This window comes from Chionomys nivalis, chromosome 2 (assembly GCF_950005125.1).
Source record: "Chionomys nivalis chromosome 2, mChiNiv1.1, whole genome shotgun sequence".
NCBI classification, from domain to species: domain Eukaryota; kingdom Metazoa; phylum Chordata; class Mammalia; order Rodentia; family Cricetidae; genus Chionomys; species Chionomys nivalis.
This window is the reverse complement of record NC_080087.1, coordinates 70,535,805-70,605,090: the sequence shown is the minus strand read 5'-3', so window position 1 is coordinate 70,605,090 and position 69,286 is coordinate 70,535,805. Positions and strand designations below refer to the sequence as shown.

At 50.7% G+C, this 69,286-nt stretch overlaps 5 protein-coding genes across 9 annotated transcripts; 3 read left to right on the top strand and 2 right to left on the bottom strand.

The window, feature by feature from the left end:
* Window positions 1-9,088: 9,088 nt before the first annotated feature.
* Znf784 (zinc finger protein 784) lies at window positions 9,089-12,745 on the top strand. The gene is made up of 2 exons (XM_057762039.1): window positions 9,089-9,218; window positions 10,925-12,745. The coding sequence occupies exons 1-2, from the start codon at window positions 9,141-9,143 to the stop codon at window positions 11,819-11,821; spliced, it is 975 nt and encodes a 324-aa protein (XP_057618022.1). The 5' UTR covers window positions 9,089-9,140; the 3' UTR covers window positions 11,822-12,745.
* Window positions 12,746-14,725: 1,980 nt separating this feature from the next.
* Znf865 (zinc finger protein 865) lies at window positions 14,726-26,456 on the bottom strand. The gene is made up of 2 exons (XM_057762980.1): window positions 26,363-26,456; window positions 14,726-18,945 (listed from the first exon to the last, which is right to left on the bottom strand). Exon 2 carries the CDS (start codon window positions 18,916-18,918, stop codon window positions 15,745-15,747), a length of 3,174 nt encoding a protein of 1,057 aa, XP_057618963.1. The 5' UTR covers window positions 18,919-18,945; window positions 26,363-26,456; the 3' UTR covers window positions 14,726-15,744.
* A 1,862-nt stretch (window positions 26,457-28,318) lies between these two features.
* Znf524 (zinc finger protein 524) lies at window positions 28,319-32,189 on the bottom strand. The gene is made up of 2 exons (XM_057762924.1): window positions 31,901-32,189; window positions 28,319-29,374 (listed from the first exon to the last, which is right to left on the bottom strand). The coding sequence occupies exon 2, from the start codon at window positions 29,334-29,336 to the stop codon at window positions 28,395-28,397; it is 942 nt and encodes a 313-aa protein (XP_057618907.1). The 5' UTR covers window positions 29,337-29,374; window positions 31,901-32,189; the 3' UTR covers window positions 28,319-28,394.
* On the top strand, window positions 32,167-39,399 carry Fiz1 (FLT3 interacting zinc finger 1). 5 transcript variants are annotated; one of them, XM_057762922.1, is made up of 3 exons: window positions 32,167-32,245; window positions 34,347-34,690; window positions 37,259-39,399. In XM_057762922.1, the coding sequence occupies exons 2-3, from the start codon at window positions 34,379-34,381 to the stop codon at window positions 38,447-38,449; spliced, it is 1,503 nt and encodes a 500-aa protein (XP_057618905.1). In that variant the 5' UTR covers window positions 32,167-32,245; window positions 34,347-34,378; the 3' UTR covers window positions 38,450-39,399. The 5 variants fall into 5 exon arrangements, with proteins under 5 accessions (XP_057618905.1, XP_057618903.1, XP_057618906.1 ...); XM_057762920.1 differs by lacking the exon at window positions 32,167-32,245 and adding an exon at window positions 32,724-32,791; XM_057762923.1 differs by lacking the exon at window positions 32,167-32,245 and adding an exon at window positions 32,724-32,879.
* A 10,814-nt stretch (window positions 39,400-50,213) lies between these two features.
* Znf579 (zinc finger protein 579) lies at window positions 50,214-53,423 on the top strand. Its single transcript, XM_057794701.1, has 2 exons — window positions 50,214-50,309; window positions 51,374-53,423. Exon 2 carries the CDS (start codon window positions 51,376-51,378, stop codon window positions 53,062-53,064), a length of 1,689 nt encoding a protein of 562 aa, XP_057650684.1. The 5' UTR covers window positions 50,214-50,309; window positions 51,374-51,375; the 3' UTR covers window positions 53,065-53,423.
* Window positions 53,424-69,286: the final 15,863 nt, after the last annotated feature.

Here is a 69,286-nt window from a genome sequence, read left to right as displayed (position 1 = left end):
CTGTTCTGCTCTGCCAAGATTGAAGGTGACTTCAAAACAGTCCTTGACTGTCTGCCTAAACAGGTTTCAGAAGCCAAAAAAGCAGTCATAGCATAACAAAAAGATGGTCATGGCTGTACATTTCTGGGTTGGGGTCACTGAGTACCAAGATGGATGGCTAACACACAATGGAGCATGATTTGGTTGTTTTTGAGACAGGGTTTCTTCATTTAGCCCTGGCTATCCTGGAACCTGTTCTGTAGTCCAAGCTAGCCTTGAATCAGAGATCCACCCGCTTTGGCCTCCTGAGTGCTGTGATTAAAGGTGTGTGCCACCACCGCCCAGCAATAAATCCTCAAATTTTGGGGAAAAGGTAAAGTCTTTTAATGTTGAGACTCTAAAAAGGCTGCTATTATAACTCACAGAGAGAGACAGATTCTGAGCTAAGAAAGGGGCGTTAGAGACTGAGAACTTGAGTTATTGTGTGGATTTCTCCCTCTCCTTCCCTCTCCCTCTTGTCCTCCCTCTCCCTCCCTCTCCCTCTCCCAAAGATCCACCTGTCTCTGCCTCCCTAGTGCTGGGATTAAGGGTGTGCACCACCACGGCCTGGCCAAAATGCTTACATCTCTTAATAGCTAACATTCTCCTCTATGCAGTGACCTCAGAGAGGGTTTCAAGGTGCAAGAATAACACCAGCACCAGCTCTCACTGCTGCATGCTGTCTGCAAAAGGTATTTTGCTCTGTACATGGTTTTATTTCATTCCCCTAAGTGGTATCAGAGACTCTGTCCTGCTCAGGAACATTATCTTTTTTCCCCCCCAAGACAGGGTTTCTTGGTGTAGCCCTGGCTGTCCTGGAACTCGCTCTGTAGACCAGGCTGGCCTCAAACTCTGAGATCTGCCTGCCTCTGCCTCCTGAGTGCTGGGATTAAAGGCGTGCACCACCACCAGCTCAGAAAACATCGATAAGCTGGGCTTGGGGATGGCCCAGGATGTGAGAGCATTGGCTGTTTTTCCAGAGAACCCCAATTTGAGCCTCAGAACCTACATGATGGCTCACAAAACTCCATAATTGCAGCTCCAGGGAATCTGACACCCTCTTCTGGTCTCCTCAGGCACCTGCACACACGTACACACACACACACACATGCATGCACGCGTGCACGCACACACATACAATTAAAAATAAAGTAAGATTTAAAAATGAAACAAAAGTGGAAGATGCTGGCACAGCAAGCAAGGGTGCTTGTCCCCAAGCCTCGTGGCCTGAGATTCTTCCTTGGGCCCCAAATGGTGTCAGGGAAGAACTGGCCCGAAAGTTGTCCTGTGACCTCCAGATGTAGCTCTTGGCACGTGGGTCCCCACCCCTGCACTAAGTAAATAAGTAAACAAATACATAATACATTAAAAATGAGCCTGAGTATTTTGTAGATGCTATTTAAAAATTAGGAAAATACATATATGGATATTCACTACATGAGTCTTGCAACTTTTGTTTGATATTATAATTTTTAAAACATTCACTTATTTTATGCATATGAGTGCTTTGCCTGCATGTATGCCTGTGCACCACGAGCATGCCTTATGCCTGAGGAAGTCAGAAGACGACATTACAGTTACAGATGACTGTGAGCTACCAGGTGGGTGCTGGGAACTGAACCCAGGTCTTCTGAATGAGCGGCCAGTGCTCTTAACTGCTGAGTCAACACCTAAGCCCCCCCCATTCAATTTTTTTAAAATAAAATATTGGTGTCGGGAAGCCTGTAGACAGTTTTTAAATTTTGACATACATACAGGCATACAGGCAAGCAAAATGCTCATACACATAAAATAAAATAAAATAAAATAATTAAAAGCAACATCAAATAATTGGGCATGGCAATGCACATTTTTGTTCCTGGCACTCAGGAGTCAGAGGCAGCAAGATCTCTCTGAGTTTGAAGCCAACCTGGTCTACATACTAAATTTCAAGAGAAACAGGGTTCCATAGTGAGATCATTCCTCAAAAATAGAAGACTTTGAAGGAAGTGGTTCAAAACCTTTTTTAGCCAGGCAGTGGTGGTGCATGCCTTAAATCCCAGCACTTGGTAGGCAGAGACAGATGGACCTCTGTTAGTTTGAAGCCAGCCTGGTCTACAAAGGGAGTTTCAGGACAGGCTCCAAAGCTACCAAGAAACCCTATCTCGAAAAAATAAAAAAATAAAAAAAAAAAGAATACCTTTTTTTGCTTACATTTTCTTATCTAGTTTGTTCTTTCTCTCTGTGTCTGTCTCTCCCCCTGTGTTAGGAACAGAACCTAGCACCTTGCATACACTAGGCAAACACTCTATCATACAACTGCATTCCCAGCCTGCTATACTATTTCTACAGAAAACAGCTAGTGCTCTTAACCTCTGAGCTATATCTCCAGATTATTTAAGAACAGAAAAATCCTGGGGTTCTAATAACTGAGGGTCAGGTGCCCACGCAGTACCTGGCTAATCTAAGCCCCTTCTGGCTGCTGGCTAATCAGTTCTGAGTGCGTTCTTTCCTCGTTCCTGCCTCGTTTTCAGGTCTGGAGAGTGAATCAGGGACAGCACTCGTCTGTACTGGTGCCGCCGGAGCACAAAATGAGAAAGAGGAAATTTCTGTGTGGGAAGCTGTTAGGATTCAGGCGTCCGTACTGGCCTGACCTTGGGGTACACGTCCTCAGCTGTAGCCACGAAGAGCCCCTGGAGTGCACATTCACTGAGTTCCCTTTTAAAAGGCCACGCCCACCTCCTCTCTCTCTCTCTCTCTCTCTCTCTCTCTCTCTCTCTCTCTCTCTCTCTCTCTCTGCCTGTTTCCATTGGTTCTTCTCTTCTCTTCTCTTCTCTTCTCTTCTCTTCTCTTCTCTTCTCTTCTCTTCTCTTCTCTTTTCAGCTACTCCTGTCCCCAGAGGCCAATCTCCCCTCTCCCTTCCTCCCTTTTCCCATTCACTTTCCCCAAGGGGAAAAAAAAACCCTCCACCTGAGTTCTGTCTTTTTCACACCGCTTTTTTTTTTTTTTAATAAATTACAATAGAAGTGACTGTGCTGGGGAAGGAAGAATCCTTTTACTATAAGAAGGTGAGATGGACCCTTGCCAATAAGAAAGGAATTTTATACTCTTGGTTTGGTTCTTTCCAGCTGCAGCATTTTTGCAAAGGGCCAGAATTCCCATCTGTTACTCATAGTTGGCCTCAAGTTACAACCTTTAATATTTCTCGACCCTTCTGTGAAAAAGTTCTTATACTGGCTGCTGCCTGGGTTTGGCAGCACCAGACATGTGACCAAAAGATGGATCTGAGGGTGAAGGAGGATCAAACTTAAAGTGTCCAGTTAAGAAGCTGTTAAGAGCCGGGCAGTGGTGGCACACACCTTTAATCCTAGCATTCAGGAGGCACAGGCAGATGGATCTTCTGTAGAACAGGCCAGCCTGGACTACACAGAAAAACCTTGAGAAACCTTGTCTTGGAAAGAAAAAAAAAAAAAAAAGACCTGAGTTAGGTTCTCAACACCCAAGTTACATGGCTCAAAAATTCATGGAACTCCAGCTCCAGAGATATCTCTCCATCTTCTGGCCTCCACAGGCACCCACACACTTATACGCATAAATGAAAATTAAAGGTAGTTTTATTTTTGAATTATTTAATGATTTTGTGTGTGCCTGCACATATGTTTGCGCACCGTGTGTATGCCAGTACTCACAGAGACCAGAAGATAGTATCAGATCCCCTGGAACTGGAGTTACAGGCAGCTGGGAGCCATCTGATGTGGATGCTGGCAGTCAAACCCTGATCCTCTGCAAGAACAGCCAGTCTTAACCACTGAGCCAACTCTCCAGCACCAAAGATAATGTTTTCAAGATTCCTCCATTCTGTATGCTGACCTGAAGGGACACTAGCCTGCTGGAGCACGTGGCTCTGGCAGGCCTTGCCCTTTTCCCCATTTCCTCTGTCTTGATGAAAACCATTTGATTGTAGCCGGGCGGTGGTGGCGCACGCCTTTAATCCCAGCACTTGGGAGGCAGAGGCAGGTGGATCTCTGTGAGTTCGAGACCAGCCTGGTCTACAGAGCTAGTTCCAGGACAGGCTCCAAAGCCACAGAGAAACCCTGTCTCGAAAAACCAAAAAAAAGAAAACCATTTGATTGGGATATAGCTTGTGCCTAGTCCGGGTCCAGGAGGATGCCTCCCTGTTCAGGGATCTCCTTCAGTACCAATAGGACTATTCCATCATAGCACTCTGTCACATCTGTATGAGTCTTTGTTAATTGACTGACATTTGCATTGATTCAGCATTGTGACTGTTTTTAAAATCATAAGCTTCTAGTTGAGGGGCGGTGGCTCACGCCTTTAATCCAGCACAGGGAGGCAGAGGCAGGTGGATCTCTGTGAGTTCAAGGCCAGCCTGGTCTAAAGAGCGAGTTCCAGGACAGGCCCCAAAGCTACAAAGAAACCCAGTCACAAAAAAACCAAAACCAAACCAAACCAAAACCCCCTAAGTTTCTACATAATTTTTTTTTTCTAAAAAAGGTTTTCTCTGTGTGGCCCTAGCTTGTTTTGGAACTCATTCTATAGACCAGACTGACCTCAGACTCAGAGAAATCCAACTGTTTCTGCCTCCTGAGCACTGAGATTAAAGGCGTGTGCCACCATCACTCAGATACCTACAAGTTTTGTGGAAATACACCTTTTTAATATTTTTATTGTGTGTGAGAGGAAGAGGGAGGGAGGGAGGGAGGGAGGGAGGGAGGGAGAGAGAGAGAGAGAGAGAGAGAGAGAGAGAGAGAGCACAAACACACCACAAACGTTCTCTAGGAGCTCAGAGGACAACTCGAGGGAGCTGGCTCTCTCCGCCCACCATGGAAGTTCTGAGGATTGAACTCAGGACATCAGGCTTGGCATCTTACCCACTGAGCCATCATTTATTTTATTTTATTTTATTTGGAATTGCTGGACCCCTTGGTAGATCTTGTTGGACTGTAGCGTCCAAACACCGAGGAGGAGTTGCCCCCAGAGACCACCTCACACACAGCCGATGCAAAAGCACGAGGATTTTATTAATTCTGTCATGACAGGGCCCCTCAGCATTTGGGAAGCCGAGAGACCTCGAATAGCTGGCACAGGCTACTTTTAAAGGAGAAGGCCACAGAAGCAAGGGGGGTTGTGATTGGCTTATTCAAAAGGGCTATTACCAATAATTGGCTGGAGAGCTGTTACCAAATCAGATGAAGTAAGAGGTCATTTTGACCCCGTTTCCAGGGGATTGAATCAAAACATACGTATATGGGTAATTGTTCAGGAACTGAGTATGTGCATGTGTAGCTGTTAGGTCCTTGGTTCCCAGGGGAGGATGGGAAGCACTATGGCATGGAGGCTGAGAGGATTCAGAATTGTCAGAAATGGCTTCAGATTTGTCCTAAAGTCTTACAATCTATAAGTCAATCAATTTTGAAAGACAGAGGATCTAGAGCCAATAAAAAGGAGAGGGGATTGCTGCAGGTCTTACAGTGAAGACGGGACAGAATGAAGCGGGTATAACCTCAACTCTTCCACACTTAAGCTTCAGCAGATCATTATGTCATTTCCTGATGGTTCCCGTAGCCAGACTCAGGTTATACAAAAGACTGTCTGGTGTCATGTACGTGGGGGGACAGCCCCAAGGCAACCAGAAGACACTTCCACACTACCTATCCCCGTGTTCTGGCTCTTTTTTGTCCCCTTGTGGTGATTTGACTAGGAATGACCCCATAGACTCAGGTGTTTGGATGCCTGTCCCATAGGGAGTGGCACTATTGGGAGGTGTGGCCTTGATGGAGTAGGTGTAGCCTCGGAGGAAGGAGGAAGCTGTCACTGTGGAGGCAGGCATTGAAGTCTCAGATATGCTCAAACTATGCCCAGCGTGGAGCAGTCTCCTGCTGCTGCCTGTGCATCAAGATGTAGAACTCTCAGCTCCTTCTTGAACACCATGTCTGCCTGTGTGCCATCATGTTTTCGCCATGATGACAATAGACTAAACCTCTGAAACTGTAAGCCAGCCCCAATTAAATGTTTTCCTTTATAAGAATTGCCATGGTGGGGCTGGAGGATGGCTCAGTGATTAAGAGCACTGACTGTTCTTCCAGAGGATCTGGATTTAATTCCCAATACCCACAAGGAAGCTCACAACTATAACTCCAATTTCAGGGAATCTGACATCCTTACACAGACATACATACAGGCAAAACACTAACGCACATAAGAATAAATAAATCTTTAAAAAAAAATAGCTGCCATGGTTCACACACCTTTAATCTCAGCCATCAGGGAGACAGAAGCAGATGGATCTCTGTGAATTCGAGGCCAGCCTGGTCTACAGCGTGAGTCCCAAGACAGCCAAGATTACTGTCTCAAAAACCAAAAAAAGAGTTACTATGGTCACAGTGTCTCTTCACGGCAACAGAAACCCTGATTAAGATAACAGTCATGGGTTTTTGACAGGGTTTGCTGGCTGGTTACTTTGGATTTTGTTATTGTTTTTGGTCAACTTGACCAAGCTATGGTCATCTGGGAAAGGAAACCTCATCTGAGAAAACACCTCCATCAGACTGGCCTGTAGGCAAGATCATGGGACACTTTCTTGATTAATGACTTGATGTGGGAGGGCATAGCTCACTGAAGGTGGTATTACCTGTGGGCAGGCAAACCTGAGCTGTAGAAGAAGCCATGAGGAGCAAGCCAGTAAGTTGCAAGCATTTGTCCATGGTCTCTGCGTCAGTTCCTGCTTTCAGGTTCCTTCTCTGAGTTCCTGCCTTTGCGTCCCTCGGTGATCAGAACAGATAGGCCCAATGAACTCTTTCCTTACCAAGTTACTTTTGGTTAGAATGTTTTATCACAGCAATAAAAACCTAACTGGGACACTGACTGGGTTTACAGTACCAGATGTTAACTAACTTCCTATGGAGTGAGCCTCAACCCTGATCAGGAAGTGGTTCCTTGTCCCTCTTATAGAACCATCCCTACTGCCCTGCACTTCGTGTCTGCTGCATCAGTAGTGTTGCACACAAGTCCAGAAAGTTTATTTTAAAGGCTACATACATATCCAGGGCTCGAATAATCCAGCATAAGAGCACAAGCTTGGCATTCTTTTGAAAACTGTTTTTGAAATTATACTTATTTTCTGTGCTGGAGCATGTGTGCCAAGACAGGTCTGTGAAGGTTGGAGACCACCTGCAAGAGTCGGCTCTCCTCAGCCAAGGTCTGTGAAGGTCGGAGACCACCTGCAAGAGTCGGCTCTCTCCTCAGCCATGTGGGTTACAGCTTTGAACTCAAGTAATCAAGCTTGACAGCAGGCACTGGACCCTCTCACCAGCCCACAAGCTTTAGCTTTCTCAAGGTTCTGGTCCACAGGAGGCAGGCCTGCTGGAGCACTCGCAAAGCAGGCAGTGGCTAATACAACAGAGGTTTACTTGAAATGTTACTCAGTGCTAATACAACAGAGGTTTACTTGAAACGTTACTCAGTGGCTAATACAACAGAGGTTTACTTGAAATGTTGCACACCCAAGGCAAACCAGCACCACATTTGTGCTGAGTACAGTCACTCTGGGACTCAGCCTGATGGAGATTTCACTTCCTACCAAAGAACAGGAGCAATGGATGGTTGTGTGGGCGTATCTGAGGCTTGCAATGTGTGTCAAGAGGGACCAAAACACTATCATTTATATGTCATTACCCAAAGAAAATCACATGGCCACATGTAACTTCAAGCAGAAGTGCCACCATAACCCCCCAAAGAACAGAAATCTTAGCTGTGGTGATAAATGTTCAGGGTCTCCTGTTTTGTCCGAGTAAACAGCTCTCTCTCTCTCTCTCTCTCTCTCTCTCTCTCTCTCTCTCTCTCTCTCTCTCTTTTGCTGGTTTTTCAAGACATGGTTTGTTTGTGCAGCTCTGGCTGTCCTGAAACTAGTTCTGTAGATCAGGCTGGCCTTGCCTCTGCTTCCCGCGTCCTGGGAGTAACAGTGTGTGCCACCACCGTCCTGATCTCATGTCTCTTCTGTTTCCACTTCTAGAGGTCTATACAGAAAACAGTAGAATGGAGCTGGGCATGGGAGTGCATGCCTGCAATCACCGTACCAGAAAGATCAAAGGTTCAAGGCTAGGGCTGGAGAGATAACAGCAGCCAAGCATTAGTTGCCCAAGTTCAGTTCCCAACACCCACATGACAGCTAGCAACTATCTGTAACTTCAAGAGGCTACAACACCGTGCTCTCCGACCTCCATGGACACTGCTAACATGTGGTGCCCAGACATACATGCAGGCAGAGCACCCAATACCTAGTTTTTTTTTTAAGTTAATCTTTAAAAATAGAGTTCAAGGCCAGCTTAGACTACATAGTAAGTTTGAGGTCAGCTCTCAAGGTGGTCTTGTCAATAGGAGGGAAACAAGGAGTAGGGAGAGGAGGAGTTGGCCACAAAAATGTCCTGACTTATCCAAAGTCAGAAAGCCAGCCCCAGACTGAATTGAAACCTCAGAAAAGCCCTGTCCTTGGTGTTGCTGAAAACCTTTTGACCTCTTTTCTTCTAAACATCACAGCAACTAGTGGGGCTTTTCTTCCTTCTGGAAGTTCCTGTACTGCTGCTAAATCTCTTTCTTGATACAGACTTTTGCAAAATCTTCGTTCATAAACTGCACCGCTTTGTCTCCTGCACATGAATAGAAGGTAACCTTAGAAACGTTTTCTGTAGCATAAATCAAAGCTGCTTCCGTGCCTTGAGGTTCAGATAAGCAAACTTCGTGCTCGGTCAGAGTTAGTTTTAAAAAGGGACTTGTAGGGCCGAGCATAGTGGCTCAGAGGCGAGCGGATCTCTGTGAGTTCGAGGCCAGATTGGTCTACATTCAGAGTTCGAGGGCAGACCGGACTAGACAGTGAGAACCTGCATAAACAATCATTTTTAAAAGGGAGGGGGACGACGTCGGAATTCGTCTCCAGGATCTGGTCGACCTCCCAGCTACAAGCTCAGTCTGTCTGGTGGAGGATTGACAGGTAATGAAGACTTTCCGTGGCTCCCGGCCACGGCCCCGCCCTTCGTCGCCCTGCCGCGCGCTTGCGCAGCGCCGCCAGCCCGGCCCTGCCCCTCGCGGAGCGATCATTGGCCTCAGGGACAGGGTTTAGCTACAAGATGGCCGCCGCGCACCCGGACCCCCCGATTCCGAGCTCACCGACCCGGGAGTCGCCATCCCCGGAGCCGTCGGACCTGGTGCGGGAGACGAAGGGGTCTGGGCCGGGAGTTCACGGCGAAAGAGGGCGCAGGACGAGGGGCGGGGCCTAAGAGGACTGGGCGGGAGTATGGTAACATTCTGGGGGCGGGGCTTTGGGAGAAGCCTATGGGGAATGAGGAGCGAGGCCTGGTTGAGGCGGGGCCTGAAGACAGGTTGCGTGTTGGGCAGGGTTAGGTCCTGAGAGAGGACTAGGGAGTTGGTTTGCCTAGAGAAGGGTGGAGTCTTAAGAGGAGCGGGCGGTCAGGGAAATTATAGTGGGTGGTTGGGAAGGTGACCTCAAAGGGGAGTTAAAATCCGGACACCATGTTGGGATGCCATGTGATGATACAAGGTCTGCCTTATGAGTGCCTAAGGGAAGATTCTAGAGGAGAAATGGGTGTTCTGGGTGACTTTGGAACCTCTCACTCGTGACTGAAGAGTAACTCAGAATATTGATTTGTTCAACCAATATTGACTGAGTTCCAGGGTACCAAAACGGACAGAGATTGCGTCCTCTTGCAGCTCGCAGTCTTGTGAGGACTTGTGAGAAGTGGCAATGAACAAAATTTATTGTAATATGTTCCATAAGGGGAATAAAAAGTAAACTGGTAGGGTGGGGACGGGGACCTAAATTTAGATGGCAGAAGTCACCTGGATGACGGGTTATATTTACACTGCAGTCAGTGAGGTAAGCAGGATCCAGACCGTGCTGGACATTATAGGGACGACACGGGGTTTTTAATGCAGTTGGAGGGCTTAGAGTGGTGAAATGCATGACCTTATTTACATTTTCCAAAGTCTATTCAAGTGATCTAGAGAGGGAGGTAATGAGGGGCAGTAGTAAGAATGGGGATTCCCTTTGAGTGGTATTTTTTTCAGTTGCAAGGGCAAGAAATGATGAGGCTTTTAACTAGTATGGAGGAGAGGCACGTCTGTATTTGTGGTATATTTTGGGCAGGAAAAGGAAATGCCAACCGAATACAGCAAGAATTCTGGATCATGGATAACAGGGTTGAGAAACCAATAGCCAGGGCTGGAGAGATGGCTCAGCAGTGAAGAACACTGGCTGCTCTTTTAGAGGTTCACTTCCCAGCATCCATTTGGAGGCTCATAACCATCTGTAACTCCATTTCTGGGGGATCTGACCCTCACTTCTGGACTCCATAGGCACAGCACACATGTGGTGAACATACACACATGAAGGCACTCACACATACACATAAAAAGAAACACTCAGGCCTGGTGGTACACGCCTTTAATCTCAGCACTTGGGAAGACAGAGGCAGGCAGTGTTTCTGAGTTCTAGACCAGCCTGGTCTACACAACAAATCCCCGTTCAGCTAAGGCTAATAGTGAAACTCCTGTCTCAAAATAAGTAAATAATAAATCATAAAAAACAAGGATCCAGTGGACTACAGAGGAGCAAATATTTTATTTAAAAGTTTTAATTTAATTTATATATTTGAGGAAAGGGTGTGCATGTGTGCTATGGCACAGGCATGTGGAGGTCCAAGGGCAATTTGGGAGAGTCAGTTCTGATTTCTACCCTGCGGGTTCCAGGGATCCTACTCAGTTTGTTAGATTTGGCAAGTGGCTACACGCTGAGCCATTTCGCCGGCCTGAGCAAGTGTTTTAAGTGGAAGCACATTGAAGAATGCTCTCTGAGAAGGGTCCACAGCCTCCCGTTTGTTCTTCTGCTCTCCAGGTCCTGGTGCCTGATGGTGGCCGCTCTGCCACACCCCCAAGTGACCTCATCGAGATCCAGGTGGTAAAAGTTACAGATACTACATTGGTACCTGAGCCCCCAGAGCCCGGATCTTTTCACTGTGCTCTGTGTCCCGCTGCCTTCCATCTGGTCTCAGAGCTGCTGTTTCACGAACATGGCCACCTGGCAGGCGTGGAGGGGGTTGGACAGGGTGGGGACCCAAGCCGTTGTCACGTGTGTGGTCACCGCTGTCCAGGTCCTGCTAGCCTGCGTGCCCACTACAGCTTGCATACGGGAGAGCGGCCTTACCGCTGCCCACTCTGCCCACAAGCTTTTAAGACCTTGGCACCTCTACTCCGGCACCAGCACCGTCACAGGGTGGAAGCAGGAACCTCTCGAAGGCTTCCCCCGGCAGCATCAACTGGACAGCCGAACCCAGGGATGGCCCAGGAGAGGTCGGAGGTGGTGAAGGCTGCGGCAGCTGCAGGGGCTGCAGTAGGCAAGCCTTTCGCCTGCAGGTTCTGTACCAAGCCCTTCCGCCGCTCCTCAGACATGCGAGATCATGAGCGTGTGCACACGGGGGAGAGGCCCTACCACTGCGCCATCTGTGGCAAGGGCTTCACACAGTCCTCTGTGCTGAGCGGCCACGCCCGCATCCACACTGGCGAGCGCCCCTTCCGCTGCACGCTCTGTGAGCGCACTTTCAATAACTCCTCAAATTTTCGCAAACACCAACGCACCCACTTCCACGGGCCAGGACCTGGGGTGGGAGAGTCTGGAGGTCAACTGGGACCATCTTGGGTGGTCCAGGAATCAGGGAGTAAGCACGAGACAGAGAACACTACTGAAGAAGGGCGCAGAGAGCCTGTGGAGGTGAAAGTGGAGGTTGACCAGTAGGCTGGGGAGTAGGAAGCCTATTATAGGGGAAGTGGGTGGACAAATAGAAGCAAAAGCCAAGGAGAAATAATGAGCAGCTGGGATTGGAGAGCTGAGAAGGAATTGGGTTCTGGTCTCCCAGAAACCCACGCTACACTTGAGACTCAGGAAAGAGGTACCTGCAGTTCTGTAGATGCCCAGCTGAATGTAAAAACACAGAGAGAGCTGAGCATGGCCCATTCTTCTAAGTCCAGTATTCTAGAGGCTGAGGCAGGAGGATTGTGAGGTCCAGACCAGCCCAGGCTGCAAAGCAAGACTTAATAATCCACCACCATCACCCTGGTCCAATCCTGAACTGTCTTTGGACCATGCAGGGGTTGCCCTAAGGTGGACAAATATGAAATCTCTTACCTACCTCAACTGGGTTGCCTACCCTCCCTAGGCAGAAGATGCCCACAGGTCATCTCTTAAGGGATGCTGGGATGCCTTCTCCCTTAAAACCAGAGAGTACCTAAACCGCAGTTGGGTGTCCATAAATCTCTAGGATGAGCCTGCCCATAGAGATGAACTCTAAGTTCTGCTCACTCACCATCTTACCCCAGAGTGGACTTTCCTTAGCCACTAGACTCTTCTGGAAGCATCCAAGAGCACACACTGCAAGCAAGCAAGCAAGCAAGCAATCACTCAGTATCCCCTTAAGCTTTAGGCTTAGAGCCTGTGTCTCCCGTGTCTACAGACAAGTTTCAGATTTCTCTGTTTTCCTCCACTGTGAGGTAAACAGCTTCTTGTTTAGTTCTGGGCAATTCAGAGGAAGGGTTGGCTGCTGCTGACAACCTTGGTGGGCTGGGCCTGGGTGTAAAGAGTAAGAGGAAACACTTGGAAAAGGGCTGAAAGGACTTGGGAGCTGGAATTTGGGGTGGGAGTGGGGCCTCGAGTCTGTTCCTATTAAAAGACTTTCTGAAATGCTTCTCTGTCAGTCTTGTATTCCAGTTCTCTGGGTAGTTGGGAGATCAGGGCCTCACTATGCCTCTGTTTTCTTTTCTTTTCTTTCCGAGACAGTTTCTCTGTAGCTTTGGAGCCTGTCCTGAACTAGCTCTTGTAGACCAAGCTGGCCTCGAACTCACAGAGATCCACCTGCCTCTGTCTCCTGAGTGCTGGGATTAAAGGCGTGCGCCACCACCGCCCAACGCCGCTGTTTTCTTATATCTGGAATGGGGAGGGACTAGGCTTTGACTGTGTGTGGCTGTATTGTAGTTTTGTGCACTGAGGGGATGTTGGAGGTTGCTGCTCTTACTCAGCAGAGGCCTTGATTTTCTCATGGAGAAGATGTGTTGCTGGCTCAGTCCTTGTTCATCCAGCATCCCCAAGAGATGACTCTCAGATGATGCATAATATAACTCACCACTCCCTCTAAAGAGAGGACCCTGCCTCCCATCTGTCTCACTAGCTCCTCAACTGAAGTCAGAGACCTACAGGATTCCTTAAGCCACCTTCCCTCACCTTGTTTCTGATCAGTCTCCCACATTGAGCAGTTAAGCACCTTTGAGGTCCGGGCACTTCTTTCCATCATCTATTCATCAACGCCCTCATGTCTGAATGACTACAGCAGTGCGTGTCAGGTCCTGCCTTCTCCACTTTCTCACACGGATCCCTGCCACTAAACAGAAACTCCCGATTGCTATGGGAAGGGACCACCAACACTTCGGCAGTATGGGTAAGTGGCCAGATTCAAGGGGAGGGGAAATATAGCAGCTGACACTCAGGCTCGGTGTTCAGATTCAAAAGAAGCAGGGGAACTGGATGCTAATGGAATTTGCACACTCCGAAGAGGGCAGTGGGGCTGGGGTGTAGCTAGAGTGCTTGCCTAGCACGCATGATATCCTGGGTTCTGTAGTGTGAGCTGTGGGCTGCCTCCCAGCTGCCCCAGCTCCCAGCTGCCTGGCTAGTTTATGCCCCGAAATAACAACACACAAATTGTATTTTTTTAATCACGGTCTGGCCCATTAGTTTCAGCCTCTTATTGGCTAGCTCTTACATATTGATCTAACCCATTTGCCAGTACCACAAAAACCAGGTATAACAGCACATGCCCATCTTCCCAGCACTCTGGAAGTGGAAGCAGAGGGATCAGAAGTTTGTAGTCATGAGGAAGAGGCTCTTAAGGCCCCACTCCTCTCTGAGGAGCTGTAGGTAGTTAATAGTTGCCCAGGGAAGAGGGGTTGAAGTCCAGTGATGTAGCTGTTGGTAAGCTGCCCTTGCTCAGGTAAATCAGCTGCCCAATCCATTTATGCAAGCAACCCTGACTAAACACAACAGGGCACCAAGAGAATAAAGGACATGGAAGTAGAAGAGCCTGCTGGAAAGGAAGAGTTCTTTATAGATAGAACCAAAGTTGTATGTGTGTGTACACATATACATATATGTATGAAACTGAGAATAAAAATAAAATTCCAAGGCTGGAGAAATGGCTGCTCTTCCAGAAGTCCTGAGTTCAATTCCCAGCCACCACATGGTAGCTCACAACCATCTAGAATGAGATCTAGTGCCCTCTTCTGGCCTGCAGGCATACATGCAGGCAGAATACTGTATGTATAATAGATAAATCTTTAAAAAAATAAAATTACAAATTTGGGACTGAAGGAATGGCTCAGCAGATAAGGGGACTAACTGCTCTTCCAGAGGACCAGAGTTTCAATCCCAGCACACACATCGTGTCTCACAGCCATCTGTTACTCTAGGGCCAGATGATCCAATGGCCTCTTTCAGCCTCCAGGTGCACCAGGCATCAAGTGGTGCACAAACCTACATGAAGGCAAAATAACCATACATAAAATTTCTTTAAGTTAAAAAAAAAATCTAACTATAAAAAGAAAGTTCAAGATTAGCCAGCTGGGGTGGTGCACACCTTTAATGTCAGTACCAGGGAGGTAAAGGCAGGTGGATTCTGTGAGTCCAAGGCCAGTCTGGTCTACAGAGTTCTGGAATGGCCAAGAATTACAGAGAGAGACCCACCCTGTCTCCAAAACAAAACAAAAATCAAGGCTATCCTTACCTCCAAAGCAAGTCCATAGCCAGCCTAGAATCCATGAGATCCTGTCTCCAGAAAGTCTGCAGGCAGTGGTGAATTCCACAGGCGTGCTCTCCCAGCTACTGGAGTGTGAATGTAATGTCCAATCAATTCATGTTTCCCTAGTACCCAGGCCAGGACTTGGCAGACAGGAGACTTTCGGTCATGGTGGCTGAAAACATCCTGGAGAGGAGTCTCGGGATCTCAAATCAGTTCCCGGGAGATAGACTTACCTGTCTCACTCTCGCCACTTGCCCAGTTCGTAGGCTAACGCCGGGGACATGGCAAATCCTCACTCAACCCAGGTAAAACACGACAGAGGTGCTGTGAGTCCATCCAGTTATCAGAATCCCCCAGGAACAGCAAGGACAGACCCCAGCGGCCCTGTTGATACGATTTATTGTTCTCTGCTCTGTACAAGCCGCGTCTGTTCCCCCCTCCCCCCAACCCAAGAGCACCCAGACCCCCAACCTGTGCCCTCTCAACTCTGTTCATAGTCCACTGTCCAGCCAGATCCCAAAGGAAGTAGAGGCGGCGGGTAATTCAGGCCCATCTTCACCGCGGAGTTCACGGGAGCCAAAACACGGCTGGGTAGATGAGGTTTACAAAAGAAGGCTGGACGGAGGATCAAGTTCAGTGTCTGTCGGACGAAGAAGGAAGGGCCAGAATGGCCTGACATTGTAGCAATTTAACCTTCAGTTTATAGGGCAGGGCATGGGGTCGGAAGGAAACCAGACCATCTGTAGTTCTTTAGAATGGGTAACAATAAGGAGGGGTGGGGAGAGTCTGACCAGCAGCCCCAGGAAGGTGTGGGGGTGAGGAGGGGGGGAGTCCAGAAGGGAACATCTGATTGGAGTGGTGCATTGAAACTCCCTGGTCAGGGATCCTTCCCGGGCAAGGCGCTTCCCCCTGTTCCGGGCCCCCCAAGACCCTCAGCCTTGTGCACCAGGCGATGTTTCTTCAGACCATAGGTATTGGCAAAGCCCTCACCGCAGGAGGAGCAGCGGAAGGGCCTACCTCCCTGATGGGCAGCCAGGTGCTTCCGGAAGTAGCCAGGATCCTTAAAGGCCTTGAGACAGGCGGGACAGCGCAGCTCGGGCCGTGGGGGCTCGTGGGCACGCTGGTGGCGCAACACCGAGCTCAGGTAGAAGAAGCCCTTGCCGCAGTGCTCGCAACGGTAGGCGCGCTCGCCCAGGTGCAGCCGCTGGTGCTCCAGCAGGTTAGAGCGGTAGCGGAAGGTCTTGCCGCAGGCGCCACAGCGCTGAGGCCGGGCCACGGCGTGCAGTCGCCGATGCTCCGCCAGGCTGGAGGACTGCGCAAAGCGCTTGGCGCAAACCCCGCACTTGAAGGCGCGCTCGCCCGTGTGCACTACTCGGTGCTGCCGCAGGTACCAGGAACGCAGGAAGCCTCTGCCGCACACGCCGCACCGGTAGGGCCGCTGCTCTGTATGACAGCGCTGGTGGCGCATCAGCAGGGCCGCCTCCCAGAAGCGCTTCCCGCACACCGGGCAGCGGAAGCCCCGCTTCTGTCGGTGGCTTCGGCGGTGCAGGAGCAGGTCGTACGCGCCGGCAAAGCTCTGGCCGCAGAGGCCACAACCCAGGGTCCGGCGCACCAGGTGCACATACTTGTGAGTCACCAGACCCAGGAAATGCTTGAAGCTTTGGCCGCACGTGGCACAGCTGAAGCGCTCAGCGCCTGAAGTGGCCCCGCCACCCCCTCCGGTCACAGTCGTCCCACCCGAATCCTCGCTGCCCCCAGACACGCCGGCCAGCGCTGCCACCGCCGCCCCCACCTCTCCGGCCAGTCCGTTGTCCAGCACGCTGGATGCGTCGGTGCCGCCGCTAGAACTATCAGAGGACTGGGGGCCACTGGGGGTTGGCGGCAGAAGACGTTCCGGGGCAGCCTGGTGGACCAGCTTGTGCCACATGAGATTCTCGATGAAGCCGAAGGTCTTGCCGCAGGAGTCACAGCCGTATGGCTTCTCTGACATGTGGGCTTCTTTGTGGCTCATGACGTGAAAGAGATCCGGGAAATGCTCCCCACAGTCCGAGCAGGCGTAGCTCAGGCCGTCGGCGGGCCCGCCCGAAGCACCTGCAGCCCCGGGTCCACAGGCCCCCGTGGTCCCCTGGCCCCCGGTGAGGCCTGTGGCTCCGGTCAGGGCGCAGGGCAGCTGGAGCCGGTGCACCTGGCGATGACGCGTGAGGCTCTGCGGGTAGCCGAAGACCTTGCCGCACAGCTCACACTTGTAGGGCCGTTCCCGGGTGTGCACCACATGGTGCTTGCTCAGGTGGAAGGACTCGCGGAAGCGCTTCCCGCACACTGGGCACTGGTGGGGCTTCTCGCCGGTATGGATGCGCTCATGGCGCTTCAGGGTCTCGCGGCGCCCGAACGCCCGCCCGCAGATGCCGCAGCAGAACGTCTTGCCTGGGACGCCCGTGCCCGCGCCACCAGCGCCGCCGTTCCCGGCACCACCGAGCAGCAGCGGATGCGCGCCGAGAAGTGGCACAGGCATCGCCCCATACACCACCGCCGCTGCAGCAGCTGTGGCTTTCTCGTCGGTGGTGGTCGGGTCCGCCGGCAGGAGGTAGGGGCCCGGGGGGAAGGTGGGAGGTGGTTGCGGGACTGGGGTCGCCCCATCCTTGGCCGGTTCGGTGGCCACAGGTGGCGCGTGGGCAGCCTTGTGCCGCAACAGGCTCTGGGGCGCTGAGTAGGTCTTCCCGCACAGGTCGCAAGGGTAGACCGGCCGCGGGGCCCCGGCCCCTGCATGAGCCGCCTGGTGCTTGAGGAGGTAGGAGGCATCACGGAAGGCCTTGCCACAGATGCCACAGGGCAGGCGCAGCAGGTCGGCCGAGTGCGTTTTCACATGCCGCTTGAGGCTCTCCCTCCGGTTGAAGCTTTTGCTGCACACGGAGCAGGAGAAGGGCTTCTCACCAGTGTGGATGATCTGGTGCTGGTGGAGGTGGCTGGGCTTCTTGAAGACCTTCCAGCAGAGGGGGCAGGCAAATGGGCCCTCCCCGCCAGTAGTGGTGGGGGGAGGCAAGGCCACACCAGCTGCGGCAGCTGGGGTGGCATTCCCATCCGTGGAGGTGGCAGGCGCTGCAGGTGTAGCTGAGGGGCCGGAGGACACTGCAGCAGGGGCGGAGGTGGCTGTGGCACTGGAAGTGGGTACCGGGAGGCCCAGCGAAGGAAGCGGTGTCCCGGGCTGCGGCGGACCCCCAGCAGTTGGTGGCACATCCTTGTGGCAGCGTCGGTGGCGTATGAGACTGGATACGTGGTTGTAGGTGCGGCCACAGACGCCGCATTCGTATGGTCGCTCCCCAGAGTGCACCAGCATGTGCTGGACCAGATGTGAGGACTGTTTGAAGGACTTCTGGCACACACCGCATGGGAAGCGACGCTCCATCAGGTACTTCAGCCTTCGGAAGTAGCCCTTATCGTCCTTGGTTGGGTCGCAGGCCGCCCCGACCGTGGGCCCAGGTGGGGTCTGCGTGGGTGTGGGAAGTGGCCCAGGGGTCCCGGTGGGAGTGCCAAGACCTGATGCCACCCCAGGCCCAGGTGTGGGCCCTCCTCGTTTCAGGTTTCCGAACAGGTGCTGGTGCCCAGAGAGGTCGACAATTCCCCACTGCGGGGCAGGGAAGGCAGCATCAAAGAGCGGAGGGGGTGGCGCCCCGAAGGTGGGCGGCAATGGCGGATCCAGCTTCTTGGCTTGGGAAGAGGATGAAGAAGATGAAGATGAGGAAGATGAGGAGGAAGATGATGACGAGGAGGATGAGGAAGGAGCCTCCGCCTTGGGTTTGAAACTGGACTGGGGTGGGTAGTCATACTGAGGTGGAGGAGGCTGGGGTGGGGGCTGGGGCGGGGGCCCCGGGGTGCAGGGCAGGGCCGCCACTGCTTTGGCATGCTCCCCATACAGTTCCATGGGCTCAAAGCGCTGGTGGTTGAGGAATTCCAAGAAGTCAAAGGGGTAACTCTGGAAGTGGACCCCGTCCTCGCCCCCGATGCCGCTGCTCCCGCCACCCCCGGCACCGCTGCCTGCCTGGTTTGCCTCCATCTCTGGCCGGTGGAGAGAAGGGAGACCCTGTGAAGAAGAGGATGGGGACTGAGCAAAGGGAGCCCGTGAGTAGCAGGCAAAGGGAACTACTTCCATGCTCCTGACAATCTGCCCAAACAAGTTTCCCTCTTACCTGTGTGAATCCAGGGTCATTCCTAGCCTCCTCCCAACCTTCCCTCCATCTTTTCCTGAATCTTCATACATCTCCCTATCCACCCTCAGACTGTCTTCTCTATGCACCCGTAGGCACTTGCTTTCTCCCCCAAAACTAATTCTCCCAGGACCTTGGTGATGGGGGGGACTGGGACGGGGAGGGGGGGACTGGGACTGGGACGGGGACGGGGGGGCTGGGACTGGGACAGGGGTCAAAACCCTCTCCTGCTCTACATTGAGATTCCTCCACTCCCTCCACATACTTTCCTCTGGTCTTGATCTTCCCAGGTTTGCCACTATAAAATGAGGATAAAAATAGCACCCAGCTAACTAGTTAAGACAGGGGCTTCAGGAACCAAAATGGCAACTTCAAACCTAAGTCCAGTCCCTTTCTTTTCTTTTCTCCCCCCCCCCCCCATAAGACAGGGTTTCTCTGGGTAGCTCTGGCTGTCCTGGAACTCACTCTGTAGACCAGTCTGGCCTCAAATTGAGAGATTTGTCTACCTCTGCCTCTCAAGTGTTGGAATTAAAGGCATAGGCCACCACTGCCCCTCCCCCCCACCCGTCACTTTCTAGCTGTGTGACCAAATGACAGAACCTCTGCCTCCACAATCACTGTGACTAAGGGCAAACCAAGCACTCAGGTGGCTGAGATTGCTCCAAGTTTGAGGTAATCTTGTGGTAGGGGAGGGAGGCAGGGAGGAAGGAAAAAAGGTCTAGGGCAGCAGGATCTATCAAGCACTGGGCTGTTGTGAAGATCCAACAGTTTAACATTAGCATGTGGAAGGCTCCTCCTGGCGCCTTGTAAACACTCAGTATATGGTAATGCCTTCCATGAATTGATAGTATCTTTCCAGTAGCAGAAAAAGGGAAGCCAAGAAAACTGGGTAAGAGCTCAATACTGGGGGAGAGGGAATATTCTTTGATTGCAAGGTAGAAAGAAAAATCCACTAGCCTAGGTCAAGGTAGTTATGGCAAGAGTGCCTGCATAGACCTGGGTTCTGATCTGATCTTTGCTAGGTCCACGCTTTCTCCACATTTAAAATGGGGCCTGAACTTCTACATGGGGAGCTGAGGGTGAAATGCAACATTATCAGTAGTGTGCATTCCGCCCCTAGGGCTGGATGCCATAATGATGACATCACACACCTGGGCACACCGATCCTGGTCCTTGGATTACAGTTTCTCTTAGCTCCTCCCAACAGGCAGGCAGGCACTTTTTGTACAACTTTTTCTGTTTGTTTTCCTTTCCTGCTGTCTGTCCTCTCTCCTCCCTGGAACCTCAGCTTCCGGAATTCACTCCTGTGTTCACACACACAGCAGCCCTACTGAGCTTCTGAAGAGTCGCTGGGAGAAAGGCCCATTTTTGCCCATCATCCCTTGCCCCTATAGTTCTGCAGTTCTGGCCCAGTCATCTTTCTAATCATACTATATTCAAAACCTAAGGAGCTGCAGGGGACAGGATGTCCCTCCAAGGCCCAGGACCTTTATTTAGCCTGCCTGGCTGGCTCTTGGCACACACAGGTAAAAGGTGTCTCCACCCTACCTCTACACAGAAATAGATATTTTTAGTATCCAGCTCTGAGTGTTCTTGAACAAGAGTCAACACCATACCCTTTACAGCCCTTCCCTTCAGTCTAAACTCCAGGAGAAGCAAAGGCATGGCAACCAGAAGACTGCATGCAGAGCCTAAGTGTGGGATGCTGCCAGCAAGGAGGAAGACATACAGTGGAAGGATGCAGGAGGCAGAGACCAATTCAGAGTGCTACGGAAGGGGGCGGGGACCTTTGCGTGCCTCCATGAGGACCTTAGTGACAGTTGCTGCAGCTGGGGTGTCTCACACAGACTAAGCTCTTCCACTTCTTAACTCATGAGATCCTTGTTACAACTCATATGGAGACGCTTCTCTCTCCACTCAACGCACTGAAGCACCAAGTATCTAGTGATTCCTCGAGGTCCTCAGAGCAAGCGTGCAGTAGAGCAGCTGGTGTCACAGCCAGAGATGCCATCCGCTATGGGAGAAGCTTTCCCAGGAGCTGTACCCTGGGAGGTACAGGGTAGAATTATGGCAACAGGAGTCTCCTTTAGGGGTGCTCTCTGGGCTATTTATATGAGGGACCTAGCAGGTGGTGTGGGGGATTACTATTCAATAGTTCTGCCAGGCACCTCTATAACCCCAGCTTCTGTGAACCTGAGGGAGGATTCAAGGCTAGCCTTGCCTATGTAGTGAGTTTGAGGCCAGCCTGGGATACAGGAGACTGTCTCAAAAAGCAACAAACCCCATGGATTCTTTGTCTGCCTCAGGACATCCTTCCCCAGCAGTCAATGATACCCTCCCACACACATCCTATTCAGGTTTCTATCCTCACTGTCTCTGCTAGTCCATAATCCAGCTCTATTCTTCTCACCACAGCTAGTGCCACCGACAGATTATGCGCTACTTTGTCATGCATTATCACTGTCTGACCTCTCCACTACGGGAGCAAGGACTAAAGTAGCCTGCTTTCTTTGCCACTATGCCCTAGCACCTACCACAGTGCAGATGTGGACAAGCTACAGATACTTAATATCTGTTGCTATGTAGAGATGAGCAATATCTCTATCTCCTCCAGGAGATCCATGAAGAGACCGTGAGGGTAATCAGAGAATGTGTTGCAATGACTGAAAATGAAGTCACAGCCAGGTGCTCTGGCACATGCTCATAATCTCAGCAGCACTTAAGGAGGTAGGAAGACCAGGAGTTCAAGACTAGCCTCAGCTGCACAGCATGTTCAAGGCCAACCTGGGCTATCTAGCACTCTGTCTCAGACAATAAAAAAAAAGAAAAAAAAAAACCCATACCAACACTGAGGAGATGTAGGTAATACAGTGCTCAAAGGGAAATTTATTGCAGTAGACATCTATATTAATAAATATTTGCCAAATAATAAGAGACTAGAAAGATGGTTCAGTAAGTATTTACTGAGTAAGCATGACATAAGTCTTCAATTGCCCCATTTTAATAATATTTGTTTATTTTCTCCAGGCACATCTGTCTGTGCACTGCTTATGTGACTGAGTGGAAGCCAGAAAAGAATATCAGATCCCCTGGATTTGGGTTCCAGGTGGTTGAGAGCCACCATGCGGGTGTTGGGTTCTATGAGAATAGCAGGCACTCCTAGTGTGGATCCATCTCTCCAGTCCCAAACTGCCCCTTTCCTGAGGTGCCATGTGCCAAGGAAAAGTTTATGCAATTATAATGGAAGAGACTGCCCCACTCCACATACCAAACGGAGTTCCACATAAACACAGCAAGTTTTAACAGGGGTGATGAGATGGTTCAGTGGATAGAGCACTTGGCATGCAAGACTGAAGACCAGAGTTTGCATCCCCATAACCCACAGAAAAGTAAGTCAGGTGGGCAAAACAGCTCTTTGTTATCCAGTACTTAAGAAGGCAGAGATAGGGCTGGGGAGATGGCTCAGTGGTTAGGAGCACTGGCAGCTCTTCCAGAGGACCCAGGTTCAATTCCTTGCACCCACATGGCAGCTCACATGTCTGTGACTCCTGTTTCAGGGGATCTGACACCTACATGCAGGCAAAACACCAATGCACATGAAATAAAAATAAATAAACTAAAAAAAAACAAACCCCAGCAGAGATGAGAGATCTCCATGGCAAGCAGGTTAACTACACTAGCCCAACTTGTGTGCTTCAGATCCAGTGGGAGCCCTTGCTTCAGTAAAGCAGAGCAGAATCGGGGAAGACACACATGTCAACCTCTGGCCCCTATATAAGTATACACATGTACCATGCCACACACGGGAAAAAATGTTAACAAGTCACATCTGTTATTTGACTCTTCTAAGTTCTCCTCGAAACAGTAAGAAAGGACGGGTAGACTCAGAAACACTGAGGCACAGCTGGGCAGTGGTGGCACACACCTTTACTCCTGACACTTAGGAGGCAGAGGCAGGCTGACCTCTGAGTTCAAGGCCAGCCTAGGATACACAGTGAGTTCCAGGACAGCCAGAGCTACACAGAGACCCTGTCTCAAAAAAAAAAACACCCTACCCCCCCCCAAAAAAAATCACTAAGGAAGAGCTGGGGGGTCACTGAGATGAGTGGGGTTGAAGGAAAGTGATGGGGTTCAGGACTCTACTCTTCCCTGTCAGTATTTCACTTTCCAAAACAGAAGTGGGGCCCCTACAGCTGCATACTGGAGCTGTGACCTGCTCAATCCTCTCCCCACCTCCTGCCTCCTGCCTCCTAGTCACGCCTCTCAGTCTGCCCGACTCCAGACCAGCCACTGGCATTCACTCAAATCTAGAGTATGGGGCTCACTGCTTCACAGTGTGTCCCATTCAAGATTCCCAACAGCTCAGTGGTTAAGAGCACTGGCTGCTCTTCAGAGGACCTGGGTTCAGTTCCCAGCACCCACACAGCAGCTCCCAACTGCAACTGCCGCTCCAGGAGTTCCAGCACCTTCACACAGAGACAAATGCAAGCAAAAACACCACTGCATGGAAAATAAAAAAAATTAAAAAAAATTCCCAACACTCTCAGAAGTATTGCTATCCTGCTTAGCTGGGAGGATGAAGACCAGGCCAGACCCTTCTTGCAGAAAACCTCGAGACCCTGCCTTCCCAAAGTCCTTCATGACCAACACAGGCCCCCACAAGCTTGCAGCTGCTCTTCCACTGCGCTGGTTCCATTTCTGCTCCGGGGCCTGTGTTTCAGGACTGTTACTTTTGCAGGCAAAATTAACTCCCCCGCACTCTCCTCATCCTTCCTGTCTCTGTTCAATTGTCTTCTCAATGGAGGCTCTGAGCGGCCAGTGCCACCTGTCCCCCAGACCTACACTCCCCAGCTAGCTTCATTTCGCTCCAGATCACCAGCATTGAATGTACCCCATGTTCTGCTTTCCTGACTGTGTTTTTACTGGGATCACTCTCTGATGCCAAGATTTTCTTTTTCCATTTTCACATGTGTAGGCACACGTGTGCGTGTAGAGACCGGATGCTAGGAATGATCCTCTATCTCTCTTCCACTCAGTCAAACTCAGAGCTCACAGATATGGCCAGTCTCATTATCCAGACTGCTCTGGAGGTCCTATTTCTGCCTTCAGAGACTGGAATTACAGGTGGATCTCCCAACTCACTGGCATTCAGATGGGTTCTGGGAATCTGAACTCTGATCCTTATGCTTTTATGGCAAGTAGTTTAACCACTAAGCCATCTCCACAGTCCCAGAAACAAGATTTTTAAATGCTTTGCTCTGAACTCTGTCCTCAGGACCTGGGACAGTACCTAGCTTGCTTATAATTAAATAAAAACAAAAACAAAAACAAAAAAAGTGTTCCATTTATTTCTTGTGTGTGCACATGTGTAGGTCAGAGGACAACCTACGGGAGTCAGTTCTCCCCTTCCACCATGAGGGTTGTGGGAACTGAACTCAGGTCATCAGGCTTGGGAGCAAGAGCTTTTACCCTCACTGGCGGCTTGATAAATGTTACTGAAGAAGCGAAGGAACAAGGCCAGGCACACAGGGTGAGAAAAGACTCGAGTCTAGTCAAATCCACAGCCTGCAAGGTGAGGCGCTGTCAGAGCAGCCCTTTGGCAGCCACAGCAGTCTAGGACCAAACTGTCTGTTCCTGAGGAGCAAGATGGATGAGAGCATCCCCAAGAGATGAAACTCTGTCCACATGTTTATTTTTATTTTGTGTGTGGTTTATGTTTGCATGTGAGGGTGTGGAGGCCCAAGCCAATGTTGCTTGGCCTCCTCAACTGCTCTCCTCTCCTTCTTTGAGGCAGTCTTTTGTTAAATCTGGAGTTAGCCAGTGAGCCCCAGGAATCCTCTCATCTCCACTTCCCCGTGCCAGGATTACAGACATGTGCCACTATGCCCATTGTTTTCTTTAATATAAGTGCTGAGACTCTGAATTCAGGATCAAACACTTTACTGATTGAACTATGTCCCCCAACCCCAGGTAGCTTGATTTCTAATGTCCACCTTCTCAACTAGCATAGCCACTCTATGTGCCCATTTTATTCTCTGTAGGAAGTAGATGCTCGTTAAATGGGTGTTGAAAGTGTTTATGAGTCAATAAGGAACAAGTGGATGCAGGAAGAATCTTAGGAGCTTGGTAGAGCAGACAAAAGCCAGGCAATTTATCCCCAGGCTCTTTGGGATCAAGCCTTCTCTCCTTTGCTTCTGCTCCAAGCTCACTGCTGCTCTTTCACACATCACTGTTACCTCCGGAATTCTGCACCAGCTGTTCCCCCAGATCTTTGAATGGTACGATTAAATCTTCTGTTTTGGCATTCACCTCCGGGCATAGCTCACCAGACTCTCAGAAAACCCAAAGTGCACACTGTTTGTTTCTGATCTGCCTCTCAACTAGGCTGCAAACCCCTGGAAAATGAGGGTTAGCTGCGCCTCTCCCCTTCACAACTGCATGGCATGGGCCTAGAACAGTGGGACTCATTCAGTAAAGAGAAAGAACATATGGGAAAGGATGTAAGCAGCGCCAGGGTCTTTCCTAGGAAGTTTGGGACAATGTCACGAGACTTGGCTAAAGATGGGGACAAGAGCTGCTGATGCTCCATAGAGGAACATTCTCTGCTAACTTGCATTGTTCTGGGAAAGCAGAGGCCAGGATGAGGGGAGGGAGGGAAGTGGGGCGGGAGTGTTTCATGAGAACCTGATGCTAAGCAGGCAGATGTCTCTCCCTAAGTGGGGGGGGGGGGACTCTGGAAGGTGCAGTGCCACTAAAGGGTCTTTTTGATGGGGTTGCAGGAAGGGGTTTTTAAAAAGCAATATTGGCATAGGCCAGAATAGAAAATATTTTTGCACCCACAAAGAAGGCATTGGGAATGGGTTGTGTGTGCTCAGACACGGTGGGGGGCAACTCTTGTCACTAAGTACTAATGCAACACCCCCTGGAGGCAATCGTACAGGACATGGGCAGCTGCCCTGCAAGCACAGCAATGCTGATGGCATGGGGAGGGTCTCGTGGAGGAAGCTGACGAGGCTGTAGGGAAAGAATCCGTGGGGGGCCCTGGCTCTTGAGAGGTTCGTTACGAATGAAAACGCGTTGGTAGCCAGCCCACGGTGAGGGGGGCGTCCATGGGGGATATATCTGGAGTGATCTTGTGGGGGACTAGTGACTGGGGATCCCCTGCCTCGGGCCCGGCAGTGAAGCACTGACGTTCTGGGGGGGGGGGTGCGTCCTGGGGATTGCGGCAGGCCAGGAATAGGCCCCCCGCCCCCGAGGAACCCGGGTCCCCGGGCCGCGCACCCCGTCACTCACCGGCGCTGGGGTCTCCGCCGGGAGGAGGCTGAGGAGGCGGAGGAGGTGCCGCCGCTCCGGGGAGACCCGAGGGCCCAACCGGAAGTGCCGCCCCTTTTCCCCCCCACTCCCCACCAGCCCCGCGCCTCCTGCCCGGAAGCGGAAGTCGCGCAGGTTCCCCCAAAGCGCCGGCGTGGAGGATGGCGGCCCGGGAACTGGGAAGGGAAATTACGCCGGCACAGTGTCTCACGACACGGGGGGGGGGGGGGGAGACAGCTTAGGCCGCTTCCGGTGGGCGAATGGAGCCTGCTGCGCCTGCGCTCACACCACCCTCGGGCTCTAGGCATCCGGCTAGGATACACCCTGGGGCTCGGGTCTCACGCTTGAGCCCCGCCCCCTAGGCTGGGCCCCGCCCATTTCCGAACGTCTTGTTAAAGGTTGGTTCGATTCCTTTTGCTGCACCTCCAATTAGTTCGTTCTAGTCTTCTCTCTAAACCCCTACTTTTGGAATTCCACCCTCCCGCCCAGGCCACACCCACAGATCACGCCCCCTTTTAAATCCTGTCTCTTATAAAAAAAAAAAAAAAGCTGTGCACCGTCCCTCGCATTTAAGAGGCATCACTTTTTTACTTTTTAATTTCTTCTTTTCAGACGTGGTCTCACACTGTGGCTCAAAGTGACCTTGAACTCCTGTGTAGGGCTTACTGGCCTCAAATTTGCAGCAATCCTCCTGTCAGAGCTTTCGGGAACTCTGAGATTATGGGGCTGGCTCTCTAATAACTTGTATGCTTGTAGTTCGGCTTTGCACTTTGAAAGCGTTCCTTTAAGTCAGTTATTCTCAACCATTGGCATCAATCAACGTGATGCTCTTTAACCCAGACTTACTGAATAGAAAGCTTTGGGGTGGCTTTCAGAGATTCGAGACACTTTGGATGCACGACTTTTTGTTTGTTTTGGTTTTTCGAGACAGGGTTTCTCTGTATAGTAGCCCTGGCTGTCCTGGAACTCTCGCTGTAGACCAGGCTGGCCTCGAACTCAGAGATTCGCCCATTTCTGCCTTCTGAGTGCTAGGACTGAAGGTGGATGCACTACTCTTAACTTAGTCCCGCTATGAACAGCTGAACCTAATTTTAGTCTATTTTTCTTCCCTCTCCATGGCCTGAATAGCAATAATGTCCATCCCTAAGCACCCTCTCCAAATGGTTAATACTGCACTTTGGAAAGTACTTCCATGGAATTGATTTTTGAGATGCCCCTACGAATGTTCGCAGGGGTGCCTTAATTGCTTCGTACGCCTATATTAAAAGATCTTTAAAATCAACAATCTGAACTCTACTTCATTTTTAAAGACTTCTTTTAGCCCCGCCTTTCAGTTAAATGCCATCCATTCCCTTTAACTGGCTTTCTGCCAGCCAAGCCTTAAAGTTCTTTGATCTCAGCCCAATTTTTTGCCTCCTTTCCTAAACTGCCACCTAGTTTTTATTGCCCAAGTTTTGTAGCTCATCTTAAGTCCCACCCTCCCCTCGAGCTCACATCCTTTTCTCTAAACCCTATGGAAATGTTCGGTTCTGTTCACCCTCCTCACCCCACACCCTGGAGCTGGCCACTCACTCCACCCAGGGCCTTGTGCATTGAAAGTACATTACCACTGAGTTATACTGCAAGCCCTCAACTTAGTTTTTTTTCTTCCGAATAGCAAGTCCTCTGGAAAAGAAGTTGGAGCAAAGAGTGTCCTAGGTAGAATTTCTGGGGGCTCAGCTAGGATGGAGGGGCCCAGAGTCACGTTTGCATAGTGGGTTAAATGTTTTACAGTACTTGTCTGATGGAGATGAGCTTGGACCAAGGCTTGTTCCAAGCCATTGGTTCTTTGACACCATGCTAAGGAGATATGTGAAATGGTTTCTCTCCAATCATACACACCACAGTCAGGGAAGGTAACAGAGGAACATTGAAAGGGACAGGCACCATGACTGAACACACACTGGAAGTCAGTAGGCAGGGATTTATTTCCACAGCCCATGCCTCCCAGAGCCTGTCAGTCCGAAGGAAGGTGCTAGATGGCATCAGGACCCAGCGGTTTAGGTCCCTGCTTTCGACCCCCTTCCGTGACGGGAATACCACTAGAAATAAGGGCGCCTTGGCCTCCTTGCCCAGCACCAGCTGAACTCCCTGCTGTAAACCCAGACAGGGGAGAAGTGGTGGAGGATACAGGCCAAGCAGGCGTCTTTCCTTCAGGACTCTCTTCCTGCACCCTTTCTGGAACAGGCACACCCTCATCATCATCCCACAGCGGTTGGGGTCTTGGGTTTGGGGGGCACAGGCGCACGGGCATCCCCACAAGCTCTGGGTGTTTGCGTTTGTAATGGCGCCGAAGAGTATTGGCTTCAGTGAAGCGCACCCTGCACGAGGGACACTGATATGGACGCTCGCCAGAGTGGATGCGGTGGTGATGTGCGAGCTCCCCAGCCTCGCGGAAGCGACGAGGGCAGAGCACACAACGGAAGGGCCGATGGCCGGCATGGATGTTGCAATGACGCCGCAAGTGGCTGGACCGCTTGAAGGTCTTGCCGCAATCTTTGCACACATGTGGCTTCAATTCTGAGTGCGAGATGCTGTGGCGCTCCAGGTCGGAGAGGTAGGGGAAGGCTCTCAGGCACACAGGACAGAAGTGTGGAGCCCTCTTGGAGCCAGAGCCCTGGGGCCCAACTGCTGCTGATCCTTCCGGAACTGTGTAAGGGACACCCTGATCATCGATCAACAGAAGATCGCTGCTGCCACCGCCGTCCACTGGTGCTGCCAACGGGGCTTCCTGCACTGATTTGGGGGGGCGGCCCCGCTTTCGAGGGAGGGAGGACTTCAGAGTCCGATTGGAGGTGGTGGCTCCCCCTGGTGGCCGACCTCGGCGGCCCCGGGGAACAGGAGGAAGTAAGGCCAGAGGTTTTTCTTCCTCCCCAGACAAAGTTGAAGGCAACGGGTCTGAGCTGGGGTTGTCCATTGAGCAGTGGGGAGCTTGAGTCTGGGTACTGGAGCCGGCTAAGAGAAGAGAGGGGGTGGCGTCAGTGCGGTGAGGGTCTAAGCCCCCATGTACCCCAATAACTCATCTATCCCTCCTAAGTCTTTGGAGACCTATATAAGAAGACAATTCTGTACAAGTTGATAAGACACGCTGACTGCCCTCCTCCGAAGTGTATCCCATGACTTTCTAGCATTCTTTCATGGCAGTTTGAGAATGATCCCGCTCCACACAGGCTCCTAGGTTTGAATGTCTGGCTCCATCAGTGGAGCTCTTTGGGAAGGATTAGGAGGTGTGGTGTTATGGGATATTTGTACACTGAGTGAAGATGTATTGCTGCGACTGGTCTAACAGCTGATCAGCCAATAGCTAGGCTGGAGAGGTTAGGCGGGACTTGTGGGTAGAGAGGAACTCAGGGTTAGAATCTGGCCTGGCAGGAGCTGCCTACCAGACACTGAAGAAGCTGGACATATGGTACAGAGGAGCAGTAACCAAGCCACATGGCAGAATGTAGATTAACAGAAACAGGTTCGTTTAAGTTATAAGAGCTAGTTGAAAAAGTCTATGCTAAAGCTAAGCTTTCATAACTAACAATAAGACTCTACGTTGTTATTTGTAAGCTGGTGGTCCGAGGGAAAGTCGGACCACAGTGTGCCCTTGATGGAGTAGGCGCTGCCTTGTGGGAAGAGGTGTTTCACCAGGAGTGAGCTTTGAGATTTCCGAATCCTACACCAGGCCAGTCTCCCTCTACCTGAAACATATGGATAGGATATGAGCTCTTAGCTACTGTTCCAGCACTAGGTCAGCCTGTTGGCCCCCACGCTCCTGACCAAGATAATTGTGGACTCACCCTCTGAAAATGTAAGCAAGCCCCACTAAATGCTGCTTTTTTTTTTTTTTTTTTTTGGTTTGGTTTTTGTTTTGTTTTTTTTTAGGCAGGGTTTCTCTGTGTATCTCTGGCTATCCTGGAACCAGCTCCTGTAGACCAGGCTGGCCCTGAACTCACAGAGATCTGCTTGCCTCTGCCTCCCTGAGTGCTGGGATTAAAGGTGTGCACAGCAAATGCCTTCTTATAAGTTGCCGCGGTGACGGATTTTCATCACAGCAACAGATCAGTAACTACTTTAGCCTTTAAGGTCAAAATGAGCAAAAAGAAAAAAATATATAGCTGAGAATGGAACTCTGGGCCACAAAGGCCTCCAAAAGCCCTCTTCCACACAGAGATGGGGAGGAGGTCTGGAAAGGTGCGGGTCTTAGGCAAATCTGCTGATGTGTGAAGGACGAGTATCCAAGGTGCTAAATGTCTGGACTCTGGAGTCAGATAATCAGAAATGAAATGCTGAATCTGTCCCTTCCTTTCTGTGTGGCATTATACAAGATCCTAACTTCTCTGGGCTCATTTATGTCCTTTGCAAGATGGAACTCAGGGTTTGTTTGTTTTTCTTTCTTTCTCTTGTTATTGCTGTTAATTTACTAACCCAGACATGCAATGAGCATGATACACAAAAGCCGGCACCAACCTTTCGAGAAAACACATTTTCTGTTTTGCAAACAGGGAAACTAAGGCACAGAAAGCCAAGTGAGTTAAAGTTCTCTCTGTTAGTGCCAATGAAGTCAAATCAGTCTTACTGACCTTGGTGGTCCAGGAAGACTCTGTGTGTGTGTGTGTGTGTGTGTGTGTGTGTGTGTGTGTGTGTGTGTGTGTGTGTGATACCTGAGGTCTCCCAGTCCTGGGTTTGGATCCCATTCTACCAATAATTAGCTGCAAGTCAGTTTCCTTCTCTGTAAAGTCAAGTATGTGGGGGAGAATCGACTGAAATAAGGAAGTTTCAAAAATGTCCCTAGAACATTTGCCTGGAATACAGAAACCACCCGAAAAACCACTACCGTCCTTTCCCAGAGCCCAGATCTCGGGACCACAGAACTGGAGTGTATTTGGAGGACAAGAGCGCTACAGGTGCAGCTAGCAGCACATGCTGCTGGGGCCCCTGCATTCCTCTTTAAACAGTTCTGTTGTCTGGTTGGTTTTAAAGTTTTCTTTGTGTGTGGTGCTGGTTACCCAACTCAGGGGCCTCACGCATACTAGGCCTGAGTTACAACCCCAAACCTTGCACCCCCTTTTCATATGCACACAGCATGAGGTCCACACGGGGGCAACCTTTCCAGGATCACAAGGTTCGCACCATGCTGTAGCCAGGACAAGAAACTGAATTTCTGGAACATACCTAGGAAGTGAGTGATCCCTCGACCCTCCCCCACCCACAGTACGGTGGGACCTCTGCCTGTCAGCCCCGAGTGGCCCAGCCCGCAAGCGGGGCGGGCCCTCAGGGTGCGGTGGCCAATAAGCGGCGCGGGGACATTGGCGGCAGGGGCTGCCAGGAGGGGGTCTGCGCTCGCGAGCCTGGACCGCTTGGCGGGGCGCGAGGTCGACGCGCGCAGGAGAGAGCGCAGAAGCAGGGAACAGGTGCCGGGGGCGCGCTCGGGCACGCGCACCCGGGACCACCCCTTCCCCCTCCCCCCCACCCGGGCCCCCCGCCTCTGGGTACCTCATTTGCATGCTGCCTGGGCTCGCGTGTGTATGCGCGCGCGCGCCGGGGGCGACGGGCCGAAGCGTGGGAAGGGGCGGGGGAGAGGGGGGCCCTGCCCCTAGGCGGCGGCGGGGCGGGGGCGACGGAGCGCGAGCCGGGCCCCGCCCCTCGGTACGGATTGCCGGTGGCCCCGCCCTCCCCTCCGGGAACAAAGGGGACGCGCTGGGTCCCAAGGCCCAGACGCGCCTGCGCACCAATCGCCTGCCTCGTCCCTGTGAGGACCAACGCACGAAAACCCCCGACCACCTCCAAATGCCTTTCCTCACACAAAGCACTCCAACCCGGTGACCCAATCAAATACAGGTACCGGATAGATGAGACGCGGGAAATGGCTGCTAAGTGCCCCTAATTAACATGGCGCCCGATAGCTTCAAAGCCCCATGGTGTTAAAGCAGTAAAATGGAATGGTGCTTGGTGTTTCCTAACTCCGTATTAGTTCGCCCGCTTGGCTTTTTCTCCTTCCGAATGCAACTCGACAACCTGCCCAGCAGGAGTCCAAGGCTAGGAGAAGGAAATCATATCTGCGTCCATCTATGTAAACTCTTAAAAATAATCGCCGTGGGTTAAGAGAAGTGGCGCGCCGGGGTAACTTAAGCCCCGCCCCTCCCTCTGCCCTCAACCAAGATGGCACCAGCCTAGCTTCTTTGACCTCCTGGGCTGGGAAAAGGAAGGGAATGTAGAAGGGCCGGGTGGGGGCGGGAAAGGGGAGCCAAGGGGGAGGGAGAAAAGAGGACGGGGGGGGGGGCTGCTTAGGGGGAGGAGAAGGGAGCCGAGGCGGAAGTCGAGGGGCCCCTCAGGTGGAAGTGACGCTGACCCCGCTGCCCAAAATGTCGGCGCCCAGAGGGAGGTGTAAGTAATTAAAGAGGAAAGCCGACAGACTTTCCCGGCCTCCCGGGGTCCTGCCTGGTCTCCAGGACCTCCGCAACGCAAAAGCAAGGTGGTCTCGCCTAGTCCCGGGACGCCTGACCCTGCTCCCGCCCCGGGAGCCCGGGGCCGCACCTTCTAGGAACAGGGAAAGGGGTACAAAGGGCTAGTTTTCTGGGCCTGGTTCGAAAGATCGAGCAGGGTGGGGGAGCCCCCGCAGCACCACACACAGTGGGGTGCAGGAAGAGGAGGCGGAGCTTATGGCGGTTGGGGCGGGGCAGGAGAGGGGGAGGAGCTTGTTGGGGCGGGGCCTAGAGTAGGGAGGGAGGGGTTTTGTGGAAGGGTAGAGACTGGTTAGGAAATGGGTAAGGTTTATGCAAAGGGTGGGGCCTGGTAAAGAGGCGTGGATTATATACCATGGGTGAAGGGGCCTAGGTTGAAAAATTGGAGAAACTTGTTAATGTTAGTGGAAAAATGGGGTGCAGGAAGACAAGAGAGGCCCAGAATATGATGTAGAGTTTGCTTAAGGTGTGGCTTAGAGAAAAAGTTGCCATGGCAAGGGTGCGCGATGGAAATATGCAATTTTGAGAGTATTAGTGGAACTATCAGGTCTTTATCATGAAGGTGAAAGCAAGCTAAGGACAGGCTTATGATAGGGAAAGGAGGTGATAGAAAAATGTGCCGGGCAGTGATGGCGCACATCTTTAATCCCAGCACTAGGGAGGCAGGGGCAGATGTATCTCTGTGAGTTCGAGGACAGCCTAGTCTACAGAGTGAGTTCCAGGAAAAGAAAAGAAAAAGGTGACTTATTTAGAGGGAAAGTTGGGTGGGATTTGGAGGCAGATCTCAGCGAATATCTAACTTAGAAAACTCAAGTTAATTTTTAAGGAGGCAGATGGGAATAAAGGAACTGAGAGGAGCTTAAATACCCAAACTGCTCAGTTAATCCTTTGCTGTGCATCAGTGGCTTTGGGAATTACTCTGACCACGTTAGCTCAGACCGTCACCGTGTGAGGTAGGCACGAGTACACCCATTTCATGGGTGAAGAGTTCCAGTTGGCTTCATCCGAAGCTACAGACCGACTGCAGAAGAGCTACTGCAATCTCCCTATAAGTATGAGAACAGTGTGCTCAGCCCCAAATCCCGTCTCACTAGCAGCTTGTCTTCAGAGATGAGTTAGAAGCAAGAAGTCTTTCGAGGAACACTGGGTGCTTAGGGAACAGAGGGAGGGGCCCAGACCTAGTCAAGAGTAGGAGGGCCTTAATTTGTAGTGGGCGGGGCTTGGAGAGGATCGAGAGAGCCTATAGAAACCTTGAGAAGAAGAGTAAAATGGAAGTGGCTAGAAAGATTAGAGAAGGAAGAGGGCTGGAGAGGAAGAGAGAGAGTTCAAGGGCAGTGGGTGTGGCTTGGTGGTGGGCGTGTCTTAACATTGGGCGGGTCTCCCAGAGGACAAGTGTTTCTGAGCCCAGAGAGCTAAGGGAGGGGATGGCCATTGGGGAGGTGATTTTTACCTGCTTTTGTGTCTCTAATATACTCCAGAGAAAGCCCTAAGCCACCCTGGACCTGCCACCATGGATGAGTCCTCGCTGCCTGTGGTTCCAGTCCCTATTGCTGCTCCAGGGCCAGCACCATCGGCCGCTGCCCCTCGGGTGCCCTTTCACTGCAGCGAATGTGGCAAGAGCTTCCGTTACCGATCGGACCTGCGGCGTCACTTTGCTCGGCATACAGCGCTCAAGCCCCATGCATGTCCTCGCTGTGGCAAGGGCTTCAAGCATAGCTTCAACCTAGCTAACCACCTGCGCTCACACACCGGAGAGCGGCCCTATCGATGCTCTGCCTGCCCTAAGGGATTCCGAGACTCCACTGGCCTGCTGCACCACCAGGTGAGTCCTGGGAGCCACGCGGGGCTGAGATCCTGGAGCTCCATTCCACTCAGGGAAAGGCAGCAGGAGATGGGAGCACACTCCTAATTGTAGCTTCCTAATCATAGAAAATTTCACTTTCCTTTTTGCCAAAAACCAATCAAAGCATGACCCTGCAGAGCAAATTTGCCCCATGTAATTGTTTCACCCCCGCTACTGCTGAAGCTTCCAATGCCTGCCAGTATCTGCAGCCTTGTGTTTACAGTTCTCTCCCTTACCATCTTGAAAGCAGGTTTCTCCGTGCACACCCAGCTCCTTTATTCTAAGAGCACAGGCCTTGGAGGGAGCTCAACAAGGCCTTCGGGAAACTTACTCCTTTAAATGACCAGAAGCCAGATGGAGGGTAAAGAAAGTAGTTCCCTAAGGGAGAAGTTGGGAAGCAAATTACAAAAAAAAAATTCAGGGCATGTGATGCGTTCTTATAATTCCAGTGCTCGGGAGGTGGAGGCAGGAGGATCAGGAGTTCCAGATCATCTTCAGCTACACACAGAGTTTGAGGCTAGCTTAGGCTATAGGACACATTCTGTCACAAACAGCAAAGCAAAAACTAATGTGTAGGAGTGAATTGGGAGCGCTGCGGGTTACCGTAGACAAGAGGGCACAGTGATGTCTGCCTGAGTCTTTTGAAGTGTGGAAAGTCCACCCGGGCAAAGCACTGCAGACAGAAACAGCGGCAGGTGCAAAGGCTGGGAGGTGGGAAGGACCTCGGTGTGCTCACGGGCATTGGCTTCTCCTGGGGAGAACAAACTCACGCATTCATCCCAGGAAGGGCCCCAACAAAAGACCAAAATATAGCCGCACCAGCATTCAGTCTGGCAAATCAGTTTGGCTTTCCTCAGAGAGCACAGGTGAGGGTTTACAGAACATGTGTGAACCCCAAGTAAGCGCTTTACCACAAAACCCCATGCTGTCATGGAGATGGTCTGGTGGAAGCTGCATAATGGAGCCCACATTCGGTTATATTAAGTTCCTACATAATGGAGCCCACATTTGGTTACCCTAACTTCCCACATAATGGAGCCCACATTTGGTTATATTAACTTCCCATGTAATGGAGCCCACATTCGGTTATATTAACTTCCCATGTAATGGAGCCCACATTCGGTTATATTAACTTCCCATGTAATGGAGCCCACATTCGGTTATATTAACTTCCCACATAATGGAGCCCCACATTCGGTTATCCTAACTTCCCACGTAATGGAGCCCCACATTCGGTTATCCTAACTTCCCACATAATGGAGCCCCACATTCGGTTACCCTAACTTCCTAGCACTCTAATGCCTCGCCAGGCCCCTTTCAGCGGGCAGAGTAACAGCTACACTCCCGGGAGCTGCCTTGGTTCCCTGGCTCAGGTGCTCTCCTAGATAGACAACAAACAAAACAGTTGTATCTTAACACATACGTTGTTGGGGAACCACGCAGTTGGGACGGTGTTGAGGGCACTGTGAAGTGGGCCATTTTGCAAAGGGAAAAGGTGGAGCGTTCACAGAGAAGAGAGATGGGTGGACTCAGGCCTGTGGATGCCTAGCACCCTAGCCATAGCTGTGTTCTGTGATGAGCCTGTTGAAAAGGGAACAGTGTGTACAGAGGCCATCAGTGTAAGGGACTGGGTCAGAGCTGGCCTGTAGCAGGGCTGTGACTGGGGAGCTAGGGTCTCCTTTTGTGGGTTCCTGCTCTCTTGGACAAAAAAAAAATTTAAAGCAGAGTTAAAAGCTTAGGAATCATTTTATTAGAATTTGAAAGAAAAATCATAGGAAAGGCAGCATTGTGTGGGGCTGGAGGCTGGAGAGGCGGTAAGAGGATAGAAAGATGCACCTTTTCAGTTAGTCCAGGAGAGAAGGCAGGTTTATCAGTGAAGGTCTGCAAGCAGCCACGTGGGAGGTGCCTCTTCAGAGAGACAGTGAAAAAGTCCAGAATGTCAGGACAAGCATGCTGAAAATTTGGGCTGGTATCCAAAGAAGAGACAGAAAGTAGGAAAAGAGTCAGACAGTGGTTTCACAGACCCTTAGCCCCAGCACTTGGGACGCAGAAGCAGGTGGATCTCTTGAGTTCCAGGATAGCTAAGGCTACACAGAGAAATCCTGTCTTGAAAAGCCAAAACAAAGCCAGGCGGTGGTGATGCACATCTTTAATCCCAGCACTCAGGTGGTGGAGGCAGGTGGATCTCTGAGTTCAAGGCCAGCCTGGCCTACAGTAGCTAGTGCCAGGACAGGCTCCAAAGCTACAGAGAAACCCTGCCTCGAAAAACCAAAAAGAAATAAAGAAAAAAACCAAAACAAACAAAACAGAAAGAAAGGAGAAAAGGAAAGGTTAGACTTTTTGAGTTAAGAACTCAGAAAAGAGCCAGGGGTGGTGTCACACACCTTTAATCCCAGCACACGTATACCTGTCTAGCAACCTAACAGAGGAGAGCGGTGAAAGCTAGATCATGTCCCATGAGCAGAGGCCGAGAACTTGGGTTCTGTCTCCTGGGAATCTGTTGCAGAACCCCGATCCTCAACCCTGCCTCTCTGCTCTTGCTCCCAGGTCGTCCACACTGGCGAGAAGCCGTACTGCTGTTTGGTCTGCGAGCTCCGCTTCTCCTCTCGCTCCAGCCTGGGCCGCCACCTCAAGCGACAGCACCGGGGCGTCCTTCCGTCTCCCCTGCAGCCGAGCCCAGGCCTGCCTCCCCTGAACTCCCCCTGCTCAGTGTGTTGCAACGTGGGTCCCTGTACGGTTTGTGGAGGTGGAGGGGCTGGCGGAGGAGAGGGCTTGGAGGGAGCAGGAGCAACCAGCTGGGGACTAGCAGAGGCGGCAGCTGCCGCAGCTGCCTCGTTGCCCCCGTTTGCATGTGGCGCCTGTGCCCGTCGCTTTGACCATGGCCGGGAGCTAGCTGCCCACTGGGCCGCGCACACTGATGTGAAGCCATTCAAGTGCCCACGCTGCGAGCGCGACTTCAACGCGCCCGCGCTGCTGGAACGCCATAAGCTTACTCACGACCTGCAGGGGAGCAATGCACCCCCAACGCAGGTCTGGTCCTCGGGTGGGGGTCCAGAGGTGGCAGGAGATGGCGATGCAGTGGAGGTAGGGGATGCCCCGCCGACCTGGGACGCCAGGCTACTTCTAAGCCCCACCGGGGCAGGCATCCCCAAGCTGGAGGCACTGCTCCCTGAGGGTGAGGGTGCAGAGAATGCTCAGGCTCCAGCTGCAGCAGCCGAGGCATCCTCGGAAGACACACTGTACCAGTGCGACTGCGGGACCTTCTTTGCGTCTGCCCCAGCCTTGGCTAGTCACCTAGAAGCCCACTCGGGCCCAGCCACCTATGGCTGCGGCCACTGCGGGGCATTGTACGCAGCGCTGGCCGCTCTAGAGGAGCATCGGCGTGCCAGCCACGGTGAGGGCAGTGGGGAGGTGGCCCCTGATGGTGACGGCGAGCAGGCGTCTGGAGGGCCGGGGCCCGGCTCCTCCAGCCGTGGCAAGAAAATCTTTGGCTGTTCAGAATGCGAGAAGTTGTTCCGTTCACCTCGCGACCTGGAACGGCATGTTCTGGTCCACACAGGGGAGAAGCCGTTCCCGTGCCTAGAGTGTGGCAAGTTCTTCCGCCACGAGTGCTACCTCAAGCGCCACCGACTGCTGCATGGCACAGAGCGGCCCTTTCCCTGCCACATCTGTGGCAAGGGCTTCATCACACTCAGCAATCTCTCTAGGCACCTGAAGCTGCACAGGGGCATGGACTGAATAGCCAGGCCATCCCGACCTCTACAAGTCCAGAGCCAGACCATAATAAGATGAGGCCCTTGCCTGGAAAAATGGTGCCACCCAGAACCCACACAGGACCACAGTGAAGCATCCTTCAGCAAAGGGGTCCAAGGACATAATTGTTGGGGACTGAAATCTACAGAGGGACTCTTGACTTTGAGACCCCTGGAATGTGGACATGCTCGGATCAACTGGCCTCCGCCACTGAGACCTGAGAATGAAAAACGGGTCTCCACTAACACCTCTCGGCAGTTCACATGTGGGTACCCTCACGGTCCTACCACCCTGAGAGCCATCATTCCCAACGACCTTTATCTGGGGGATGGGGGCAACATCTTGGAATCTTCAGGATCCCCTCCAGATAACACCCACCAGCCACTCACTGGTAGCCCCAGAAAATGAGTATAGCCAGAATCTGCCTTTCCCCGTTTTGCTTCCTATGCTGAAAGAGGACCAGGGTAGATGCCCCCACCTTCAGTTAACCTCCTCAGATTAGGTCTCCCTTCCTGCAGAATGGTCTGACCCTACTCATCGCCCCCCATCCTGAACACTAGCTTAGACTGGCCCAAAGTCTCCCTGCCCTGTAGGTTGGATTGACTCAGATACACATACTCCTGTGCACTTGCAATGGGCTGGTGCAGGCTGTGGCCTGACTCCACTCTCCTTAGAGTAATAGGGCAGACATTTCCTTACGCTGTAGAGCACAGTCCTACAGGTCGTCCCAATCCTGTGACCTGGTGGAGGTGGTAGACATTGGAGTTTCCCTCCTCCTCAACTGTAGTACCTGTCAGTCTTTCCATCACTACCACCTTGTCTCTGTGTTCTGACCCCAAGATGAAAGGGGGACTTGGCTAGGGGTTTCTCCCCCGTGAGCCTCAACCTCACCCCCTGGTCTCCCCAGTGTCTCTGGGACTCCAATAAACCTCATTCTGTCTGTCACTGCTGTCTTGTTTGCTGACTCTGGGTCTCAGGGAGGTGGGACTCTCTCCCTCTTGTACTTAGACTATGTCCCCTAGGACCTGAGGAGATGGCACAACAGTTAAAATGCATGCTATTGGGACCAGAGTTCAGTTCTTAGCGCCTACATCAGGCTGCTCCTAACCACCTGTAACCGAGCTCCAGAGGCTCCAGGGTCCTCTTGTGGCCTCCTTGAGCATTGCACAAACCCACATAACGTGTGCACCTCATTTCTTTTAACCTTTAGAAGAGAATAGGTTCACTAGATACCAGTCTTTGAGGAGCAGAGTCAAAGGTCGCTGCCCCTTCCTGTGGGTTTTTGAGCAGTTAATGGTTGGTAGGGTTGGGGGAGGGCATGATGACTCCCAAGCTCCCACCCCTCCCCTGAGCATAGGCAGTTAAAGACGGGCGGGGTTGGGGAATGACACTTTCCTCCTGTAAGTGCAGATCCTCAGACCCTCGCAAGAGGGCTTGGGCACTCCAATCCTTTTTAAGCCCTTCAGATGAGAAACGGTTTACAACTCACCTAAGCAGCCCATCTGGAAATCAAGAAACACCCCCACAGGACACGTCCCTTGGAAACCAAGCCATATCTTTTTTTTTTTTAAATATTTATTTATTATATTATGTGTATAGCATTCCTTCCACATGTGCCTGAAAGCCAGAAGGGGGCGCCGGGTCTCATTATAGATGGCTGTAAGCCACCATGTGGTTGCTGGGAATTGAACTCAGGACCTCTGGGAGAGCAGTCAGTGCTCTTAACCTCTGAGCCATCTCTCCAGCCCACCAAGCCATATCTTGAAGAGGTTCCAGGCCTTAGACTCTGTTTTCTGCACGGCCATCCTAAGCGTTCTAAACTCTAGATCATAGATCGCACATTGAACAAAGCAGAAAATACTGGCGCTTCTTGAGCTTACTATATTCTACGGTGTGGGCAGTGCACAGGGAGAGAGAGGGAAGCATCAAGAGAAGATGGTAATTTCATGTAGTGAACACCTTTGCAGCAGGAAGGAAGAACGCTGAGAACGTGATGGCAGCTGCTTCAGGTGCAGGCCTGTTACTTAGGAAGTTAAAGCAGGAGACACCGAAGTCCGGTGCCAGCCTGGATGACCTTGAACCCACCTCAGCAGTAAAAGATTGTGCTGGGGAGATAGGTCAGTTGATAAAATACTTAACTCAGAATCATGAGGGCCTAAATTTAATCTCCAGAACTCACACAAAACTTCCAGGCATGATGAAGCTAGAGAAACAGAACTAGGATCCCTGGGGTTACTGCTCAGTCAGTCTAGCTTTATCCATGGGGTGCAGCCCTACGAGAGATCCTATCTGAAAGGTCGTGGACTCATTGGCACGTATGACACCCGAGGTTGTCCTCTGGCTTTCGCACACACATGTGACACTCCCATACATAAATGTACACTCTTGTGCACACACACACATTAATGATTTGGGAGAAAAGATTGAAAAGAGCTTGGAATGAAGTTCAAAGGTAGAATGCCTAGAATCCCCCGTGAGGGGCTGGGGGCATGGCTCGGTGGTAGAACCCTTGCCTAGAATCCCCAGTGAGGGGCTGGGGTGTGGCTCAGTGGCAGAACCCATGCCTTGAATCCCCCAGTGAGGGGCTGAGTGTGGCTCAATGGTAGAGCACTTGTCTAGTATCATGTGCAACATCCTAAATTCAGTCCCAGTGCGCGCTCTCTCTCTCTCTCTCTCTCTCTCTCTCTCTCTCTCACACACACACACACACACACACAGTGACTAGCAAGAGCTCACCATCTTAGATAGGATGGCCCCAAGGACTTCTCTGCAGAGGCGGCATTAGCTTGGTCATTGAAGGGGGACTTGTTGGGGGTACCTAGATAGGAACAGGAGAAGAATGAGTTCAAGAAGGGAGGGAGGGAGGAGTGGCTCTCACATTCTCAGTCGCATCCCTGCACTAAGTGATCCTTCTGTGCTAGACACTGTAAAGCCCGTGAGAACACCCCAGTGAATGAAACTGACAATCCCAGCCACCCTAGACTTTATCTGTTCACTTTCATTTATTTTTGAGACAGGGTCTCACTATGTAGCCTTGGTTGGCCTGGAACTCACCTTGTAGACCAGACTGGTTTTGAATTCATAGGAATACACCTGCCTCAGCCATCCAAATGCTGGGATTAAACACACGGGGCCTGGATAAGCCACGGAACCAGCACTGTCTTCCACTGGCCTCGCTCCATTCCTTCACCATTCCGCAGCCAGAGGGCAGGACAATGTCACACGTCGTCTGCACTTAAAACCTTGTCTTGCATCTTTGCACTGTCCACGGTCACAGCCAAATGCCCAGCTTGAGCCACCTAGTTCTAAAGTACTCATTTCTTCTCGACTCCCTCCTATTGCCCCACACTAGATTATAAAGCCTACAATGGCTGTGCACGTTGGCACATGTCACCTGTCCTGGTAAGCATTTCTATTGTTGTGATATCATGACTACAGCAACTCTTTAACTCTTTTTTCTTTTTATTTTTATTTAATTAATTAATTTACTTATTTACTAGTTTTTTGAGAAAGGATTTCTTGCTGTAGCTTTGGAGCCTGTCCTGGAATTTGCTCTTGTAGACCAGGGTGGCCTCGAACTCACAGAGATCTGTCTGCCTCTGCCTCCTGAGTGCTGAGATTAAAGGCGTGTGCCACCACCGCGCAGCTTGACCACAGCAACTCTTGTAAGGAAAACAGTTAATTGGGGTGGTTTACATTTTCAGAGGTTTAGTCCACTGTCACCGTGGTGTGACATGACAGCAAGCAGGCGGACATGGTGCTGGAGAAGGGATTGAGAGGTCCACACCTCCACCCATAGGCAACAGGAAGTGGTCTGTCTCATTAGGTGTGGTTTGAGCATATATGAGACCTCAGAGCCTGCCTGTCTCCACAGTGACACACTTTGTCCAACAAGGGCATACCTCTTCATAGTGCCACTCCCTATGGGGGTCATCTTTTTAACCACCACACTCTCTCTCAGGCTCCCAAACATTTAAAAAAAATGTGTGTGTGTGTGTGTGTATGTGGTGCTGGAGAGATGGTTCAAAGGTTAAAAGTACATAAGGACCCAAGTTCAGTTCCCAGCACCCACATCAAGCAGCTCACAGTCTCCTATAATTCCAATTCAGGGCACCAGCACTCTAATGTACATATAACATTAAAAGGGATTTCTGTGTGACAGGGTATCATGTACCCCATGCTAGCCTCAAACTGGCTGGCTATACAGTGGATAATCCTGACTCTATTCTACCACCACCCCCCACATGCCGAGATGACAGGCATATGCCACACACCTGGTGGAGAGCAATTCTGCAAAACCCAGACAGCTACTTAGAAAGGTTGAATGTAGGAGGAGACTCCATGGTTGCCAATAGTGGACAGTGTCCTATGTCTTCATCTGGGGCCATTCATTCATTCACTAAGGTGGGTGTGGTGAGTGTACTTGTTACTGTGGATGTGTGAGCCTGTGTGTAAGGCTGCCTGTGGAGACCAGAGGTTACCGTAGGTGTCTTCCTCAACACTCTTCACTTTACTTCATTTTTCATTAGTGTCTGTGCGCTTGTGTGTGTGCGCGTGCTTGTATGTACATGTTTGTGCTCTTGTGTGTGTGCGTGTGCTTGTTTGTGCATGTTTGTGCTCTTGCGTGTGCGTGCGTGCTTGTATGTACATGCCTGTGCTTTTGTGTGTGTGCATGTGTGTGCATGTGCCATGGCATGGGCATGGAGCGCAGAGGGTAACTTTCAGAAGTTCTTTCTCTCCTACCATGTGGGTCCCAAGGGTCAAACACGGGTCGTCAGGCTAACAGCTAGCCTTTTTACCCTGAGCCATCTCACCAGCACTGCACCTTCTTAATCGAGACAGTCCCTCTCTGCATCTGAAGTGTGTCTTTGGCTAATGAACCTCCAATATCTGCCTGTCTTCGCTCCCTACACAATCTTGCTGCACTAGCCTGCTTCTATAGGTGCTGGGGATCCGAACTCAGGTCCTCATGCTTGCAAGCAGGTACCTTACCTGATGAACCCTTTCCTCAGTCCTGGCTGTTTGTTTTGTTTCTATTTTACAGTGCTGAAACAGAACCAGCACCCTGCGAAAGGCACACGTTCCACCGTCTGGCTGTTCCTTTGAAAACAAATTTGCTCAATTGTTCATTCACATTATGGGCTTTTTATCTCTGCGTCTTCATCACAAAGAAGAAAAGTTGGGAGAGAGAGTTGGGGGGACAACTGACAATTTGAAAAAGTCCCATCCCATGGGAGCAAAGTCATTCCTCAGAGATGCTCGGCCTTAGAGGTATTCTCAATGTTGGGGCCAGAGAGATGATTCAGCGGGTAAAGGCACCTGCTGCCCGGCCTGACCACCTGAGTTCACTGGGACCCACACTGTGAAAAGAAAGCAAGTTGCCCTCTGATCTCCACAGGTGCACCATGGTAGATGCCTGCTACCCAATGAATGAGTAAAAATGTGAAAGCCAAGAGGTATTTTCTAGGGGCTGGAGAGATGGCTTAGTGGTTAAGAGCACTGGATGCTCTTGCAGAGGGCCAGAGTTCAAGTCCCAGCACCCACATGGCAGCTAGCAACCATCTATAACTTCAGCTCCAGGGGATCTGACACCCTCTTCTTGTCTCCATGGGAAACAGGCACACATGTAGTGCACACACATCCATGCAGGCAAAACACCTATATGCATTAAATAAATAAGTTTTATATTTTATATAATATATACAACACATATGTACACACGCACACATGCATGCATACATATGTACATACATGCATACATACAGTATTCTCCACTCAGCAGTGGAGGTCCAGAAGCAAGACTTACTCTTTCTGAGTAATATAAATTTGGTGGTACATGCTATCCCAAGTCTATAGTATCAGTATTTGGGAGGCAGAGGCAGGAGTATCCAGGATAGCTCAGGCTAAGTGAGGCCCTGTGTCAAAAACAGAACCAAAAAGTCCATGTTGGAGAAACAAGGCCTGACCCTCTGGAGACAGACACTGCCCCCTGAAGACAAGACAGGTCCTGAGAGAAGGAGGCCAAGGGCAGTGAGCACGTGGAAAGGTACCAGGGTTGTCACAGAGACAGAAGCCACCTGTTTGGGGGGTGGCTAAGGAAGCTTGGCTTCCACCCACCTCACCTCCACCACAATCCTTGCAATTCAGCAGAAGCAGTGATGAAAAAGATCGATCCAGTTCTTGAGTGGTAGCACAGACTCGTAATGCCAGTCATCACTGGGAAAGCTGAGGCAGGAGGATCCTTGTGAGTTCCAGGCAAGCCTGGGCGACAAAACAAGCCCCTATTTAAAAACAAAATGAGGGGCTGGAGAGATGGCTCAGCAGTTAAGAGCACTGGCTGATCTTTCAGAGGCCATGAGTTCCATTCCCAGCAACCACATGGTGGCTCACAACCATCTTTAGTGGGATCTGATGCCACCTTCTGACTTTAAGGTGTACAAGCAGTTATAACTCACGCATGAAATAAATAAATCTAAAAAATAAAAAATAAATAAAAACAAAACAAATCCAGGCAGTGATGGCACGGGCCTTTAATCACAGCACTCAGGAGGCAGAGGCAGACAGATATCTGTGAATTTGGGGCCAGCCTGGTCTACAAAGCAAGTTCCAGGGCAGCCGAGGATACACAGAGAAAACTTGTCTCAGAAAGCAAAACAAAACAACAGCAACAAAGAAACACATGCTATTTCCAAACACACCCATGCCCGGAGCTTGTCACCAAACCTGCCTCAGTGTGTCCCAAGTTTATAGCTGTGCTGGAGGAGGGAGAGGTGGCCTTCTGCCTCTCCAAATCATCAGTTCCTGTACGGATGCTGGGAACGGCCAAGACTCTCCTCCCTCATCTGACTCTTCAGCGCCCCACACCTCACCATTCTGGTGCCCGAGTCATAGTCCTCATTCTTCTGAAAGGGTCTCAGGTTGGACTACTTCAGATCCACCTGCCTCCACCTCCCAAGTGCTGGGTTTGGGACGCCAAGACTGGTTTGTGCTGGGATCAACCTGCAAGCTAGAATGGCACTCTACCAATGGAACAACATCACCAGCTTCCTTCATCCCTTTTATCTGCCTACAAATGGGTAGTACTGAGAGCAGTCCAGTATCCAGAAGGCGCTGGCCATCCTGAGTGATTCACAAATAGTCTACCATTTGTTTGCGGTCGGTACAATATTGAAAAATGAGCCAATTTGGCCAGATTGGCTCATCAGGTAAAGGCACTTGCTGCCAAGTCCGATGACCTGAGTTCAATCCTTGGGGCTTGGTAGAAGGGGAACTGATTTCTGCAAACAGTCCTCTGGCTTCCACGCGCACACCTTAGCACACATACATCACCCCACCCCCACATAATCAATACGTAAATGTAACAAAATCATCATCATTGTTATTGTCTTTTAGAGACAGGGTTTCTCTGTGTCCTAGCTGTCTTAGAACTCACTCTGTAGACCAGGCTGGTCTCAAACTCATAGAGATCCACCTCTCTCTGCTTCCCAAGTGCTGGCATTAAAGGTGTGAACCATCATGCCCCGCCCAACAAAAATATTTTTATTTTCGAAACAGGGTTTCTCTATGTTACAATCCTGATTGTCCTGGAACTAGCTCTTGTAGACCAGGTTGTCTTTGAACTCACAGAAATCTGCCTATCTCCCAAGTGCTGGGATTAAAGGCATACAACACCATTGCCCAGATTATTTTTTTTAGAATTTATTTATTTATTGTGTATACAATATTTTGCCTCCATGTATGCCTGCATGTCATAAGAGGGCACCAGATCTCATTACAGATGGTCGCGAGCCACTATGTGGTTGCTGGAAATTGAACTCAGGACCTCTGGAAGAGCAGCCAGTGCTCTTAACCTCTGAGCCATCTCTCCAGCTTAGAGACTAAGAGCATTAACTGCTCTTCCAGAAGATGCAAATTCAATTTCCAGCACCAAGATTTCCAGGGAGATATGACGCTCTCTTCTGGCCTCCTTGCGCACTGCACAAACGTGCACATACATGCCAACTCACACATAAGTAAAAGTAAAATATTTAATAGTAATAATAATAATTCCTTTTAAAAGAAAGAAAATAGGGAATCATTTTATTTTTAAAAGGTTTATTTATTTATTACATATACAGTGTTCTGTCTGCATGTCTGCCTGCAGGCCAGAAGAGGGCACCAGATCTCATTACTGATAGTTGTGAGCCACCAACCACCAAATGGTTACTGGGAATTGAACTCAGGACCTCTGGAAGAACAGCCAGTGCTCTTAACTTCTGAGCCATCTCTCCTGCCCTAAAGGGCCATCTTAGATACTACATACCAGCCATACATCTCAAGCAATGTCTGAGGCAAGGAAAACTTCACAAAGGCAAAGGAAGGACAGACATCCCAGGCAGAGTAAAGAGGGTAGGTAGTGTCTCTCAAAGGAAGCCGGAGGCCGGAAATTAAGTGAGAGAATGTTGAGCCTGGCTGTGCTTGCCTTTATAATGCTAGCATTCTGGTCGCTGAGAAGGGGGATCACAAGTTTTGAGGTCAACCTGAGCTATATAGCTACGCTTAGCTCTCCCCCACCCCCACCCGTCTCCTCCCAGCACCAGAAATTAGGGGAGGGGCAACAGACCTTTATAGGGGTACATGGAGTTTGAGGGCTAAAGGGGGAAAGGCTGTTTTTTTAATTTCTGAGCATGAAGAGGAACCTCTGGAGATGTTCAGCTCAAAAATGAGGTGTGGCTGAACCAGCAGGACCTCTAGCAAGTAAAGGTGCTTGCTGCCAAGATCCATCCGAGCTCCATCTCCACAACCCTCAGGTTGTCCTCTGATGTCCGCCAGCAGGCACACACTTTTTTGTTTGTTTGTTTGTTTAAGTGAGGAGTTGTAATTTGTGGGGCTGGAGTCTAAGCTAGAAGCAGAGGACCCGGCGAGAAACGTAGTGTCCCTCAATCAGTACCTCCCCGAGTAGGGGGCCTTCCCAGGCTGGGTCCCAGTGGCCCAGCCACCTCCCACCTGCACCAGGGCAGTGCTACCACCTCACCCTCTCCCTCCCCCGCCCCCTCCTTTGTCTCCAGCGTCCGGCCTGCCTCCACGCGGTCCCACGGTCCCACGGTCCCACGGTCCCACGGTCCCACGGGAATGTCTCTGAAATGCTAATCCGATCATATGACTCTCCTGCTCAAAACTTTCTCAATGGCTCCTCAGTGCTCTCCAAATAATCCCAAGTCCATCCGGGACCGGGAGCCCGCCACAGTCCTTGCGTCAGGTTCGGGTTTCTGACAGCTCTGACCGCGTGGATGGCCACTCCAGACCCCACCCCAAGTAACAAGCCCCTTGTTCTCTTCTGTTTGAAATTCTTCCTGTTTACCCACTTCTAAGTTTGTTACTTTTCTTTTTTTCCTAAATCCTCCTCGTTGTTGTTGTTTGCTCATTTGTTTGTTTGAGACTAGGGCTGGAGTAGTCAAGTCTGACCTCTACCTCTTACATCATCACTTCACGGAATCTCCATTGCGCTGTCTCACAGTCTCCACAGGCTAAGTGTTGGGACTGCAGGCCTGACCCACCTTGTCTTTTCTTTCTTTCTTTCATCATCTTCTTCCTTTTTCTCCTCCTCCTTCCTATCTCCCTCCCCCTCTAAAAATATTTTTTTTATTTTTATTTTATGTGTTTTGCCTACCTGTATGCTTGTGCTCCCCGTCCCATGCATGCTTGGTGCTCTGGAAGTCAGAAGCGGGTGCTAGGTCCCCTTGGAACTGGGGAGTTATAGAGGGACTGTAAGCTGCTGTGTGGGTGCTGAGAATCCAGTCCAGGTCCTCAGCAAGAGCAGTGGGTACTTTTAGCCGCTGGGCCATCTTGCCAATCCCCCAAGCCACTGATACAAGCAAACACAGAGACTTATTACAGACAGTTCTTGGGGTGTTCTTCTTTGTGTGATCACTTGGAAAAGCTCCACATTTTCACACAGTAAGCTTCTTTCTCTCCCCCCCCCTCCAAGACATACAAGATATCACAGGGTCATGATTTTATTTCTCAGATATTTTACTGAGATTTTCAGCCATCCCTAGTGATGTTCAAGACTGCAGTATGAGGCCTGGTGGTGATGGCACACAACTTTAATCCCAGCACTCAGGAGACAGAGGCAGGTGGATCTCTGTGAGTTCGAGGCCAGCCTGGTCTACAAGAGCTAGTTCCAGGACAGTCTCCAAAGCAACACAGAGAAACCCTGTCTTGAAAACCCAAAACCAAAACAAAACAAAACTGCAGTTGGGGTCTAGAGAGATGGCTCAGTCAGTACAGGCACCTGTACCCAAGCCTGAGGACCCGAGTCAGATCCCAGTACCCACATCATAGGAGAGAACTGACCCCTGAAAGCTACCCTCTGACCTCCACACATGCACCATGGTGTGTGTGCACCCACACACATAAATAATAAATGTAATAAAATGAACTGCATCTGATTCTATCTATTTGTAAGTCTTTTGGAACAGCAACAAACACTCTTAACCACTGAGTCATCTTCTCAGCTCCATACACGTGTGTGTGTGTGTGTGTGTGTGTGTGTCGTGTGTGTGTATGCAGAGGTGTGGAGGTCAGAAGCCAACCCACGGGAATCAGTTCTCTCTTCCATTCTGTGGGTCCTTGACAACCAACTCAGGTCACCAGTCATAAGGCAAGTACCTTTACACAAGCCATCTTGCCTGCCTCAAATATCTACATATAAATTAAAACCAAAACAAAAATGTAGCAGTGAACTTGGCACAAAAATAATATTGCATATTTCTGGTCTCTGAAGGGTAAATTCCTGGAATTGCTAGGTTGTTAAAGTTCTCCAAACTTCTACTCACCTCAGAGGTGTACAAAAGGAACTGTTTACCCACACTCTTGCCCAACAATGTTTGGCATGAATTTAACCCTAAAAAAATAGCACTGTAACACAGGGAGATTCCTGCAACGGGCCTTTTCCCTACCACGTAACTTTGAGAGCTGTGGCTATGTTGGTCCCACCTCACAGGCTGAGGCATTGAATCTCCAGGTTCAGTGAAACACGATTGCCAAGAAAGACTAGAGGAATGACATTCACTCCCATTGAAAGACACTTTCCCGAATCAGAGCGCTTCCCTGTCACGCCCCTGGTGACTGATTCTGATCTGTCACCTTGCATCAGACTATGAATTTTTACTCTATCGATCCAGCACCAAGGACAGAGTCAGCCCACAGTAGGTGCTCTGATAAAACTCGTCGGGTTGCGCTCCAGGGGCTTACCATAAAAGGGGAAACTGAGGCTCAGAGAAGAGAGAATTGGTTGCCCAGGCAACCAAGGGAAAGCGGGAGTCAGGCTCCATTATGGAGTGCGGGTACACTCTCAAGCTTGTATCTCTTCACTGCTTCTTTCATCTCCATCTCTGCCTCCTCCAACCCTCCTTCAGACCCAGAAGCCCAGCACAGTGCCTGGCACCGGCAGGGCTTGATAAATGCCTGTTTGTTGAAAGAATGAATGAATATGTGTTATCTGTTGGGAAATGGAGGAGGGGTGGTAAGCTGGACCCACAGTCCCAGGCTTGCAGCCCCCTCTTCCCTCGGAGGGTCTAAAAGACAGGCCTTCAGCCCCTTCCCCTCCCGGGATTCAGGAGCCGCATCGCCCTCCCTCTCTGCCCCCCAAGGTCCCTGGTCCTCCGCTTCCGGCTTCTCAGCCAGTCTTTCCTCTTCTAGCCTCGGATCAAACACCGGGTTTCCGGAGGGAAGGCTTAGGCTGTAACACCGAGCCCAGCCTCCTCCTCCACCCCCCACCACGCTCAGCCTCCTCCCTCCCCGCCACCACCGTTCGCGATCGCCCGGCAGCAGGGAAGGAAGAAAGGAGCGCAGGAGGGCGGAGGTAAGACCGGCGCCCAGAGACTGGAGCAAGCGCCGGGCCCTGGGGGAGCAATCTCCAAGGCTTCGACCCGCTGGCCCAGTTCTGCAGATCATACCTTCCCGGAACAGATAGCCCCCTCTTGGACCTAGGGCCCCCGACAGCCTGCAGGCTCCACGCCCTCCCCGGACACCACGCCCGGCCAGGGGACTGGCCACAGCCATCTCTTCCCTGGAGATTTTCTGCAGACCACCTCCCAGCCCCCTCCTCTCCCTTGTCTTGTGAGTCAGGTCCCCCTACTCAGCTCCTTCCTTCACCCAGAATCAGGGGCCGCGTCTAAGTCTAGTTTGCCTAACCTGTTCTGTCTGAAACCCGGGACTCCTCGCCTTCAGTCGGCCTGCCTGAGACCCAGGGATCCAGGACTCAGCACTCCTTCAAGCCCAGGAGTGCAGACCCCAGCCTCCTCCCTCAGACCCAGGACTCCAGACCCCCAGCCTCCTCCCTCAGTTCCAGGACTCCAGACCCCAGCCCTCCTCCCTCAGACCCAGGAGTCCAGACCCAGTTCTCCTCCCTCAGACCCAAAGAGCTTAAAGCTCTGCTACTCCCTGGTCCCTCCCAGCCCCTGACTTCTGGGAACACACTCCATTTCCAGGTCCTCTGGACTGAATCCCACCCCACTTGGGCCCCAAGGGTGGACTGGTTCCCAATCCCACAGAGAATATTCAAGCCCCCGGGCCCTGGAGCAAAAGCAGTTGGCTGACTTTGTCTCCCTGTGTCTCCTGTGTATTGTTCTGTCTTGTCTGTCCCCGCCTCTGATCTCTATGATCTCTCTCTGTCTCCATCTCCCACCCTTCCATTTCTCCTGGACTTTGTGGCTCTTTCCTACTTCTTCACAACTCTCTCCTCTCCTTTATTGTCTCCGCCCCCTCCTTCCTCCCCTGCCCCCTCCCCCTGCTTCCCCTGCCTCCCACCTCTCTCCTCTTCTGGACCGAGGATCTACCCTCCTCTATCTCTCCTCTTCTCTTCACCACGCCCCACATCCTTCATCTCTTCTCCCCGCCCCTGCCTCTCCCACTTTCCCCCTGCAGGCATGGACCCACAGCCCCCTCCACCTGCCCAAGGCAGTCCACCTCACCGTGGCCGAGGCAGAGGCCGAGGCCGTGGTCGTGGTCGAGGCCGTGGTCGTGGCAGAGGGGGTACTGGAGCCCCTCGGGCACCTCTGCCTTGCCCCACCTGTGGTCGTCTCTTCCGCTTCCCTTACTACCTGTCTCGACACCGGCTGAGCCACTCGGGCCTCCGGCCCCACGCCTGCCCCCTGTGCCCCAAGGCTTTCCGCAGGCCTGCCCACCTCTCCCGCCACCTTCGTGGCCATGGGCCCCAGCCCCCACTGCGCTGCGCTGCTTGTCCACGCACCTTCCCGGAGCCGGCCCAGCTCAGGCGCCACCTGGCCCAGGAACACGCAGGTGGCGAGGTGGATCTGTCCACGCAGAGGGCAGTGAAGGAGGAGCCCGAGTCCAGTTGGGGTCCACAGGGCGAGGGCGTGGAGCAACCCTCTGCAGCGGTGGCCGGGGTTGCGGAGGAGGCGGCAACAATGTGGCCCGAGACGTGGCCCGCCGGGGACCCGGCCCCTGTGGCTGCCCCCACGAATACCGATCCTCGGGAATCAGAGGCAGAGGAGGCTGAGGCTGGGGCAGCGGAGCTAAGGGCAGAGTTGGCACTGGCCGCGGGGCGACAGGAGGAGAAACAGGTTCTCCTTCAGGCCGACTGGACGCTGCTGTGTCTCCGCTGTCGCGAAGCCTTCGCCACGAAAGGGGAGCTCAAAGCGCACCCGTGTTTGCGCCCAGAGGGCGAGCAGGAGGGCGAAGGGGGACCCCCGCCCCGCCCCAAGCGACACCAGTGTTCCATTTGCCTCAAGGCTTTCGCCAGGCCCTGGTCCTTGTCGCGCCACCGGCTAGTCCACTCCACCGATCGGCCTTTTGTGTGTCCAGACTGCGGCCTGGCTTTCCGCCTGGCCTCCTACCTCCGCCAGCATCGCCGCGTCCACGGCCCTCTCAGCCTGCTGGCCCCACTGCCTGGGACCGGCAAGAAGGACGACAAGTCTTCAGGTGGACGGAACTCAGGGAAAGGGCCTGAGGGGGGTGAAGCGGCCGAATGTGGGGGTGCATCGGAAGGGGGTGAAGGAGGGCAGAATGGAGGAGATGCCACCCCAGCCCGGCCCCCGGCGGGGGAGCCACGCTTCTGGTGTCCCGAGTGTGGCAAAGGTTTTCGACGCCGGGCACACCTGCGTCAACACGGGGTCACCCACTCTGGGGCACGCCCTTTTCAGTGCGTGCGCTGCCAACGGGAGTTCAAGCGACTGGCAGACCTGGCCCGCCACGCGCAAGTCCACGCTGGGGGTCCCGCCCCGCATCCGTGCCCTCGATGCCCACGACGCTTCTCCCGCGCCTATAGCCTACTGCGCCACCAGCGCTGCCACCGCGCAGAGCTGGAACGGGCAGAGCTGGAAAGGGTCGCTGCACTGCAGGCGCTCCAGTCCCAGGCTGCACAGTCGCCCCAAACTCCACCGCTTAAGCAGGAGGCAGAAGGGCTCCCTTTGTCCATCGCACACATCAAGGAAGAGCCGCCCTCACCTGGTACCCCACCTCAGTCCCCGCCTGCTCCCCCTGTCTTTCTCAGCGCATCCTGTTTTGACAGCCAAGACCATTCAGCCTTCGAGATGGAGGATGAGGAGGTGGACAGCAAGGCCCACCTACAGGGATTGGAGGGCTTGGCCTCCTGACCTTCACATCCACCCTCCGCCCCTCCAGTTGACCTCCGGGTTTGCAGTAAGGAAGATGGAAGTTGAAAGAGAGATACCTCCTCTACCCACCCCTGAGCCCTGGGTCATTCACCTTCCCTTTCACCTACCCCTAGACCCCGACGCTGGTTAGGAAACACCCCAACACGTGTCTTAAGTAAAGGTAGGACAAGGTGGAGGGCACTTGGCCAGAAGGATAGAGACTGGTGGGTTGGCCTCAGCCTGCCCGTCCTCCACTACAAACACTGGACACCATTGCCTATTTTGAACTGCCAGACCCTGGGGGTTCCCAGTGAGAAAGGTCTTCCCCCTTTCCTCTGTCTTTGTGAATAAATGTGAGTTCGTGCAACCCACGTGTGAGGCTGTCTGTGGAGGTGGGGGTTGGGTGAGTCAGGATTTGCCCACACTTGGGTTCAGAACAAGGATGATCACACATTGCCTCCCAGGAGGGTGTTTGATAGTAAAGAAGCAAGAAGTTCGTGGACCCTGGATTGGGAAGAAAACTGAGTGTGCTGAGACAGAACGCCCTCAGGAATCCCGTGTGCAATTCAGTAAATCAGCATGGTATGCACTGTTTTCCCATCTCCAGGGCATGTTCTAGGCACAGAATTACTACTCCGTGTCTGAAAAGGCACTAGGTATTTCCCAAAGTTCCTGTTACAATCATGAAGGTGCCAATAGCCTCTCTCCATGTTCCTGAGGAAACCCAAGGGCCAGATATGATCTAAGTTGGGTGCAATCCTGGTGTTTTGAGGGTGGAGGTAGTCAAAACAAACCTGCAACTTAGCCAAGGTCACACTGCAACAAGAGGCACAGCCAGTGGCCCCGGACACTGTGGCTCCACAACCCACGCTCTTAGCCCTTAGCCAGTGGTTCATTCATGCTGGAGTGTCTCACAGAACCCCTACATTATGCAGGGTGTTGTCCTGGGTGCTCTTCATTCTTCTGTTTCTCAGTGTCTGACTTCCATCCTAGCGGGAGGACAGGGACACAGAGATGAAACAATTGAGTAATTGTAAAGCATCTTAGGGGTCAGTGAGGTGACTCAGTGGGTAAAGGCCCTGGCAGCTGAGCCTGAGGACCCAAATGATGGGAGGACAGACCTGACTCCTACAAGTTGTCTTCTGACCTCTACATGTTAACCATGCATACACACACACACACTCACAAAATGAATGTAAAAATCATCTTATTAGGGAAGAGATGGAAAGAGATGATACAGGACAAAGAGGGGGGCAGCACAGACCCATAGACGGATCAAGCAAGCCACAGCAGCCACTGGGGATGCATCTTAGAAGGAAAACAGAGCTGTACAAAGGTTCTGGGGTACAGATGTGACTGACGAGGTCAAGGAGCAAGGAGACCAAGTTGGCTCCTGAGGGGAAAATGTGAAGAGACCAGGGTGGGGACTGAAGAGATGGATCAGTGGTTGAGAGAACTTGTGAGTTTTACAATGGACCCTAGTTCAGTTCCCAGTACCCACACGGCAGCTCACAACCACCCATAACTCCAGTTCCAGGGGATACAATGACTTCTTCTGACCTCCACAGGCACCAGATACATGTGGTACACATACATACACGCAGACAAAACACATAGATATAAATAAATTTAAAAACCAAAGGAGTGGGAAGAAGGGAAGGCAGGAGGCGAGATCTAGGAGGTGATGGGAGGATTAATATGGACACTTGCAAATCTTTTAACTGACGTGAAATAGAAGGTTGTGGAATGCTTCATGCAGAAGCCAGAAGGATATGGCTTTCTTATTTCTGTTTACCATGGTTTTGTGAAAAAATTTAAACAAATAGAAAATTGAAATAATGTATGCTAGTATCCTGGAGTCCAAAATTAGTATTTTCCATGCTTGCCTCTGAGTAAATCAATCCATTGTTCCATCTATTCATCATCTCTATCCATAACTATCCACCCATCATCATGCAGTCATTTTTCCACCCATATGTTCATTATCCATCAGTCATCACCTATTCTTCAGTTACCCACTCATTCAAACATCTCTTGGTTGCCCATTGACACCTGTGTCTCACCCAGCCAGCAATCCAGCCAGCCCTCCATCATCTACCCGTCATTCACTCATCCGCCAATCTATCATCTGTCTTACCTATCCATTTGTGATGGCTATTCTTTTCTTCTTTTGTTTTTGTTTTTCGAGTTCAAGACAGGGTTTCTCTGTGTAATAGCCCTAACTGTCTGGGAACTAGCTCTTATAGACAAGGCTGGCTTTGAACTCACAGTGATCCGCTTGCCCCTGCCTCCCAAGTGCTGGGATTAAAGGCATGCACCACCACCACCCAGCTGTGATGGCTATTCTTGCATTGATCATCTATCCATCAGTCATCCTTTATACATGCTTCCGTCATCATCTATTGACAGCCATTCATTTACCACTCATCTCTCCATTTGTGACGGCTGTTCTTGCATTCATCATACATCCATCCCCTCACCATCTTCATCCCTCCGTCATTTATTGACACCCATCTATTACCCATTCATTTACCCTAAGCCCATTATCTAGTCATTATTTACCCATCTGTTACCAGTTTATCCATCCATTCCTTTATCATCTCTTTGCATCTATCCATCATCCACCCACCATACTTTTTTAAACTGTATTTTAGAACAATTTGAAATTGTGGTCATTTGACTCAGAATGGTCCCCCTAACTCATCTATTTAAATACTTGGCCCCCAGTTGGTGGAACTGTTTTGGGAGAATCAGGAGATGTGACCTTGTTGAAGGAGTTTGGGAATGGACTTTGAAGTCTCAAAAACCCACGCCATTCTCGATGTAGATTACGTTGTAGGCTCTTGATTGACTCCTGCTCCCACACCATGCCTGCCTGCTGCCATGCTCCCCTCTATGATGGTCACGGACTCCAACTCTCTGAAACTGTAAGCCCCAAGTCAACGCTTTCTTCTTTAAGTTGCCTTGATCATAGTGTCATATCTTTTCATTTTTTTACATTTATTTATTTATATACAGTGTGTGTGTGTGTGTGTGTGTGTGTGCAAGTATGCCCAAGTATATGGGCATGCATGCCCCAGCATGGTGTGGAGGTCAGAGGACAACTTACAACAGTTAATTTTCTCTTTCACTCTTGGGAGTCTCTGAGGTTGACCTCAGATCACCAGGCTTGGCTGCAAGTGTCTTTATGGCTGAGCCATTTTACTGTCCCAAACTCTACTCCTTTAGACCTAGAGCCCAGACCAGCATCCTACTGCTGAGGGACATCTCCAGCCCTTTGCTGCTGGATTCTAAACCAAAACTCTACCATTGAGCTATATCCCTCTCACTTTAAAACAATATTTACCCTATTTTTATTGTGTGTATATATGGCTGTGTGTGAGCATGTGGATGTGGTTACCCAAAGGGGTCAGGAGAGGGCACTGAATCCCCTGAAACTGGAGTGACAGGTGGCTGCACCCCCTCTTTGTCTCTCTGTTTCTGTTTCCAGTTTTATCTCCATCTCTGTTTCTCTCTTTACCACCCAATTTTTGTATCTTTCTCCTTCCCCTCCCCTCTCTTCCTCTTCTCTGTTTCTCTTTCCTGTCTCCTTATCTCTATTAACTTCCATTTTCCGCAAGAGCAACAAGTGTTCTTAACCACTAAGACATCTCTATAGACTCTTTTCATTATTTATTTTGAGACAGAATCTCTAACTTGCCCAGACTGACCTTGAACTTTGGACCAAGTCTTCCCCACAGGGCCTAACCTATACTCTTTATTTTGCTTTCTTTGATGACAAAGTCTCACATAACCAAGGCTAACCCTGAATTCCTCAACCTCAGCCTTTGCCTCCCAATCTGAGATTACTGTTTTGTACTGTTCTTTCAGTCAAGGTCTTCCCATGTAGCCCAGGTTGGTCTCCAATTCCATCCTCCTACTTCAGCCACCTGAATACTAGGATCATACACAGCACCAACCATGGTGGCCTAGCTTCTAGTCTCCTTAAACAAATCACTAAACAAGTGCACAGTGGGAAGAAAAGAGTGGCAAGTGAGTTCCTGGCAGAGATGGACGTTGCTAGAACAATCCTTTGTCTCTTGGTAGAAGGAAGTGTTGTCCCTCTGTCCCATGTCCTGGTTTGGTTATTCATTCAATCATTTCTGTGCATCAAGCTGCCTTGAGGGCACGTTTTATAGGTTGAGAGATGTGTTTTATAGGTAGGGTGATTTGTTATAGATTCAATAACGTCGGTCAGGCTCCACGCTATTTATTTCGTTGGAGCTTACCTGTTGTGATGCGGGTGCACACAGGAAAATAGACCACAGTTATCCAGACCCGCACACTTCTCTCCAGGGAAGCAGAGGCTGCAGGAAGAGTAACTTGCCAGGGCCCTAGGCGCGAGAGCTGTGCCTCTTCCCGACTGGCTCTGGAATTCGACTGGGCAGTGCCCCCAGCCTCCCCAAGCCTTATCTGCCACCGCCCACACGGTGCCAGGCAGGGAACCGACTGGGCAAAAATCTGCCGGCACCCTCGGCTCCCACCCGGCACTGTATGGAGAAGAAAGGAAATCAGCGTGGAAACAGGAGGGGACGTGAGGAGGAGAAGTGGGCAGAGACTAGATGAGAGAGGGAAGAGATGAGAGGATGCAGAGACAACGAGAGAGACAGATATGGAGGAAGAGAGAGAGAAAGTGAGAGGCAGACAGACAGACAGACAGAGACACAGAGAGATGGAGAGATGAGGAGAAAGCTGGGAAGAGATAGAGGTGGAGAGAGGGATAGAGACACAGAGAGAGACACACACACAGGAGGATGGGGAAATATGAAAGAGACAGTACAGTGGGAGAGGGAAGAGAGGGGGAGACGATGTGTCCAGGTTGTTAGCTCTAAGCCGGCAGACCCAGCTGCTTTCCTGGGTCACTGCCATGCAAGCTTCCAGGGACAGGGACCTCACCTTGCCTGTCTCCCTGCTTCTGTCCATTTCTGGTACAGCCCAGCTCTCACCTCTCCTAGGTTTGATGGGCAGTTCTCTGCCTGGAGCAGCCCCTACCATTCCCTTCAGGCCTCCCTGTAAATGCTAAATGCTCTCACTCCCACCTAAGATCCACCCTTGCCCTCTGCTGTTGCCCCACGTGACAGAAATGTAAGCTGCTCCCCAGGATCTCTGAATTCATTCATTCCATCTGATGCTATCCCAGGTGCAGTGGGAGGGGGATGTGGCAGGCGACACTAACCAGCTTCCCTGAAACCCAGGGAGATGGCTGTCAGTAGGCCTGGCCTGGTGAGATGAATTCCTAGAAGGAACCAGGCTCTTCCTGAGGCCAGAGGATGATTTGACCCGTGGGAGGCTCTTTGCTGTTGACTTTGAAGGTGCACATACTATGCCACATAGCAAGGAACTCAGATGGGCTCTGGAACCGAAAGCAGTTTCATCCCATAGCCAGCGAGGTACCAGGACAATAAACCTCGGTCCTAGGGCCACACGGAATTGGGTACCATCTCAGTCTGAATGCGCTTAGAGCAGGATCCAGCCCAGCCCAATTTGGAAGCTTACAGATGTCCCGGATTCTTGACCCACAGAAAGAGCAAGCTCCCTCTTGGGTCCTTCGGGGTAGAGCATAGAAAATGAATAGTCTCCCGAGCAAACGCGTTAGGCCCGCCCACTCCGTGCATCTTTCTCATCTCTCTGTTGCTGTCTCTCCCCGCCAGTGTTTCTGCTTCTTTGTCTCTGCCTCTCTCTCTGCCCTCTCCCCATGTCTCTCTTTGCATCTATCCGTCTCTGTCTCTCTCCATTTCTCCGTGTCTCTCCCTATCTCCCTCTTTCTGTCTTTCACTGACTTTGTCTTTCTATCACTGTTTCTGTGCCTCTCTTGGTCTCTCTGTCACCATCTCTCCATGCCTCTCTCTGTGTCTCTGCCCCCCCTCTGTCTCTACATCACATACCATCATCTCCACCACATCCTGTTAGGGGTTTGATGTCATCCACATAACTTATTGCCAGCATTGTTAAGTTGTCACCTTACCAAGGCATAAGTAGAAATTCTTTCTCTTTAATTCCAGTCTGTCCACTTGTTCCTTTTCTTTTTTTTTTTTTCTTTTTTCTTTTTTGGTTTTTCGAGACAAGGTTTCTCTGTGGTTTTGGAGCCTGTCCTGGAACTAGCTCTTGTAGACCAGGCTGGTCTCAAACTCACAGAGATCCGCCTGCCTCTACCTCCCAAGTGCTGGGTACTTGTTCCTTTTCTAAAGCTGTTGTGACAAAGCATAAATGGGGCTCAAAACTACAGAGATTAAACATTGCACTGTTGGGCTGGAGAGATTGCTCAGAGGTAAGAGAGCTGGCTGCTCTTCCAGAGGTTCTGAGTTCAATTCCCAGCAACCATAAGGTGGCTCGCAACCGTTTATAATGAGATCTGGTGCCCTCTTCTGGCCTGCAGACATATATGCAGACAGAACACTGTATACATAACAAACAAATCTTTAAAAACAAACAAACAAAAAATCATTGCACTGTCCAGGAGGGTATAGACATCTGAGCTCACGACTCAGACCGTTGAACCCACACAAGGTCTTTTCCATTGCCTTTCCATGGAAACCTTCAGGGTCCCTTCAGTCCCTGCCTCCATGGACACACAGCATCTGTACCTTTTTGTCTACAAGTAACTGTCAGGACAGTTGTCCTTTTGATGAAGGATCCATTGTAGTTTTGTTTCCTGCTGTTGTGATGAAACACCCTGAGTAAAACAACCTCATGAAGGGAAGTTTGGCTCACAATTCCTGATTACAGTCCATCATTGCAGGGCAGGCCAGGGAGCAAAAACTTGAAGCAACTGATCACAGCATATCCACGGTCAAGAGCCAAGCGGTGAATGAATGCTGATGCGCTTGCATTCACTTCCCTCTCTCTGCTCTTATACAATCCTATATCCCCTGCCCAGGGGATGGAACCATCCACAGTGGGCAGGTCTTCTCACCTCAATGAACGCAAGCAAGATAATCTATGCCAGGTGGTGGCGGTGGCACAAGCCTTTAATCCCAGCACTTGGGAGGCAGAGGTAGGCAGGTCTACACAGCGAGTTCCAGGACAGGTTCCAAAACTACAGAGAAGCCCTGTCTCGAAAAACAAAATAAAACAAAAAGATAATCTTTCACAGAAATGCCCACAGGCCCACCTCGTTTCCCCAGAAGATCTCAGACTGTGTCAAACTGACCAAATAAAGCAGGATTCCACCCTGGTGGGATGGAAGTCCATTCAACACTGGAGTTCCCTCCACTGGTAAAAGAGAAGGACACTGCAGGTCCCATTTGTAAATAGCATCATGTTCTGAGATGCTAAGAACTAGGACTTCAATGTTTTTCTTCTTTTCTCTCAGTGTGTGTGTGTGTCTTGCACATGCATGTGTACTCATGTGTGCTTGGAAACCAGAGAACAACCTCAGTTGTCATTCTTCAGGTGTCAACCACTTTTTTTTCTTTTTTGAGACAAGGTCTCTTGTTGTCTGGCTTTGAGCTCATCTATAGTTGAGGATGATCTCAACTCTGAATCCTCCTGTCTCCACCCCCCAAGAACTGGGATTATAGCTATGCCTCACCACATCTACAAGATGCCATGGAGACGGGCTCCAGGTGGGCCTTCAGCTCCTGGTCATCCAGCTTCTTCCTCCTTCCTGGGACGACATGTGGGTATCACCAAACCCAGCCATAGGTGTGTCTTTACAGGAAGTGATTCAGGCCACCATGTTCCTCCATCCACGTGGACCATCTGCTACTGTGCCAGCTAGTATGTCTGGAAGGCCTGTGAGATGGTTCTGAGGGTAAAGGCACTTGCCACCGATCCTGATGATATGAGTTTGACCCCCAGGATCCAGACAGTAGAAGGAGAGAACAAACTCCTGCCAGCCGTCCTCTGACTTCCACCCATAGGCAGTGGCAGGCACAAATAATGGTTTTAAAAGACTGTGTCTGGAACAGAGTGGGTACAGTTATCTGAACAGCTAGTTCTTTGGGTTTCATCCTCACCTGTTGAGTGGAATCAAAGTCACTCTCCCTCCTGTGTTCTCCCCGTTGGTTCCACTGGTCCTCCACCCCTTCTCTCTGGGCCCTGGAGACCACGTGTGGTTCACTGTGTCCTCCACCCCTTCTCTCTGGGCCCTGGAGACCACGTGTGGTTCACTGTGTCCTCCACCCCTTCTCTCTGGGCCCTGGAGACCACGTGTGGTTCACTGTGTCCTCCACCCCTTCTCTCTGGGCCCTGAAGACCACGTGTGGTTTACCATGCCCCCCCTTCTCTCTGGGCCCTGGAGACCACGTTTGGTTCACCATGTCCTCAGCATCAGACACATAGTAAACGGATAGCAAATGAGCAAGGCAAGGGCTGTATACTAGCCTATGCCTCACTTTATAGAAGAGGTAAGTGGGGCTCAAACAGACCAGGGGATGGCTGGACATAGTGATAAACACCTGTAAATCTCAGTAGCAGGGAGGCAGAAGCAAGAGGACTGGGAGCTTAAGGCCAATGTGGCTGTATAGTGAGAACCTGTCTCAAAAGAGCAAACCCAAGAGGGGCTCAGTGGTAGAGCCCCTGCCTAGAATCCCCCAGTGAGGGGCTGGAGGTGTGTTTAGTGGTTAGAGCACTTTCCTAGCACGTGGAAGTCCTTGGGTTTTACCTTCAGTATTGTGAAATTACATACATATATACAATCTTTAATTTTTTTAAAAAAAGAAAATCACAGGTCAAAAAAAGATGAAATTGATCACCACTGAAAATAGTTTTTTACCAATTTTATTTATTTATTGTATGTAGGTGTGTGTGTCGTGGTACAGGTAGAGGTCAGAGAACAACTTGCAATAGTCATTTTTCTTCTTCCATCACGTGGGACCTGGGGTTTGAACTCGGGTCAACTTGATGGCAAGCACCTTGACCACTGAACCATCTTGCTAGTCCTGAAGATAATACTTTTATATACGGGGGGGGTTTAAAACTTTGAAATGAAGCCAGGTGGTGGTGGCGCACACCTTTAATCCCAGCACTCATGAGGTAGTGGCAAGTGGATCTCTGTGTGTTGGAGGCCAGCCTGGTCTACAAAGTGAGTTCCAGGACAGGCTCCAAAAACTACACAGAGAAACCCTGCTTTGAAAAACCATAAAGAAAGAGAGAGAGAGAGAGAGAGAGAGAGAGAGAGAGAGAGAGAGAGAGAGAGAGAAAGAGAGAGAGAGAAAGAAAGTAAAGCTGGCAGGGTGAGCACCACAGTTAGAATTCTGTCTACTCGATAAAGCTGGAATCTGTAAGGTATTTTCTGGATTAATGCTGCATGTAGGAGGGCCCAAGTCACTGTGGTACCACCCCTGGGCAAGTGATCCTGGGCTGTGTAAGAAAGCGAGCTGAGCAAGCTGGTAGACAACGCACTTCCATGGCCTCTGCTTCAGGCCTTCCCTCCAAACTCCTGCCTTGAGTTTTTACATTGGCTTCATGGAGTGGATTGTGACTTGGGACATGTAAGCCAAATAAACACTTTCCTCCCCAAGCTGGTTTTGGCCAAGGTCTTTATCACAGAAGTAGAAAGTAAACCAGGCAAATGACTAAGCTGTAAAGGTGCTCCTGGAGCAGTCTGGAGCAGTCCTGGAGAGCTGAGTTCAAGCCGTGGGACCCACATGGTGGAGGAGAGAACTGACCCCCTCAGACTTACACATGCTGCCTCCTCACGCACACACACAATAAAAAGATGAATCAAAATCAATTAGTGAAAGACTAAATGTTTAATATGGTCGGTGGCTTCCCACAGGTCCTTTTTATTAGAGTCTGTCACTACAGTGTGAACTCAACCAGTAACCATTGCTACAGTCACATCTAGAATGTTCTCAGAATCAAAAGAAGTACTAAATCTCTTAGCTGTCTCTCTCTCTCTCTCTCTCTCTCTCTCACACACACACACACACACACACACACACACACCCTCAGCAGTAAGGGATTTGCTTCTTGTCTGTTTTTTGTTATTGTTGACTGGTTTTGAACTTGTTATGAAGCTGAAGATGGCCTTGAACTCTTGTTCCTCCTCCTTCACTTCCCAAGTGCTGGGATTACAAGTGAGCATCTCTGTGTCTGGTTGGTTTTTGGTTGTTTTTTGTTTTTTTTAAGATTTCCTTCTTTTATTTTACGTGCATGACTGTTTTGCCTGCACATGTGGCATGTATGTGATACCACTACATGCTTGGTGCCTACAGAGATCAGAAGAGGGCACTGGTTACGATGGTAGGGAGTCGCCTTGTGGAAACCAAACCCAGGCCCCTCTGCAAGAGCAACACATATTCTTTCTTTATTTGAGATTTATTTATTTATTATGTATGCTGTGTTCTCCTGAATGTCTGCCTGCAGGCTAGAAGAGGGCAGCGGATCTCATTACAGATGGTTGTGACCATGGGTTGCTGGGAACTGAACTCAGGACCTCTGGAAAAGCAGTCAGTGCTCTTAACCTCTGAACCATCTCTCCAGGCCCACAACATGTAGTCTTAATTTCTGGGCCATCTCTTCAGCTCATGCCTCATTTTTTCAATGCTGGGATTGAACCCAGGGCTTCACATACGCTGAGCAAGCACTCTACCAAGTGAGCTGCAGTCCCAGCCCTGTCTCTGTAGTCTTGTTACTGTTTGTTGTTTGTTTCTTTGTTTGCTATGATCTTGCCCAGTAGCCCAGGTTGACCTTAACACATCAAGTATGCCAGGCTGGCCTTGAGCTGCAGAACTTCCTATCTCAAGCTCCTGAATGCTGGGGTAGTGGATGGACCCCACTGCCCAGTATGTTTCCTCTCCCTGTAAGGGGCCGGTGTGTAGATCTCTGTGTAGCCTGTTTGCTGGCTTTGTCTCAGCTGTATCCCAAAATTCCCTGCACCACTCAATAGCAGAAGGGTGGGTGTTCGGTAGCTGTTTAATCTTGTCTGATAAGAACCCTGTCCCTGCTGCAGTGACCTCACACCCTGCTCCTGTTTCTCACACAGTTTCTGCTCAACACCTCTTCCTCCCTTCATCTTGTCCCTTCAGGACTGTTGAGAGCTACTCTGGGCTTGACTTTGCCACCTCTGTTCGATCAAGTACACTTGGTTTCGTAATCACCAGCAGTCCTGTCTACATACTTTGCAGACACCCATAGGGCAAAAATGGAATCTGTCTGCTGTTGCCTGAGGCCAGGGCCCCTACTCCCGGCTCAACTTATTGAGGTTGAATGGAAGTGAGAGAGAAAACAGTAACCTTGACTGACATATTTCTGCCCACAGCTTCTGGTTCACAAACTTCTGCCACGGGTGTGAGGTGCAAAGGGTTTGCATGGGAGATCCCAACTCTGCCACTGACCCCCCAGCAGGACAAGGAGCAGGAGACTTAATCTCCGCAAGTCTCTCTTTCCCCAACTATGAAACCCAGCTAAGAATAGGACCGACCTCCCTGGGGCTACTGTGAGGATTAACACAGGGGCTGGTAAGACGCAGAGTTCAGTAAATACCAGCTAGAATTATTGCTAATCACATAGGATTTATGCAACCATTAGACCCACTGTATTTGGCCGTTGGTCTGTCTCTTTATTCCACACACACTTCCTGAGACAGGGCGCGAGAACTCGGTGTGCCTTGGGCACTCTGAAACCTTCCGTGTGACTGGGGTGTTGGGTGAGATGGGGTGAGACTGGCGATAAGACTGAGCAGGTGCCAGCCCCTGAGAGATCTGGGGCCGGGTTGGAGAGCTTTGAACTCTTCCAAGAGCAGTGGGGAGCCAGGGGAGGCTACGGAGAAGAGGAGGGGCCAGGTCAGAGAGCATCAGAACGATGCCCTTTTGGGGTTATGGTGGGCCATCCCAGGAAACAGGCTGGAGATGGGTAAAAGCTGAGGTGACGGTCCATTTAGGAGAGCGTGGGTTCTGGAGAGAAGCTTCCTGAAGTTGAAGGTTGTTGTTGGTTGTTTTTATTCTTTACTCTTTTGGGGGGGGCACCTAGCTCCCAAATAAAACACATGGAGGCTTATTTCTTCTTATGAATGCCCGGCCTTAGCTTGGCTTGTTACTAGCCAGCTTTTCTTAAATTATTCCGTCTATCTTTTGCCACTGGGCTTTTATCTTTCTCTATTTCTGTCCTTCTCTCTCTCTCTCTTACTTCTTTCTCTGTGGCTTGCTGTGTAGCAGGGTGGCTGGGCCCTGATGTCCTCTCTCATTCTCCTTCTTCTCTTGCTTATCAATCCTCACCCCCGCCCCAGATTTCTCCTCCCATTTAGTCTCTGCCTTCCAACCCCGCCTATCCTTTCTCCTGCCTTATTATTGGCCATTCAGTTCTTTATTAGATCAATCAGGTTTTAGACAGGCAAAGCAACACAGCTTCATAGAATTAAACAAATTCAACATAAAAGAATGCAATACATCTTTGCATCATTAAACAAATATTCCACAGCATAAACAAATGCAATACACCTTTAATTAATATTCTATAACCGAAGATGACATCAGTTCCTAGTCTGTGGTTTCCAGAGTTCTAGAAAGATCCTAACTAGACTAGTGGTATCGCTGGTCCCTGGGTGTTCCCTGCCAAGAGGTAGATGCTATATATAAACTAAAATTATCATGACATAGCTCAACTGGTAGGATGCTTGCCTAGTATACACAAAGTCTTGGATTTGATCCATAGTACCACATTAACAAAAATCAAAACAACAATAATAAAAACCCCACAAGTATACGGGGCTAGAGAGATGGCTCCATGCTTAAGAGCACTTGCTGCTGGCGGGGTGATTGTGGCTCACGCCTTTAATCCCAGCACTCGGGAGGCAGAGGCAGGAGGATCAGAAGCTCAGGGTCATTGTTGGAGGTCAGCCTGGGCTACATAAGATCTGGTATCCCAAAAATATGTGTGTGTGTTGGAGGGTGTCTTCCAATACTAGGTATTAAAGGCTTCACACATGCTGGATGGAGCAAGTGCTCTACCGCTGAGCTACATCCCTAGCACAACCCCGTGAGTGTGTGTGTGTGTGTGTGTATCCGTGCGTGTGCACTTGGGGAGCAATCTTAGGACCTTGCACGGGTGTTCTATCATTGAGGTACATTCTGAGTCCTGTCATTATTATTATTACTATTATTATTATTATTTTGGTTTTTCGAGAAAGGGTTTCTTTGTAGCTTTGGAACCTGTCCTGGAACTTGCTCTGTAGACCAAGTTGGCCTCGAACTCACAGAGATCTGACTGTCTCTGCCTCCCGAGTGCTGGGATTAAAGGCTACTACATTTCATTTTGAGACACGGTCTCACAAATGGCCTTGAACTTTCTAACCCTCCTGCCTCCCTCCCCCTTCCCCCAAGTGCTTGGGTTACAGACCTACACCATCGGCCCTGCGGCTGTTGTAGTCTATAAAACTGCCCAGAATACAGAATGAGCCATGACTGAACCACTGCCCTGAGGAAGGTGAGAGTCGGGTTCCCAAAAGAGTGGCTACATTTTCATCAGCCAGTCAGTACACAGCTTTGTTTATTTGTGGGTCTTTGTTCAAATATATGTTGTTGGAAGACAGTAAGATGGCACATCCAGTAAAGGTGCTTGCCACCAAGGTGACAACCTGTGCTTGATCCCAGGACCCACTGACTCTCCATATACATGCTAAGGCACGCACAGGCTTGTGTATTTACACACATAAATAAATACAATACACATTTTTTACTTCCTCAATGTTATTACATATACTTGTTTATTTGTTGTGTGTGCGTGTGTAAATACGTGGGCACTGGTGTACCACAGTGCATGTGTGGAGATCAGGGACAACTCCTGGAAGTCATGTGGGTCCCAGGGATTGAACCGGGTCGTCAGATTTGCTGGCAAGTAAACAAGCTGAGCCACCTCCCTGGCCCGGTAAATAGGTACTGTTGTTCATTGGCACTGAACTCCAGACAGCAGCATCCAGCGCAGGTCTGACGGGAGCTTGTCTAACACAGGCTTGTTACTGTCTGTTTTCTTTTGATTTTGATACAGGTGGATCACATGAGGTCAGCCTAGGCTACAGAGAAACGCAGTCTTAATTAAACAAACAAACCATGATAGTATTTTTGTTATCCTTTCTTTCTTCTTTTTTTTTTTTTTGTCTTATTATTGGTGATGGGGATGGAACGTTTGCCAAACAAACGCTCTCCTGTTGAACTGTTTCCTCAGCCAACTTTTTTTTTTTTCCTTTTTTGAGAAAAGGTTCTCTGTGTAACAGTCCTCACTGGCCTGGAACTCACTTTGTAGACCAGGTTGGTCTGGAACTCACAGAGATCCGCCTGCCTCTGCCTCCTGAGCGCTGGGATTAAAGGCGTGCGCCACCACTTCCAGTTCTCAGCTCACTTTTGTTAGTCGATTATTATCATTATTATGTTGCAAAGATTTGTTTGTTTTCACTGTAGGGGTGTGGAGAGTGGGGGGTGGAGGTCCCATCCCTGCAAGGGCCAGAAGAGGGTATTAGAACCCTAGAGCGGAGTTACAGGCAGTTGTAGGGCACCCAAGACTCAGGTTATCTACAGGAACAGCGAGAGTCCTTAACCACTGAACCATCCTTCCAGCTCCTCAAAGAAAATAGATCAAAGGTCTATTTTCCAGAATTCTCAGGTTGGATCATTCATATGTCAAGTCCTGAAGGGCCACCCGTCCTGCTTATTGGCTCTTTGTTAGAGAAAGCAACAACCTTCAGCTTTCCTCAGATTGCCAAGCGGGCCTATGACCTCAAAGAGTCATAATAGAAAATCTAAAGTCAGATGGGAGGGCTGTATGGCAATGCCCAAGAAAGCTGCACGTTCTTTGTCCTCTGACTGAGGAATTCTCTGTTAAGGCCAGAGTGAGTGAAAATGTGTCGCTTCTTGAAAATGGGGGACAACGTTAACAGGCAGCAACATGTTCAGGCAGTGTCGCCACCCCTGCTTATGAGGCTGGAACCTCCCGTGCCCATGCTCAGCAGACAGAGTGCATCGGAGATAGTGTGCCGCATGCCAGACTGGGAGACTTGCTTGGAAGGGAGGAAACTCAACTCATGAGTGCTTTGTTGAGCTGCTGAGGGTCAAAGCAAGTCACAGAAGGTCAAAACAGGATGCTATTTATACAAAATTGAAAAACAGGCAACATGACACCCTATGGCAGTGATGGATTTATACACATGGAGCAAAATGGAGCAAAATCTTTTTTCCATTTTAAAGTCAAGGGTGGCAGGCACCTCCCTAAAGCTCGTGGCTGCGTCTAGGAAGAAAGGGCAAGATTTGAAGAGGAAAAGGCACACAAAGGGTTCAGCTATTTCAGAAATTGTGTCTCTTATTGCATTTATTTATTTAGCGTGGGGTGAGCCTGCGTGGCATGGTCCACATGTGGAGATCAGAGGACAACTTGCTGGAGTTGGTGATCTGTTTCCACCCTGTGGGTCCTCGGGATCAATCTCAGGCTGTCAGAACTGAAGCAAACACCCTTATGGACTGAACCATCTCGCCAGCCCTTCAAGTGTCTCTTTAACAGTGTTCTGAACAGGAGCTGCAAGTACCTCTACATCAGACAGAAGGACCCTGAGGCAGAGGCACATTCATCAGAGATTCAAAGATCAACAGGAAAAAGCAAAGTCAGGAAAGGGTCCCAGGAGGAACCCTTGGAGCTGGCAGGCTGGAGGACTGAAGGAAGAAGGCTTGGTTCTGAGCTCAACTGTGAAGAGGGGAGTTGTGTGTGTATGTGTGCACTCCCTAGCGCCAGGCCTGGACTGTCCCCTGCCACACCTGTGTGCTGAGGTCACTCTGGGTGACCCCAGTGAAGCAGTTGTTGCTAAATGGGGAGGTGCAAAGCTCCCCGGATCATCAGTGAGCTTGGGGGGGAGGGCTGTGACAGGCTGGGGGCCTGAGGGGGCCCCTCCCTGGCTCCTCCCAGCAGGCCCAGGTGGCCACCTCTCTAGCCTGACCTTTCTGTTCTAACAGCGAATGTGACTGCCATCCCTGCAGCCCAGGTTCACACCACTGACCCTAAATCCCCTGAGCCAGAGAGCGTGGGTAAGCCTGGAGATATCCACAGAAGCCCTCTGGATGGGAGCCAGAGAGTGGCCTGGCATCTGCAGACCAGATGGAATATTGACACTTCGTGTCTGTGGCCATTGGCTGTGTCTCCATGACTCAGTTTCCCTGCCAGTAATCTGAGAAGTATCGTTCTGATCACTAGTGCGTGTCGGACTTCACAAGCTCTTGGATAAAATAAATTAAGAAAAAGCGAGTGCAGTGCCCAGGAC

Bases quoted from the DNA above. Each gene is read 5' to 3' on its own strand.
- Fiz1 (XM_057762919.1), top strand. From the start codon at position 33,845: ATGGGTGAAGAGTTCCAGTTGGCTTCATCCGAAGCTACAGACCGACTG. The intron at 33,921-34,346 runs GTATGAGAACAG...AATATACTCCAG, and splicing joins CTACTGCAATCTCCCTATAA to AGAAAGCCCTAAGCCACCCT. The intron at 34,691-37,258 runs GTGAGTCCTGGG...TCTTGCTCCCAG, and splicing joins CTGGCCTGCTGCACCACCAG to GTCGTCCACACTGGCGAGAA.
- Znf524 (XM_057762924.1), bottom strand. From the start codon at position 29,336: ATGGACAACCCCAGCTCAGACCCGTTGCCTTCAACTTTGTCTGGGGAG.
- Znf784 (XM_057762039.1), top strand. From the start codon at position 9,141: ATGGCCGCCGCGCACCCGGACCCCCCGATTCCGAGCTCACCGACCCGG. The intron at 9,219-10,924 runs GTGCGGGAGACG...TCTGCTCTCCAG, and splicing joins CCCCGGAGCCGTCGGACCTG to GTCCTGGTGCCTGATGGTGG.
- Znf579 (XM_057794701.1), top strand. From the start codon at position 51,376: ATGGACCCACAGCCCCCTCCACCTGCCCAAGGCAGTCCACCTCACCGT.
- Znf865 (XM_057762980.1), bottom strand. From the start codon at position 18,918: ATGGAGGCAAACCAGGCAGGCAGCGGTGCCGGGGGTGGCGGGAGCAGC.